The sequence below is a fragment of the Malaya genurostris genome, chromosome 3, assembly GCF_030247185.1.
Source record: "Malaya genurostris strain Urasoe2022 chromosome 3, Malgen_1.1, whole genome shotgun sequence".
Classification (NCBI taxonomy): Eukaryota; Metazoa; Arthropoda; class Insecta; order Diptera; family Culicidae; genus Malaya; species Malaya genurostris.
Genome location: NC_080572.1, coordinates 1,795,951 through 1,856,898, shown reverse-complemented (window position 1 = coordinate 1,856,898; position 60,948 = coordinate 1,795,951). Strand labels below are relative to the sequence as shown.

Below are 60,948 nucleotides of genomic sequence, written 5' to 3'. Positions count from 1 at the left end.
TTTTTCTATCTCTTCAGAAAAAAAGTTATGGTTATATTTTTTGTCAAAGTAGGCCATGAACAATTAGGGATAGAATCAAATTACGCGGTATATATTTGTAAAAAATTTCTTAAAAGCAACTATATACATTTAAAGAATGGTTTGGCAGCTACAAATTTATGTCCACGTTTTTATTGATTCGAACCACTGTGCGACGGGGAGACCTTTCATTCGAAACTAGTTTGATCAAAATCGGACCAGTCATCTTTGAGATCTCGACCTCTTTGTTGACAACACACACACACACGGACATTTGCTCAGTTCGTCGAGCTGAATCGATTGGTACATAACACTCGGCCCTCCAGGCCTCGGTATTTTTTTTAAAGTTTGAGCAAATGCCTTCCACATAGCCTACCGGGGTTCGATTCCCAACCCCGCACATAGGGTCAGACAGATTTTCTGGTCCGAAGAGACGAATGACCTTAAGATGTTAAAACCTTTTTAATTGAAACAAAAAAAGTGTAAAGAATCAAATGGGACTTTTTTCTGTTAGCATTGATGTTTCCAGATTTTGCCAGATTATTTCTTATACAATGAATTCAAATGCAGGGATTCAGCAAGAAAAAACCATGAACTATAAATTCTCACTCTTGATCCTCGAAACTTTTTCTGAAAAGTTATGTTGTAACTGTAAAATAAAATATTTCAAATTTTACACATGAATTAATGAAGTTGTACAAAAGATACCGGAGTCGGTATTGACCTAAAAAACTCATGCTTAGCTAACATTTCATCATGGGAGTCTTGGAAAAATTGAAGCCCCTTCAAAGCTTACGGTTCGCAAGTTTTTATCTACCATTTTGCCATCCAGCTTATGATGGGTACTGGTAAAATAAAGAACTATATTTATAATGACTAAACGCAGTAGAAAAAATATAGTTAAGAATCATTTATAATGATGTTCATTAGGAAAAAATGTTGAGTTCATGCTACGTTTCGAATAAATATTTTTATTTGGAGGATTCGGAAATACAAAATCTAATCGGAATCTAAGCTTTTTCGTTTACAGAATCTAAGCATTTCCTTCCATTCATTTGATAGAAGCCACTGTAAAACAGGTTTTTATTTCTGCATTTTTGTTTTTCATATAAAATAAACAGTTCACAAAATTGCTTAACATAGTTGCGGATTATTATGCTATCTTTGCGTAGTTCCTATCATACTATTCCAACTATTGATCCTTGACTTGTTTTTATTGTACTGCTAGCTTTGCGTTACGTTGCCTTGCAATCTTTCACTTATGTGTTACGTTTTCCTTAACATGCGATGTAGTAAATATATATTCTGTTTTTTTTTTATCTTTCAGACAAAATATCGACATTTGATATTCTTTGATAATTTTGATAATTCTCGAGCTGTAATATGGATATGGATGATTACTTTTTCGTAACCTTTTCTGTTTGTAACGAGGACTCCATATTTACTAATGCCGATTTTTTGCTTTTATTGCCACTAGCGTTGCTATCTCTAGTTAGTACATTCAACGATTGTTTTGATGAAGACGCCTTGACGAACGTTTTGGTGCTGGTGCTTTTTGTCGTACTAATGATGGCATTTGTGCTATTAGAACTTGCGGCGGTTGAGGCGTCTTGTTTCGAGGTGGTAGATTTTGAGCTGACAGCTACTTTAGCTGACGAGGTACTGCTACTCTTACTATTGGTAGTAATAGTACTAGTAGAAGTAGTAGAAGTAATTGTTGTTGTTGTTGTTGTTGTTGAAGGATCACTAATAGTAGTACTAGTAATAGTAGTAGTAGTTACAGTAATTGCTGCTTTCGCGGTAGTGGTATTGGCTCGTGATTTTGTTGTTGCCTTCGAAGCAGATTTTTTAGGAGACGGTTTCGGCGATGAGTCCGGTGTAGACTTTGGGGTGGATTTTGGTGTTGATCTTAAACTAACGCGACGACTGACTGCCGGTGAGGCAGCTCCGGAAGGACTGCTGGTGCCAAGATAGATGGCCGAACCAGTGTTTTTAACGCTACCCGTTAAATCGACCCGTGATCCATGGATGGAAGGAGGTGCAGAACCTGTGTGGAATAATCAGCAATGAGTAGATTGATCATGACACAATGCTTCAATGAATGATTCAATAACTGACATCGTCTGTTCAAGGTTAACAATTTGGAATAACCGTGCACATTCGTAGTAGAGATACTGTAAAAATTGAAGTCATCGCACCCGTAATGTTGGCAAGAACTCAAAAAATCCAAACAAACAGTTGTCGTCACTCTCACTCTGGTTCGTACTCTAGCATAAGCTGAGGAAAAAGCACTTGAGGGTTCAATAGGCTTAGGACTTATGGAGCAAATACAAAAAAAAAAATCATTAACACTCCTAATACCTAGCCTCAAAAGAAGTTGGAACGGTAACTTTGAGCTATCATAGCTCAGTTGTTGCTTGACCAATTTCGATAAATTTTACACCGCCGAATTTTGTGAAGTTTGTAGATTATTTTAAGTATGTCATTATTGACAATCGCTCAGGAAAAACTAATGAAAATCTGATTTTTCCTGTTCCAAGTTTTTTTTCAAGCTCGAAATATGCCCTATCTGCATTTATGCGGCACCTGCATCGCGAATAGGATATTGAGAACTTCAACTAAACCGAGTCATAACTTTGTTGTTAGTCAACCGATTTTCGAAATTTGTTCACCATTGGAAAGGTACAACTTCCAGAAATAAAATGCGAAAAATAGGGTTGTCTACCCAAAGTTATTATGAAAACTTTATACATATGACCTCAGAAAAGGCGAGACTTTTTACTGTGATTGTAAATATCTCGAAATCCAAAGCGATGACCTATATATTTTTACTCATCATTCGATTGCTAGTGATACCAGCTCCATTTTTCGCCCAACTACCATTCTTGTACTATCAAAAGAAAACCCTAAAAAATCATGTTTGTATATAACTCAAAAATTAAAGATGTTCCAGCACGGCTTAAAATTAGAAAAGTTACCCGGCAGATTTCATTCATTTCATCAAATTCAAATCCAGGATTTCAAAACGCGATCGAACATTTCAATATAGCATAAAAAATGCTCAACCACCAGATAAGAAAACTAGACCTGTTTACCCCAGTTTAAGTCTCATGTTTATTTTCCATAGTAATAAAACCTTTCCGTTCCTCTTAAGAACGGGATCAGCATATGCACACAGGCAGGATAGATTTTACAGAGCTGCGCGCTAGGGCCTTATAGACTATTCAATGTAGGAGGTAAACAAATGCCGGCTAAGAGAACCAGGCAGAAATTTATGTAAACCAGATGCGCGCGTATGCATAGCTAGGGACGCGGACGTACCGCCAGGACTCCCGATGTGGAATGGAAAGAGAAAACAACAATACGTTGCGTCATATGTTGCGCAACGTTCCAATTCAATGCAACACTTTTCTTATTATAAATAGCTTTAAGAAATTGTTTTTTTTTTTTTTTCATAAATACGTTTATTTCATAGGCAATATACATAAGTTTTTCTTCGCCGTGGCATCCACAATACATAGTAGTTTAAACCTAATACATTTCGAATATCATATTAGTATGTTGGTACTCATTAGTTAATCTAAACACTGTTTTTATCAAGCGAGTTGCTATTTTAAATTACATTAAATAAAATACATTTATTTTGTACATGATCTTATAACTATTTCAGGATTGTTTGTATCAGTTCACCACTTATATTCAATATCTTATAGTTGGCTATTGGTTGAACTCATGGAAGAGAAAACAGTTTAACATAAAATAAAATTTAAATTGGAACTCCAATGGATTTAATGAAATGATAAAGAAGTCTCATGTATGGAAGGTCACGACAAGCAAGAATGTCGCGAACTGGGACATTGGATAGTCTACCTTGGGTACGCAAGGAATTTATTAGTTGAGATCTGACATCACGAAACTCCACGCATGTCCAAACAACATGGTCAATATCGCGGTAACCTTCGCCGCAAGCACAATGATTAGTCTCGGAAAGTCCAATTCGAAGGAGATGTGCATCTAACGTGTAGTGATTGGACATGAGTCTGGACATCACACGAATGAAATCTCTACTCACATCCAGTCCCCTGAACCATGCCTTTGTCGATATTTTAGGAATATTTGAGTGCATCCACCGACCCAGATCATCTTTATCCCAAGAAGCTTGCCAGCTGGCAAGTGTTCTTTGGCGAGACGCGCTATAGAATTCGTTGAAAGCAATCGGTCTCTCATAAATTTCACCCTCAATAGCACCACGTTTGGCTAAAATATCGGCTCTTTCATTGCCTGGAATGGAGCAATGAGCCGGAACCCAAACTATTGTGATTAGATAATTATTATTCAATATGTCGTTCAGACACTGTTTTATTTTACCCAAGAAAAACGGTTCATTTTTGCCAGCAGCGTTTGAGCGAATGGCTTCAATTGCACTCAGACTATCTGTGAAGAGGAAATAATGGTTTGGAGATAATGTGACGATTACATTCAAGCTATAATGAACTGCTGCTAACTCTGCTATATAAACAGATGCAGGTTCTTGAAGCTTGAATGAGGCCGAAACATTATTGTTGAACATACCAAACCCTGTCGCTTCTTCCATTCGCGATCCGTCCGTGTAAAACATTTTCTCAGAGTTAATATGCCTGAACTTACTTGAAAATATTTTTGGGATTTCCATAGAGCGTAGGTGGTCCGGGATTCCACGCACTTCGCGCTGCATGGATGTGTCGAAAAATAAAGTTGAGTCAGGTACATTTAGGAGGCTGACACGGATAGGAATATATCTTGAAGGGTTGATTTCCTGTGACATATGGTTAAAATATACTGTCATGAATTTTGTTTGAGATCGAAGCTCGACTAGTCGTTCGAAATTATTAATTACCATGGGATTCAGCACATCACATCTTATTAGCAGGCGTGATGAAAGCTCCCAAAATCGATCTTTTAATGGAAGAACTCCCGCCAGAACTTCAAGACTCATTGTATGTGTCGAATGCATGCAGCCTAAAGCAATTCGCAAACAACGGTACTGAATTCGCTCAAGTTTGATAATATGAGAATTTGCAGCGGAACGAAAACAAACGCATCCATATTCCATCACTGAAAGTATCGTTGTCTGATACAATTTTATTAGATCTTGCGGATGAGCACCCCACCAAGACCCTGTTATTGTTCGAAGAAAATTTACTCTTTGTTGGCATTTCGTTATCAGATACCTAATGTGTCCTCCCCACGTGCATTTGGAATCAAACCACACCCCGAGGTATTTGAAAGTCAAAACCTGTTCGATTATTCTTCCCATCATATGAAGCTGAAGTTGCGCGGGATCATGCTTTTTTGAAAAGACGACCAGCTCTGTTTTCTCCGCAGAGAATTCGATACCAAGATGAACAGCCCAAACGGACAATTTATCTAAGGTATCTTGCAATGGTTTTTGCAGATCAATAGCTTTGGATCCAGTAACTGAAACCACGCCATCATCTGCCAATTGTCTTAGTGTACATGGGGTTACTAGACAGCTGTCAATGTCATTCACGTAAAAATTATAGAGGAGCGGACTGAGGCATGAGCCTTGCGGGAGACCCATGTAGCTAATTCTGATTGTTGCCAAATCGCCATGTGAAAAATGCATGCGTTTCTCTGACAAAAGGTTGTGCAAATAATTATTTATAACCGCTGGGAGTCCATGTTGGTGGAGCTTGTCTGAAAGAACATCAATGGAAACTGAATTAAATGCTCCTTTAATGTCTAAAAATACAGATGCCATTTGTTGCTTTTGAGCGAAGGCAATTTGGATGTCAGACGAAAGTAATGCAAGGCAATCATTCGTCCCTTTATTTCTACGGAAGCCAAACTGAGTATCTGACAACAAACCGTTCGTCTCGACCCAAGTGTCGAGACGTCGTAGAATAATTTTTTCGAACAATTTTCTGATGCAGGACAACATCGCAATGGGTCTATATGAGTTGTGATTGGAAGCTGGTTTCCCCGGCTTTTGAATGGCGATAACTTTCACTTGTCTCCAGTCAGGTGGAACAATATTTTGCTCAAGAAACTTGTTGAACAATTCCAACAAACGTCTTTTTGCGAGGTCGGGCAGATTCTTCACCAAGTTGAATTTAATTCTGTCCAATCCAGGAGCGTTATTGTTACAAGACATGAGTGCTATGGAAAATTCCATCATTGAAAAGGGGCTATCAATGGAATCATCATTTGAAGAAGACTCCCTAACAATGCTATGCGTAGGAACGGAATCTGGACAAACTTTCCTCGCAAAATCAAATATCCATCGATTCGAGTACTCCTCACTCTCATTTCCTACGTTACGATTCCTCATTCGTCTGGCCGTATTCCAAAGAGTGCTCATTGAGGTTTCTCTTGACAAACCTTCCACAAAATGTCTCCAATAGCTGCATTTCTTAACCCGAAGTATGTTCTTGTACTTGGTTTCTAAAACCAAGAATTTTTCAAAATTCTGAGGAGTTCCTCCTCCTCGTTTTAAAAACGTCTTGAAAGCATTTTGTTTCGCGTGTTTAGCATCTGAGCACTCTTTGTCCCACCAAGGATTTGGAGGTCTTCTGTTAGACGATGGACCAAGAAATCGTTTGGTTTGGGCTTGTTCTGCGGCCTCCAGAATCGAACAAACGAGGAAGTCATATTCTTCAAGTGGGGGAAGCTCTTCCATTGAAGTTAAGACACTTGAAATATTACTTTGGTATTTAATCCAGTCAATATTTTTTGTCAAATCATATGGAATATTAACTGAATTAGCAATGCCTTTGTTACTGCTAATTGAGATGATGATTGGTAAATGATCGCTACCATGTAAATCAGGAAATACTTTCCAGGTGCAATCTAGTCGAATTGAAGTCGAACAAAGAGATAAATCTAATGCACTTGGACGTGCAGGAGGTCTTGGGATCCGTGTCATGCTACCCATATTTAGTACCGTCATGCTAAAATTGTCGCAAATATTATATATTAGAGATGATCTGCTATCATTGTAAACGGAACCCCACATCATTCCGTGCGAATTGAAATCTCCTAAAATCAAACGTGGAGCAGGAAGGGCTTCGACAATTTCATTAAGCTGTCGTTGTCCAACTTGAGCTCTTGGAGGAATATATACCGAAGCAATGCAAATGTCCTTTCCTTTAATGTTTATTTGACAAGCAACAACTTCTATACTAGAAGTCGAAGGAATGTTTAATCTATAAAAGGAATAACATTTCTTAATTCCTAAAAGCACTCCACCATACGGGGAGTCTCTGTCGAGACGTATAATGTTAAAGTCATTAAAATTTAAGGCTATGTTTGATGTAAGCCATGTTTCGCACAAAGCAAATACATCACATTTTTGACTATGCAACAAAACTTTAAATGAATCAAGTTTTGGCATGATGCTTCGACAATTCCACTGCAGGACAGTGATTGAATCATTTGCGGCGGATGATAAATTATCCATCAAATGATACAAAACCTGAAAGAGCTGGCCATTGAGCTGATAACTGTTTCAAAAAAGTTCTAGCTATTGGAAGGAATGCTGTTATGATGGTCTTTAGAGGTTCAGAAATATTGAATGCAGCGAAAATCCATTCTACAATTTCCGAAAATTTCAGTAATCCTGTTGGTGAATGTGAAATGGAGCCCACTGGATTATTGTCTTTTCTTGAGCTAGTTCCTGGATTGGTTTGTGAATTTGACAAACCAGGAGGCACAGTTTTTGGTTTTAAATTTGGCTTTTTAGCTTTAACACGGGGATCTTTTTTTGAAGGTATAATTTTAGGTGTCTTTTTTGGTATTTTGTGGTTTGTTAATCTCCTCTTAACAGACCCTTGAGGAGTGACAAACGAGGTATCTTCACTATTTCCGTCAGAGTCAGATTCCTCTGGCTCCGCAAGATTTGAAAAACCGTTTTCGGTTTCCAAAGGGGAGACATGTATGACCGTTTTGAGCATTTCTGCATATGTGCGCTTAGACCGTGCTTTTAAAGAAAGCTTCATTTTGTCTTTACGCAGCTTAAATGCAGCGCACACTGAAAGATCATCATGAGGGCTTTCCCCACAATAAACACATTTTTCAACATCTTTATCGCAAAGATTATCCTTATGAGGCCCTTGACATTTGATACATTTGGACTTATTACTACAGTAAGTAGCTGTATGTCCGAATTTTTTACAGTTCGTGCAATTCATAACATGCGGTACGAAAAGCCGAACAGGAAGACGAATTTTATCGATATAGACATGGCTAGGCAATGCAGATCCGGCAAATGTTACGCGAAACGAATCTGAGGGACGATAAGACTTTTTTCCATCGACAATAGATGCTGAGTACAATTGTTTGCACTCGAGTATCTTAACTCCCTCAAGCATGGAGTTTTTAAAACGGCCAACTCCATTTTTAAGTAAATCATCTGCTGTCAGACTTGCTTCAGTCACAACACCGTCAATTTCTACCTCCTTCGATGGAATGTAAACTCGATATTCAATAGCAAATAATTTACAGGTTACAATATCGTTTGCCTGTTTCAAGTCGTTAACTACAACTCGAATTTTATCTCTATTAACCTTACAGATTTCTTTAACTTCAGAGAAATGTGATGTCAAATCCTTTGTAATTTGCATCAAGTTTAAAATCTTTTCTTTTTTTCGAAGATAGACTATCCATGGCCCAGTGGTACCCTGTGGATAATGTTTAGCCCTCGGAGTATTTAAACTTTTACTAGTATCCGGAATCGGATTCGGATGATCTTCCATGAGATCATCCATTACATTAAATTTTTTTTGTAAATTAATAATACCAAAATAAAAACTTATGTTTAGTAAAATTTCAGATATAAGAAATAAAAAATAAATTAAATTAAATCTACCTTGTAGCTGATGTCTCTGTTCCTTTATCGTGAAGAACGACGTGAAGCTCTTCCAACGATTTCCAATTGGCAGTCTTTTGCTGTTTCCAATTGGCAGTCTTCTGTCGTTTACTGCTATCTCAGTTGCTCTGCCGTCGTTGTGAACACCACTGCACTTGCTGTACCTGACCCCAGGTACAGTGCTTTTGCTCTTGGTGGCGATCAAATGCGATGCTTGCAGTGTAGCACCTCGCGATATATGCCGTCTCTTTTGATCCTACGCAGCGTACAAATTCTGGTACCTGGTAGATCAGCACTGGGTTGCTTTAGCACCTCTGTGCCTTTGCACCCCTTCGTCTTCGCACCTTTATGCGATGGCACCTCTGTGACTCGTCACTTCTATGCTCTCGCACCTCTGTGTCTCTACACCTCTGTGCGTATGAACGGGATGGCCTTCGTTGCTAGCTTTCCAGTCGGGAAACGCCCCGAATATTGCGTTTGCTATGGGCAGTTTAACTACCTGAAGCTTAGAATTGTCTCGGTAGCAGCCGTTAACTCACGAGCCAGTACAATCGAAACACAACCTCTTCGCTTGAATGGTTTTTACTGAAATGAAGAAATTGTTAATAAACGAGTATACGTCTAAGTCTTGTCCACCCCGGTCGTATCTCGCGTGTAGTGAATATCACCTTTCATTCTTCAGTTTTGATGCTGAACAGCGGTTGTCTTTGTCTCCAGTTGAGAGAATCATGACTTGCTGGTTTTAGTGTCGGATGGATCTGTTCGGAAGCGTCTTTCTCACTCTCTGCTCACTGAAATAGGCTGAGCTTAGTTACAAGCCATTTTCCACAAGCTGGACTCTGGCCGAGAAACCGTGGAAGACCAGATTTATACGGCCTACAATCGGCTCCGACGCGCCCCCTCTTAGAATCTCTTGTCACAAGCTGGCATTAGTGGAGAGGCTGGTAGCAAGAGTCAAGATTTTGCTCTAGCTGATTCGAAGTGGCCACTTCTGTCAGTCTCAAACTATCGGTAGAAATACAGGACTGAGCTGATCTGCCAACAGGTAGAGCTTGGCGTGCAAAAGCAGCACGCTAAGATATACCTGCCGGATAGAAGGATCACGTCTCAATTCGAACAAAAGAGATGATTTTTGATTCAGAATATTGGAATCATTACCAGAAACAATGTATTGATGAACAAAATTGTATATCCGTTTAAAGAATCTCAAGAAATTTGGTACAAGTACAGAGAATTTTTATTATTGAGAAAATTTTGCCAAACAAAACTTTTAAATTATATGACATATTTTTTCATTATTTTAGTTGAGAATTTATTGTGAACAAAGTTTATAAAAAAAACTGAAACTTGGATTTCACTGACAATCTTAAAAATTCAGGCAAATATACCTAAACTCTAAAAATAATTATTTTTTGCATTGCACAAAAGATCTAAACAATTTTAATGCCCAATCTAAACGCAATTGATAACTACTAAAATTCTGATTTTGTTTTAGATTTGCCGTAGAATCTCAAAAACTAGGTAGAAGATCGAAAATTTTAAAATTTCCGAGTTAAATTGCATTGCACAGTGCTCCGGATCCACAATTTAGGGGGAAAAAACATTTGTGGCTTAACCTTATACTTTAGAGCTATGATTTCTTCAAAACATATGCCATATTTTGATGTACATGGTATTAGGGTGGCTCTTATTATAAAAGTGATCCAAAAATTATTTTGCAGATGTGTTGAGATAGAGGACTGCATCCTTCGGCAAAATTGTAGATAAACTTATATCGAGCAGCTTTGCTGAAGACACCATTGTGGTATCTCCAACGGTTTTAGTGTTACAGCTATTTTTAAAGAGCAACTTAGGGTGTTCCTAAAAAAACAGATATTTTACTGTAGCATTTTTATTTTTCACTTTTCATATTAAGTATTTTTTAACATTGTTAAAACCAATTTTTTGATGACTGTCGCATTCAGGTAGCGTTTTCTGAACCGAAGTTCTGAGCAAAACTAGTTCAAAAATGGGTTATTTTTAAACTGCTGTATCTGATATTGAGGCAAACGAAAAAGACTCCGTTTCTTGCATTTGATAGAAAATACTTTCGAGCATGTTTATAAAAAAAGGTGGAGGAGATATTTTTTAAGTTTTTTAAACTGTGTTCAAACATTGGGTTTTTTCTTTGAAAAATACTCTAGTAACTGTACTGTAATGCATTTATCAGCTACATATGAAAATAAGGTGTTTTTGTCTTCTAGAGTGTTAAAACTAATTCAGGTGCATATTCGGGAAGGTAAATTTCACACACGTTTGTTGTCACTCTATTTGATAATGTTATTACAGAGATTATCTGACTTTAAAAGCAATCGTTTGAATACATCCTCCTGATTCACTAACCGATTGTATTTCCTTATACTTGTGTACCGATCAATTTCGACTTTCTTGTGCTTCCTCACCGAACGTCGAGATCATGAGTCATCTCGATTTTTTTTTGAAAAAATCGACTCTCTGGGACTTTTAATTTTAAGATTTCCGAAATCGAACGTCGAGTTCTAGTGTTATCTCAACGTTTCGAGCAATTCTAAGATATTTGACATAAAAAATAAATTTCCGATTTCGATGAATTAAAAAAAAAAAACATTTTTTTTATGACACTAAATGTTATCGTTTCAGCCAATTTTAAGATATTTGAAAATAATTTGTCGATTTCGGAAATTTCATGTAAACCGGTGATTTTTCAAAATGGAAAATTATCAAACTTTCACCATTATCTTTCATTCAGTAAAAAGCATTAAAACGGAGAGATTGTTTTTCGAGACGAAGACAACTGTAAGCTGCAGGTAGATAACCTGTTGGTGCTAATCAAAAAGGCTTATTTACAAATAGAAAATTAAAATAAATTTCGCATTCTGTACATTCGCATCAAACGAGTGCTAATAAAACCAATAGTACAGTGGTCAATATTGGAAATGATTCCACAATTCGGTTCTTCTGGAAGCCTGAAATGAATCCCGTATAGCATTATGATAATTTCCTTTCTAAGGTATACAATTTCCGAATGTTATAACCAACTGTAGTTTTATACATTAAAGGAGCATTTGATTAAGTTTCCATTGATGTTCTTTCAGACAAGCTCCACCAACATGGACTTCCACCGGTTATAAATAATTATTTGCACAACCTTTTGTCAGGGAAGTGCATGTATTTTTCACATGGCGATTTGGCAACAATCAGAATTAGCTACATGGGTCTCCCACAAGGCTCATGCCTCAGTCCGCTCCTGTAAAATTTCTATGTTAACGACATTGACAGCTGTCTAGTAACCCCATGTACACTAAGACAATTGGCAGATGATGGCGTTGTTTCAGTTACTGGATCCAAAGCTATTGATCTCCAAAAACCATTGCAAGATACCGTTTGGGCTGTTCATCTGGGTATCGAATTCTCTGCGGAAAAAACAGAGCTGGTCGTCTTTTTAAGAAAGCATGATCCCGCGCAACTTCGGATTCATATGATGGGAAGAATGATCCAACAGGTTTTAATTTTCAAATACCTCGGGGTGTGGTTTGATTCCAAATGCACTTGGGGAGGACACATTAGGTATCTGATAACAAAATGCCAACAAAGAGTAAATTTTCTTCGAACAATAACAGGATCTTGGTGGGGTGCTCATCCGGAAGATCTAATAAAATTGTATCAGACAACGATACTTTCAGTAATGGAATATGGATGCGTTTGCTTTCGTTCCGCTGCAAACTCTCATATTATCAAACTGGAGCGAATTCAGTATCGTTGTTTGCGAATTGCTTTAGGCTGCATGCAATCGACACATACAATGAGTCTTGAAGTTCTGACAGAAGTTCTTCCCTTGAAAGATCATTTTTGGGAGTTTTCGTCGCGACTGCTAACAAGATGTGAGGTACTGAATCCCGTGGTTAGAAACAACTTCGAAAGGCTAGCTGAGCTTCAATCTCAAAAAGGATTCATGACAGTGGAATCGCGTGGAATCTCGGAACATCTACGCTCGTTGTAAATCCCAAAAATATTGACAAGTAAGTTCAGGCATATTGACTCTGAGAAAATATTTTACACGGACGGATCACGAATTGAAGAGGCTACTGGGTTTGGTATATTCAACAATAATGTTTCGGCTTCATTTAGGCTTCAAAAACATGCATCTGTTTATATAGCAGAGTTAGCAGCAGTTCATTATAGTTTGAGTTAAATCGTCACATTATCTCCAAACCATTATTTTCTCTTCACAGATAGTCTGAGTGCAATTGAAGCCATTCGTTCAAACGCTGCTGGCATAAATGAACCGTTTTTCTTGGGCAAAATAAAGCAATGCCTGAACGACACATTGAATAATAATTATCAAACCACAATAGTTTGGGTCCCGGCTCATTGCTCCATTCCACGCAATGAAAGAGCCGATATTTTAGCCAAACGTGGTGCTATTGAGGGTGAAATTTATGAGAGACCGATTGCTTTCAACGAATTATATAGCGTGTCTCGCCAAAGAACACTTGCCAGCTGGCAAACTTCTTGGGATAAAGATGATCTGGGTCAGTGGATGCACTCAATTATACCTAAAATATCGACAAAGGCATGGTTCAGGGGACTGGATGTGAGTAGAGACTTCATTCGTGTGATGTCCAGACTCATGTCCAATCACTACACGTTAGATGCACATCTCCTTCGAACTGGACTTTCCGAGACTAATCATTGTGCTTGTGGCGAAGGTTATCGCGATATTGATCATGTCGTTTGGACATGCGTGGAGTATCGTGATGTCAAATCTCAACTAATAAATTTCTTGCGTACTCAAGGTAAACTATCCAATGTCCCAGATCGCGACATTCTTGCTTGTCGTGACCTTCCTGACATGAAACTTCTTTATCATTTCATTAGGTCCATAGGAGTTCCAATTTAAATTTTATTTTATGTTAGACCCCTTTCTCTTCTATTAGTTCAACCAATAGCCAACTATATGATATTGAATAAAAGTGATGAACTGATACAAATAAACTTGAAATAGTTATAAAATCATGTACAAAATAAACGTTCTTTTAGTTAATGTAATTTAAAATAGCTACTCGCTTGATAAAAACATTGTTTAGAATAACTAATGAATACCATCATACTTATATGATATTCGGAATGTATTCGGTTTAAAGTACTATGTATTGTGGACGGCGAAGAAAACCTTATGTATATTGCCTATGAAATAAACGTATTTATGAAAAAAAAGATACTATTCTTAAAATTTACTGTGTAGAGAATTTTTCGGAGAATTATCATGCATCAAATACAATCACAAGTATTATATGGATTGGTGTAGATTGGTTTCCATTTAAATTATCTTCTTTCCTGTATTGCATAATGATTCTCATAAAACGAGCCCTACTAAATTCAGTTGAATATTTTTGTCGATTTTCATAAGGCTCTCTGAAAGTTTATAATACAGGGTGATTTTTTAAGAGCTTGAGAACTTTTTTAAACAATAAAACGCATAAAATTTGCAAAATCTCATCGGTTCTTTATTTTAAACGTTAGATTGGTACATGACATTTACTTTTTGAAGATAATTTCATTTAAATGTTGACCGCGGCTGCGTCTTAGGTGGTCCATTCGGAAAGTCCGCTTTTTTATCGACAAATTTTGTTCAGCGATGAGGCTCATTTCTGGTTGAATGGCTACGTAAATAAGCAAAATTGCCGCATTTGGAGTGAAGAGCAACCAGAAGCCGTTCAAGAACTGCCCATGCATCCCGAAAAATGCACTGTTTGGTGTGGTTTGTACGCTGGTGGAATCATTGGACCGTATTTTTTCAAAGATGCTGTTGGACGCAACGTTACAGTGAATGGCGATCGCTATCGTTCGCTGCTAACAAACTTTTTGTTGCCAAAAATGGAAGAACTGAACTTGGTTGACATGTGGTTTCAACAAGATGGCGCTACATGCCACACAGCTTGCGATTCTATGGCCATTTTGAGGGAAAACTTCGGAGAACAATTCATCTCAAGAAATGGACCGGTAAGTTGGCCACCAAGATCATGCGATTTGACGCCTTTAGACTATTTTTTGTGGGGCTACGTCAAGTCTAAAGTCTACAGAAATAAGCCAGTAACTATTCCAGCTTTGGAAGACAACATTTCCGAAGAAATTCGGGCTATTCCGGCCGAAATGCTCGAAAAAGTTGCCCAAAATTGGACTTTCCGAATGGACCACCTAAGACGCAGCCGCGGTCAACATTTAAATGAAATTATCTTCAAAAAGTAAATGTCATGTACCAATCTAACGTTTAAAATAAAGAACCGATGAGATTTTGCAAATTTTATGCGTTTTATTGTTTAAAAAAGTTCTCAAGCTCTTAAAAAATCACCCTGTATTTATGACGGAAAGTCATAATTCGTTCCTATGGCTTTCGAAGATCATATTGACTGAGCTTAAAGCTTGGATGAGTTTCGGACTATTTTCGCGAGAAAGAAAAAATTTCCATCCATGTTGAGGTGACTCTGTGTTGCGGTAATACGAGACTAATAATAGGTTGTAAACTGCATTGATTTATAATCGAAAATTTACTGGCAATCAACGCTCGTCATCTCAAATAAGATGATTCCACTTAGGAAGAAGAAGAATCAATTACTCGCATTGAGATGTAGCCAAATATTGCACATACACTTCATATCGTTTTCGCTTGAAGCTAAAACTTACAAAACTAATCGTACCACTAGTCTAACCAACTAACCTGTGTACGAGTACAGTCCGGAAGGAACGCTCCGTGGACGATAAGTACTGACAATGCTGGAGCTGCGCCGTAAATCGCTTAGTTCATCCAGATCGAGCTCGGCAGTATGGTTTCCAGCTGCCCGTGGATTGTTGCCGGTTTTCGAACTCCGAGGGGATGTTGGGCAGGATTGGACCGCCGACAAGCTACGTACCGACAGCTGGGATGAGCTTGACGGCGACGCGGTTAGATTGTATTGCTTTCTCGGGGACGGTGGGGTTGCCTTCCTGCGGAGCCCACGCGATTCCGAGCGGCAGATTCCTGTACACAATTCGTACAACTAACTGATTCAAAATGCGTCCTTTTTCGCACTACATTTATTTTTCAAATAGTGAAAATGAGAGCTAAGATGGTGCTAAGTGTTTACATGAATGTTTTACTCGCGCTTTCGTTTGGTACGAATATGTGATCAAGCGATTGCCTTTTGGGGTGATAATGTCTTGGTTTTGCTGAAGAAGGTAGCGTTTTTTTATGAATTGATAATGAGAATAGCTGTAAAGTGAAAAGGTAAAAACGAAATGAAATGATGAGCGATAAGCTGAACAACACAATTCTCTACAGCGGCGGTAGCTTCGATGCGATATTTACACAGATGATGCTAGGAATAAGCTACGGTATTCAAAAGGACGGCAGCAGGTGGGGAAAAAAACAAGGACTACTCTCACCTGTTGGACAGTCTTTCCCAAACTTGCATTGGCCTTCACAAACACCTTTATTTTCTAACAAAATTTCAAAATGATCTAAAGCTACAAAACATTGCTCTCTATCGTTGTCTTCCAGTGCTAAACTGGGAAAGCGTTCTTTGAGCCGTTTTCGTTCCTGAAAACAAATGACGATTATAGTGAGATGTCACCGATTAGAGACATCGAGTCGATGTACACGATTGTCTAACTTACGTCCAACAGTTTGCTAGTCTCAAACTCCTGCAACTGATTTTGGAAGCCTAGATTGGGATTAGCAATGGCGCGACCAGCACGGACTACCTTAAGGGCTTCCTTCCAGTTGAGCGGCGTGACGGTCATAATGTAGGCAACGGCAACCGTGACCGAGCGGGACATCCCGGCTAAACAATGAATCAACACATTGCCATCCTTCAGACGCGCAGCATGTATGAAATCATTGCAGACGGAAAAATACTGAGACAAATTTTGGTCTGGCGTATCGGCAGCCATCACACAGAGGTAGTGCTTGTCCTGTCAAGCAAAAAAAAACGAAAATTCATCATTTCAGGACTTTGCAGGTAGTCCGAGAAAAGCCGTTTCTAGAAGGAGAACCGTGCGTCTCCATTCAATTAGGAGGAAGATCGTATGCATATGATGAAATCCAAAGACACTTACCGGATGAAAACGCCGTGGGCTATCATGTATTGAGACAATGTGCGTGATTTGGAAACGGTCCAACTGTTGATAGTCTTTTGAGTCTCTGTAATTGCCAATGAACAAACCCGGCATCACCTGTCAGTTGAACGTAGATAGCATAGAAAAACAAGAAGCAGATCAAAGCGTTATTTTTCATCCGTATCTTGAATTGCACACCAACGAAAGCATCATCAAATAATGTAATCCCCACACTTCTAAGATCCAAGCTCTCATGATATAATAATGAGTTCATTACCTTATTCATTCCATTACCCATGATGCTATGTTGCCTCCTTTGTACTACTGCTGAATAGAGTAAACTTGCTGATGTCTTCCCGTTTGTGTATCTTTTTGATTTTTTTTGTATATACTTCTAAAGCTTTCGACGGTACGAAAAACAAACATCAATAACAATAACAATAACGACTATTATTGTACCCGACTAGGATATGCCACGGGATGGCAAACATGATTTCTCCGCTGCCCTTGCAGCATCAGTAGCTTGAGTGGTTCTGGATCCGCCCGGATGTTCCATCCGGTGCGGCTTCTCAACGATGCAGCATGAGCAGACACGAAACTTATAACTGAGCTAGTCATTTATAACGCTAGTCTCTCCGTCGACGGTAGCAACAGTGTCAACAATAACTCTGAAAAGGAAAAGAGAGAATGAGTTTGTTGTATCCTCAAGTTCAACTTGATTTAAAAAAAAAAACCTTTTGCTGTTTTGCCTTGCAGTTTTAATTTATCGGACCTCAGACGCTTTGCTTCCTAAGCACGTGAGCTACTGAGAACCGTCGGCGTCAGCTTGTCTGATTCGAGACTTTGGACGTCTAAATTTAGCTGCTAAGATGGAAAATAAGGGAAAGAGAATAGAAGATGAAAAAATATATTGAGTTCGATTATTTTCATCGACCTGTATAGATGATCAGTATTAACACCATTTTCTCTGTTTGACCTCATTAGCTCACAAGAGCTTTGTGAATTTCATTTTCACAAGATTTGTGAATTGTGAATAGAGGGTAATTGTACCCATATTCATCTGTGCATCACCATTCATTTCATGTCGAAAAAACTTAGTATAAGATCTGCTATCACTGTTCAACTCGTTGACCCAAAGGATAAGATGAAAATTTGTACATTTACTTCGGCACGTCAGGAAAGACGTGGTACTTCGGTACCAAATGATAAGTGTTTTGCAAGTAGCATTAACTTTACGTCTGCTTAGCGGTTCAAGTTGAACTGTTTAAGTTTGCAATAAGCAGTTCAATTTGAACTGCTCTGCACTGACGAGTCTAAGACGAAACGTAAAGAAAAGTAAAAACGGTTATGTGCCCTAAGCACAAACATAGGCTATCCCCTAAATGACCATACCTGCATCGGCCAGTATATGCCGAAAACAACGTTTTCGTTCGGCACGTCAGGAAAGACGTGGTACTTCGGTACCAAATGATAAGTGTTTTGCAAGTAGCATTAACTTTACGTCTGCTTAGCGGTTCAAGTTGAACTGTTCAAGTTTGCAATAAGCAGTTCAATTTGAACTGCTCTGCACTGACGAGTCTAAGACGAAACGTAAAGAAATGTACATTTACTTTCAATGTCAGCATCGCAGAAACAGAAGTATTGAAAGATTTAATCCAGAATTTTTTTACAGAATAATTTGAAAAATAATTTGGTTACTCGACTAATCAAATGGCAACCAACACATCGCTTATTGAAACACCTAACAGATGCCGTCAACATTTTTTCTACTGTTTCAATCTTATGTTTTTGAAACTACTGTGTTTTATCTCCTGTCTTCTGTCTTTTGGCCTCCGTCTTTTGTATTCTGTGGTTTGTCTTCTGTCTTTTATTTTCTGTCTTCGGTCTTTTATCATATATTTTTTGTTTTCTGTGTTCTGCATTCTGTGCTCTGCGTTATGTCTTATGCTTTCTTTCTTTGGTTTCCTATCCTATATCTTCTATCTTCTGAATACATGAATGTCTGTTCTCCATTGCGAAAACTTGATCAGACAGTTCTAAAAATTGTTCCCCTTCGTTCAATAAAACAATACACGACGTTCAACGTCTTTTTGATTCAAACCGTAAAGAGCCCCAATATCTTGCTTTTACTTCAAGTACTTCTTGCGTTAAGCATCAAGATAACCAGCATCAAAATTACCATATTCTAAATGACGAAATCAATCATCGTTTCGCTTACTGTAGTATTTTCGTACACTTTTGACGTAGGACTTCGTGTTGGTATTTTATATAGTAGTTCAAAATACGAAAAATAAAATCGTCGAAACAGTGATCAGTGGCTCAACCAATGGTAAACAAATTGGTAGTATCATTACATAAGTAGATGAAGTTTGATTTTTTTTCCAGTGATTTATCATTCCAAATCTGCATTGGAAAGCTACTGTCATACAGTTTCAGATTTTAAATAACGATACTCTTCTTTACAATGAAAATGTCGAACTTTGTGACGAATTAAGTATTTTTGCTGGAAGTTCTTCTTCATAAATTCAACAGCCGCAGAAAATCATTCTATTTTGGTGGAAGTGTTTGGTAAGCAAGCTCTAGCTGAGTGAATGTGTCGGAAGAGGTTGGTATGGCTTAAAGGTGGCAATTTGGATTTGGTAGACGAGGGGCAAACCGGGGCCACCAAAGTTTAAAGATGAAGAATTCGAGGAACGGCTCGGCTTTGCAGTTCACATACCAATCTCATTCAAGGCAGTCAATAAAACAAAACCGCCTATGTTCGGGACGGCACAAACCAAGTACAGTATTATGTCGTGAAGAATAGAACGATTTCTAAACGAGTGAACCAAACGAACGAAAGCTTCCACCGGCACTACGAAAGAATACAATTATTGTTGCAAAATTCAACCTTTGATACGAGAACTTGAAGGTTTGCTTGAGGAGCAAATGCAGCACGATCTTAAACAAGTGCATTTGCTTCAATGCAACAAGACAAATAATGTGGTTTACATTCAGTTTTATAAAGAGTGGGAAGCAATTCAATTCGTTAAACACAATAACCATGTGCACGAAGAGCATGAAAATATCAAGTACAACATAACAGTATATGGAAGATAATGCTATAGAAGTGCGTGTGCATTATCTGCACGCATCAGTCAACGATCAGTATATTCGCAGAACTCGACGGTAGCAACAATGTCCGGTCCCAGTACGGAGAGATTCTTTCCATCGTAAAAGAAGTGTGGAAGAACGTTACGCATGCTCTTGAAGAAGGCCATACCTTCTTATGTTATATTCGGCCAGGATACAAAGATTTCGTGTAAATCACTTGTTATCTATGACAATCAGATGATCGCATGTCAATATTGCCAAAAACCTGTTCACCAGGGAAAGCCATGAGATAAACTGGACCAGAAGACAACTACACCAAAAGGACAATTGTGCTTTCTTCACACCAACCCCAAACAACCTCAGTACATCTGTGACAGCCATGAACAACAATGAAACATTCTTAACAAAACCAGCTGTACCCTATGTAGGATAAGGTACGCCAACTACAGCTAACAACGCACCAACGCCTGCACACACGTAAGTAATAACGATGATTCTGCCACGGAACGACCGAAATTAGCTCTGCGCCTAATTCGTATTACTGTTTTTGAATTAGTTGATTTTAACAACAAAAATTCCAAAACAACTATGAAATTAGTTAAAATTGAGAATTTACTTTGCTGGAAAAAACTGTTATTTTTAGCGAATGTGCTTAGTTTGCGAATATCCTGAACAAAAACCAGCAATATTTCAATCCAACACGAAATTCTCATTGACAACTAATTTTATTATTAAAATCAGAAAATCTGTTTCCATTTATCTATCACCATCATTACTGAAGGACAGCACAAAGAAAACAAAAATGTAATTTGGTTTTTATTAACAAGTTTATTAGCCAAAAACTCATCAGAAGTGTCAAAGCAAAACAATCCATTAAAAAGGTAAAAAGGACAGTCTTGTTGAAACTGCTTGTAAATTGTTTCGATGTTTTTCGCATGTGTTACGATATATAAATTTCTAAACCTATATACCTTATGATCAAAAAAAAACCGGAAGTTCTAAATTTTCATCTATTATAAAAGTAGCCACATGAAAATTTTTCAACTTCTTTGTATAGACGCCAAACAAAAACTAATCGTACGATATGCGTCAAAATTTGACAGAATGTGTATAAAAGTGTTGCCAACGTTGGAAGATAAAAAGTTTACCGATTGGACAAGCGCGGGAATTTTAAAATGAAAATTCCGGTTCATTTTTTATCATAAGGTATGTAAATTTGTGAATTTGTGCGCATTTGAAGCGATTGTGCGTAATAATGTTTTTACGCGGAACAGTGAAGTGAGTTTCGAATGTTGCATTCTAATTGTATATGTCAAATGATGTTTTTTTGTATCTTCCGGGCTACGCCGTCCGGTGTGCTATTTGAATTCGGTTTTTGTTTTCCGAGTACGCAAAGTTTTCAGTGAGAGAGTCGATTTCGCGAAGTCGAATGAAGAAAACAGAGTTTTAGAAGAAAAATTTGTAAGAAGAAGTTTATGTTTCATTTATGTCTTTTGCTCCAATACAACATCGTATTCATACCTGCCAATGTAGAAAAGACAACCGCGACTGAAATTCTTTTCGGTAGTAGTGTGCCATCTAGTGGCTGGTAGTCATTACGGTGTTAACATTTTTTCGATGACAGAGCGCCATATAGCCGCAAAATGCAGAAGCCATTCATGTTGATTGAAAACAACGTTTTATTTCTCTAATTCAACTAAAAAAATAGTTGAATGGAAATGAAGTGTGCCTTAGCTAGGAAATGACAGCACGTTTAATTGGTGAATTCAACTAAAAAAATATTTTATTATTATTAAGGGAATTAGAATTAAAAAATCTTAATTAGCAAGAGTAAGATTTTTTTAATTGCCTCAAAAAATAACTAACTAAAATCAGAAAATCAACTAGCTTTTTCGCCAAAATGCTGATTTCGGTCTTTCCGTGTATATATATTACAATGTTCATGTTTACCAAGCCACTGTCATGGCTATTCCTAACAGAGACGACAATTTTCTATACATAAGTTCATTTTACATTTCACATAGCATAGACGCTACTATTTAAACAGAGCTCCTCGATACAACTATAATTAGTATTGAACCAATTTGCAATAATTGAGTAGTCCAACATCAACAGTTCGAACAACTCCATAGGGCTATCCCTTGTAATCTACAAGCTCTCGTTGAACTTAAGCGGACCTTTTCTCCAATTTTTTACATGTTCGGTAGCAAAAAACAATCGATGCTCTATTATTTGAAAAGAATTTACAAATGCAAAACCGTAGATAAAAAAAAAATTAATAACTGAAGCTGACAGAATATTTTTTCAAGGCAATTCAGGTTCTATTAGGAAAGTGTTCCAAACGATCGTTTCAAGTTAAATCAACTTTCAACTATTCAACTAAACATATTCTAACAGAGCGTTGCTATAATTCGCATAACATAAATTATTGAAAATGTATACGCTAGAAGCTCGTGGAACTCTGTACACGTATTCGAAAAACTGGGAACTCCGAATTTCTAGTTTAAAATACCTAAAACAATGGATATACGCTAACAGCATTATCCATAACCTTCAATCTTACTGACTGAATTAAACAGTAGTAAGCTAATAAATATAAAATGAACGATAACTCCCATCACACCTTACATTTGACATCACTGACCATCGTCTGATGCAAGCAAATCAAATTATGTGTAGGCTCACTTGAATCAGCAGCTAGTAGTGAATTAAAATTATCCAGCTTACCAAACTACCACCGGATACGACTATGCACATACCAATAGGTAGTCGAAAGCAGTAGCGGTAGCAACAGCATTACAACATTTGTTCACCGCTTTCTATGTTCACAAATCCGACTTCATCCCCTGAACAGCCTCACGATAAACGCTGTTTTCTGAACTTATTTTTATCTTTTTCGCACGCCAACTACGATACACTTTCGGGTAACGCCTCTGGGAACGTTCCTTTTCAAGCCTTGTGGTGGCCTTTCGGTAGTATACTGATTACAAACGCTGACGAGTTATATAATCACACTTCTGCCCTCCGATCAACGATGGGCAAACACCTCTTCTTCACTTGCTCAAGCCTTTGTTTATTTTTCCACTACTCCCGGGACACCCAATTCTTCCTACCTACTGAATCGATTCCAATTTCTCCTCTGTTCAATACCAAATTACTGATGTAGGCTTACCGATGCGAAAATTGACGGACACATTCCAAACGAAATCAAAAATGTGATTTCTACTCAAGTTGTCTATCAAGAAAATCGTTTGTTTTTTAAACAAAATCACTATCCAGCACACTTTCCAAACAGAGATATCACTCAGTAGAATCACATTTTATTATTGTTAACAATAAATCGGCTTAATTATTTTCTGTGGCGATATTTGTTTGCTCAACTACCGAAAACTCAAAGGTAACTTGCTACACATAAAAACTGACTGACTTTTTAAGAGTTCCACGGCAAAACTGAATACGCACTTAAATAAGATGGAAAATTGGAAAATAATGTACACAAAAGCAACAAAACAGGAGAGGAAAATTCAAGTTTTCCTGTCAAACAGATATTTGCTTATATTTTTTCTGATTTATAGTGCGTTTCTGTGTAGTAATTAGCCCTATATAGTGAGTGTATTGTATTGTGGTGAACTAGCCTATACGTCAGTCAGCGAGCATGAAGCAGAGAAGACTGAATGGTAATCGCATTTGAAAGCTTCGGTCTAGGCCTCCTGCGAAGTGAGTGCAAATCGGCAAATTGGCGAGTCCTGGTGGGACGATCATGCAATAGTAGGAAAAAAAGAGAGAGACTACACATATCGTGAGCGAAAACCATATGCTTTTATGCTCCGTGAGAGCTGCTGGACTGTACCTTTGAGACAGGTCGGTTTCCCTTTTTGTTGCCAGAGTTTGCTGAACACAGGCACAAGTTGAAAACTCCAGCTGGAAACGTAGAACAAAGATAATTTTCTCTTATTGTGAGATTTTTGCGGAACAATTTTCATTGCAGCGAGGAAATTGAATTAAATTTCTCAAGCCGTGCCAGATTGAGAATCTCACGGTAAGTGGCGTGAAGCACCTTTGGTCGATGACAATATAGGATTGTTTTTCCTATCATGTTGACACTGATGGTCTCGATGACCCATTTAAGGGGGCAAGTTAATTCCGCGCGAGTCCTACTAAAAATAGCGAATAATTTTTAATAAAGCTCTGTTGCTGCGCTATTTCAGAAGCTGCTATGTGTTTTTCAGTGTACATTTTCAACATTTCTCAATATTTGATTTAATCACTCATGTTTATGCAATGTATAAAGCACATAACAAAGCAGCTCAAATTATACTGGTGAAAACCATAATCTTTGTTGCATTCAAGAATCAATGAAACGTGCTGAACGAAAAACATTATTTATTGAACAGTTGTTTTTTTGCGGATGTAGAATATGTCATAGCTTCTGTTCTTGCAATGTACATTTTCATTATGCATACGAGTTTTAAGCTGGAATAGTCGTAAGACTTTTAGTTAGATTATTGTTTTCGGCATTTTTATTTGTCACTAAAATTTAACTAACTTGATAAACTTTAAATCCACCTTAAAACAGCTTTGAAAAATAGTTGTTGAGAATCTACAGATTAAGATAAGAGTATGTGGTTTGTAAGTACATATTTGAACAGAAACATTAAAATATAAAACTAGCTATTGGCACTAACAAGACTTTCAAATAATTGTACTAAAATAAAAAAATATGTTTGCCCGATCAGGCTCGTGCACAAGAATCATTCAAGGGGGGACTATTCAAAAGAGATATTAATTATAATAATTATATGTGGCTTCTACAAACTGTCAAATAACACTATCTTATCTAGTAGGTAAATATTACCCATTACATTTTATCTATTAAACAGCTTCTAAATGCTAGTCAATTAAAAAATACGTAAAAGTGGGGTGAAAAATGCTCACATAGCTTTTCAACCCCATTTTTATCAGAGATGGCTGAATCGATTTTAACAAACTTATGCTCGATTGAAAGTTACTGTCAAGTTCGAAGATCAAATAGCTGTGATTTTTGGTTTCGGAGATATAATGGTATAAGTGACGTAACCGACAAAACACGTTGTTTTTTTACCGCTCTAATGTATATAAGGGTGCCAATATTTTGGGATCACCTCTAATTTCGTAAAGCGCTATTGTTCGAAAATTTAAGCACCTCGAAAAAAGTACTCCTGCAAAATTTGAGCTAAATCGAACATGGGTAAGAGGTGCTGCCCAGCGGTTAAAGTTTGAAAATTTTCGATCTTGAAAAAGCATCATGAAATTTCCGAAATCGAAAATTTTTTTTTGATGCCAAAAACCTTAAAATTGCATGAAACGTCGAGATTTAGTGTTATCTCAAAAAAAGCTTTTTTTGAAAAAAAATGAACTTTCGGGGACTGGGGAAGTTTGGGAAAAATTTTGATGATTTTTCCAAGTCCTAGAAAGTCGATTAAAAAAAAATTCGAGATGACACTAAATCTCGACGATTCATGTAACTCTAAGACTTTCAGCTTCCAAATTTTTTTTCGATTTCGGATATTTCATGTAAAAAGATAAAAGTTCAGGTGTGTAATGTCAGAGACATAACTGCATGTCGTGAATACAAATAAAACTGACACTGTTACTTCATACTTTCGAATATAAATTAGTTGATCGATAGTGTGAATTGCGCAATTTGAGAATTTTGATGTCGATTATTTCATTTCGGTTTTCAATATTTTAGTAAAAGATACTATCAAAATGCTGTACGAGATTAATTTCTGGCATCCAAATAGAGCCAAATTGTATGATTTTCTAAGATATTAAACATTTATTGGATATAAACGATTTTAAACACTGTTGTGATTTTAGAACTGTGAAAATTGCAAAAAAAAACTGATCAAATTATCTTAGATATGCACTACACTGATAATTTTAATTTTCGATTTACAAGGAAGCAATCTTTATAGTTCTTTAGGTAACATTTAGAGCCATTAGAACGGCTGATTTATCAGAATGTTCCACATTGTTGTCCATTTTCCGTTGTATTTTGCTCCAATGCAAACGACCACCAACAGGATGATGTAATCGATCTTCTTCGAAGGGAAACTGGCTCTGTAACCTGAGCGTTTGAGGTTTTATAGAACGCTTAAGGTCTGCTCTCATTACTAAATGCGAAAGCCTTGACGACTGCTGCTCCCGACGATTGAAGTCCAAATGAGAGCATTGCCGACTGCTCCACCTGACATCCGAAGTCCAAGTGAAAGCATTGACGACTGCTCCACCTGACGATTGATGTCCCAATGAAAGCACGACCTAAGCGTTTGAGGCTTTATACCACGCAAAAGGTTTGCTTTCATTGCCAACTGCTCCACCGGACGACTGAAGTACAAATGAGAGTTGCGACCTGATCGTTTGAGGTTTTTAACCAAGCAGAAGGTGCACTCTCCGAAGCTGCTGGTTGATTAAATCATTCCCACGATGTCTGCTTCCACCCAACGCACAAAAAGAAATGATCGATTTTCGACCACGGATCCCCTTTTATACGCAGTCAGTTGAAGATATGTGTCTGACTACCTCGAAATCGTCGTTCTTGCTCGAAAAATCCAAGTGAAAGTAAAGATTTTTTCGCGTTGTTTTTTAAATTTTGAGAAAACCTATTTTTTTAATTGTTTGTGGTTATCTCACACTGTTCAAAATGTTATCCCAAATTCCTGATCATATTTTTGATGAAATAGTTAAAGAATTATGTTGCTGCCATCAATACATGTCAAGATATTCACGATTAAGTTCTGCCCATTCTCCTATATGGCTAATTTTGAAAAGGCACCCCATAGTAAAGTAAGTCGTATTCACGACAAAAAATGTTTTTATGAGACTGTTTTGAAGAAAAAGAAAGGCATTATCACACCACTAGGTGGATTAAGAAGGGTTTTTTCGGTTGCACTCACCATAAATTTTTACCAACCGTTGCACCGTCTTTTACCAATATCACACATCAGTTGCAGACATCCGTATCGTTTTCTTTATAGCGTGTACGAAATATAACAAAGCGAATAAGTTCGTGTTATGTTTTCTTCTTCCACGTTCGGTGTTGTACATATTCTCATTCTATATGATGATTTGAAAACTTTGACAAGATTTGTGAAAATCGGTTCAAGCATCGCTGAGAAATCGAAGTGAGTAGTATTTTTGGACTTTTTCTTCACTAACAAGTTCTGCAGACTAGAAAATTTTATCAGACAGTTTTATGGGATCTGTACCTGTTTTAGGCCATGGTAATTTCCCACTTATCACGCTTTAGTTCGGGAACCGGAAGTCGAATCCGCATACAATGTTCTAGAATTTTTATGAAACTATAAAACCTTTCAAAAAAATCACTCACGCTATCTTTTGCACATTTTATCCCATAAATCCGGAACCGGAAGTCAGATCCAAACAAAATTCAGAAGTTTTTTTTATGAGATGATAAGAACTTTCATTGCTAATCTAAGTTTGTAAAAATCGGTTCAGTCATCTCCGAGGTAGTGCAAAAAACAACGTTACATAGAGACATTCCCTAGAATCGTTGTCAGCAAACACCAACAGTGTACGTAGATTCAATCGAACTTTAATCGACAGACCTATAATCGAAACAGACAATTTGGTAAACGCTTCGTACGGAGACGAGACAAATTAAATAAATTCTGTTAATTTCGCATTAATGTGTAACAAGATTAGAGCTTGGTCACAGAAGTCTGGTCTGTTTATTATGCAAAACAGAATTGTTATTCAATCGAATCGATTTTCATCCTATATTTCAAATCAATGTAACAAACCACAACAAAACCCGATGCCGCATTGTGCTACTCAAAAGCCAGTAATTGCAATCCTACCAGGTATTAGCCAAGAACAATCAAACTAAGGAAACCTCCTCGACCAAAACATAGTTTGACACTTGTAGATGGCGCTTTTCAATCATTTCGATACGTTTATAGTACCGTGCAGCTAAAATCAATTATTTAAAATTTCATCTGAACATGATATTGCACCTTTTATTAAAACCAAAAACCAACCAGTATGCCTATGGCCTGTTGATTAAGTTTTAAATCCGGGTCACGGCCTGCATCCTTCATCATAGTTACCGTGACGCTCAGTATAAATAATTCAGTTCCAATCTGTGCTAAAGCGAGGGTATGACCCGGTAGTATTAAATCACATTAGATACAGAACAAGAAGAAGAGGGCAATAAGGAGGCCCGCTATTGACGTGGAAAACTATCATCTTGCATATCGCCATAATTAAGGATCATTAACAGCCAACCGTTATTTCCAGCCGTGATACCATTATTGAAAGGACGAGGCTGACACGAGTGCTGGTGAGGGTTTCAAGCCTCTTGGGATATCCTTTTATTGCAGTAAATACTTGAATCACTTGAAATAAGCTGTTGGTTGCCTGAAATCGTTCGGGTGGAGCGATGGTGTCACGCAACAGGAACTCGTCACACTTCGAATCATGTCACAAAATAACAATGAAGTTCATTACTATCGCTTATGAAAGTCAATCATTACTATATATTCAAAATAGTCAAAACACTAGAGCCAAAACGAATTGATTCAATAGTTATTGCGTTATGTTATTTACAGAATTTACCTTTACAGAAAACGTGAAGTGGTCGTAAAAAAACCTTTTCCTAATCCACCCAGTGATATGATAATGTCATTCTCTTGTCATTGGAACAGTCTCATTAAACATGTCTTACTTTTTTACAAGGATAATTTCTGCTCTAATTTGGGCTTTTTCATACAAATTCCTTCAAATTGATTTGGATAGTTTACAAAAGCGTACTTCAGCGAAATAATTGTGTGGATGGAAAAAATGGATTTCTTGATTACGTCACTTGTACGATTATATCCCCGGAACCAGAAAAGAGCCAGAACTACTTGATCTTTGAACCTGATCAACAGCCCAATATAAGTCTCGAACGATCCCAAAATTATAGAAATCGAATCATCCGTATCCGAGAAAATTATGAGTTTTGTCGTTCACATCACTTATACTATTACATCACCGAAACCGTAAAGGACAGCCATTCGATCTTCGAACATGATCCACTCAACATTACTCAACCATCACCGAAAAAATTGAGTGATAAAGAAAATCTTCGAAAGGTGCACACACATACATTCCGGTCTCGATGAGCTGAGTTAAACGGTTTATAACACTAGGAGTCTCCGGAACTCTGATCAATCGTTTTTTCGGAAATTATAAACAGCAACATAAAACAGAAGAAACAAATCATCGTTTCATACATAACCCCTACACCCTACAAGAACTTAAGTACGATTCAGACGGTCCGGCTTCTTTCGTCACCGTTACCGGAACGTCAACGTCCGTCACCGTCATTCTGATTCACACGATCCGGTTTTCTATCCGTGTCCGTCATGTCATTTTCTTACATGCAGAATTTGAAGAACTTAGTTTTGCACAATTTTATTCCACTAATACAAAATCTGGGAGCTTTTGAAGCCAATCGATCTGTTGTTGTCCTACCTTTTAATCGAATAAATAACTTTCAAAATTAACTAGAAAGAGGAAAAAAACAAAACAATCAGTTCCACTCAACAACGTAACGTACTTTGCAAATCTACTGATAAGTTTAATTACTTATATGTGGTATATTTTGTTTAAAAGTGGGATCTTGACACCGAATACATACATAACAGCCCGTCAAATATTCTTTCGGAGAAATGTTGACGGAGCTTGCCGTTGACGGACGTTGACGTTCCGAATCTCTGCTGGATCGTGTGAATGCGCAAAGGGAAAACTCATTTGACTAATTTTGACGGAGGCTGATGTTCCGGTGACGGTGGCGGAAGAAGCCGGATCGTCTGAATCGTACATTATTCTGCATCTATTGTATGCTTTTCGATCAAAGAAGGCCACGTGTGAAACACATCAATATGAAATTTACTGTAGTCATCTATATGGTAGTCCTCTACTGTAAGAATGAGATGAAAAAATTTACAATTTTATTTTCACTTCACTCATTTTTCCACTTGATTTTATCACGCACATTTTTTCCCATAAATACGTTTATTTCATAGGCAATATGCATAAGTTTTTCTTCGCCGTGGCATCATATTATCATATTATCGTATCATATTAGTATGTTGGTATTCATTAGTTAATCTAAACTTTGTTTTTATTAAGCGATTTGGTACTATAAATTACTTTAAATAAAATACATGAATTTTGTACATGATCTTATAACTATTTCAGGTTTGTTTGTATCAGTTCATCACTTTTATTCAATACTAGCTGAATTACCCGGTGTTGCTCGGAAATGTACATGTACATCCGTACATGTTCAGGTTGCGCACGGCCAGTGTCCCATCTCAGATCTTACAATAATCATAGTTTTCACGGCATTCTAGTCCAATCGTGTCAGTTTTATGTTTTTATGTTTTTCGTTGTTTGGGGCACTTGCTACACTCCCTCCCTTGAAATAACTTTCTTTTTATAACAGTTTTTATTCAGGCCAATTTGCGTATATATATAAGCTTTACGTGGCCGATTGACCCATGTTTTTGTTACACAATATGATTTTTTCATTGTTGGATCTCGTTGTCACCCTTCTTCTAAGGGGAGAGGAGCTTCCATTTCCTTCTAGCGAAGATTGGAGGTCACTTTGTCTGTGCCTCATATCATCCATTGCTACATCGTTGGAGTTTTGAGTGGTTTTCGCTTCCTTGTTGATCGCAGTCTTGGGTTCATTGCTAGTTGCTGTAGATGCGCTTTGTACATTGATGGAAGTTGGTAGTTGGTGTTTTTGAAACAGGAGCACTGCATTCACTAGTTTCCGTTGTTGAGCGGTTGCCCTTGTTTTTTGTTTGAAAATGTCCTTCTCGCAGTTTTAGTGCAAGGTTTGCGTAGTGTGCAAGTTGTTCACAAAACTGACATGTGACCAGTTGATTTTCATACGTAATCAGCGTTTTACACGGATGTGTCCCGTCTTGATCACAAATAATGTAAGATGGAATTGATTTACGTAGTTGCATGCGGTACATTCGTACGCCATTCCGGACACCCGGAAAAAAATTCCACCATACTTCCCTTTCGATGGAAAGAACTTCACCGTACTGCGATATACTTTCCCGAACGATCTGATCGCTGGTCTGCGGGGGAAGGTCATGCACGCGTACTTCTATGGCATTGTCCACCAAGTACACAGGGATTTTATATTTAACATTGTCATGATCAACACTGTGCACCCCGTTATTAACCGAAGCAAATGCAATTGCATCTCTTTCACGTTTAAACATAATGTACACACAGTTAGACGCCTTGTTGAATTGAATCTCACTTACATCATTAACCTTTAGATGCATTCGTTCCTTAAGCAAGATTTCAATTTCGGTTGTTACTGGTCTAACTTTGCAGCGCTTGAAATCAATAGAAATTGAATTAGGTCTTGTAGGTCAAGTTTCAGTTTTAACAAAATCGCATTTACCCATTTCGTACACTCTATCGTTCACTGCATTGTATTGTCTTTCTTTTTGTCGTCTCGACCGTAAGAAATTTTCGACTGAGTCGGATGAGATGCGAGCACAAACTGAAATAATCTTATATTTTCTTTTGATATAACAGATCGGCTGAAAAGTTCGTATCGTTTCTATGAGAGGGCGCCACTAGAATTAAATCCATACCATTTTCAGTTAGTACCAACCTTCAAAAGATACGTGTATAAATTTGACAGCTGTCTGATTATTAGTTTGTGAGATATTGCATTTTGAGTGAAGCTACTTTTGTTATTGTGAAAAAATGGAAAAAAAGGAATTTCGTGTGTTGATGAAACACTACTTTTTGATGAAAAAAAGTACCGCGGCAAAGCAACAATTCGTAAGTGGTTTGCAAAATTTCGTACTGGTCATATGAGCACCGAAGACGATGAACGCAGTGGACGTCCAAGAGAGGCTGTTACCGATGAAAACGTGAAAAAAATCCACAAAATGATTTTCAATGACCGTAAAGTGAAGTTGATCGAGATAGCTGACATCCTAAAGATATCAAAGGAACGTGTTGGACATATTATTCACGATTATTTGGATATGAGAAAGCTTTGTGCAAAATGGGTGCCGCGTGAGCTCACAATCGATCAAAAACAACAACGAATTGATGATTCTAAGCAGTGTTTGGAGCTGTTATATCGAAATAAAACCGATTTTTTTCGTCGATATATAACAATGGACGAAACATGGCTCCATCACTTCACTCCGGAGTCCAATCGACAGTCAGCTGAGTGGACTGCACGCGATGAACCGAACCCAAAGCGTGGAAAGACTCAACAATCGGCCGGTAAGGTTATGGCGTCTGTATTTTGGGATTGGCATGGTATAATTTTCATCGACTACCTTGAAAAGGGAAAAACCATCAACAGTGACTATTATATAGCGTTATTAGAGCGTTTGAAAGACGAAATTTCAAAAAACGGCCTCATTTGAAGAAGAAAAAAGTTTTGTTTCATCAAGACAATGCACCGTGTCACAAGTCGATGAAAACCATGCTGAAATTGAACGAATTGGGCTTCGAATTGCTTCCTCATCCACCGTATTCTCCAGATTTGGCTCCCAGTGACTTTTTCCTGTTCTCAGACCTCAAGAGAATGCTCGCTGGTAAAAAATTTAGAAGCAATGAAGAGGTAATCGCTGAAACTGAGGCCTATTTTGAGGCAAAGGACAAATCGTACTACAAAAATGGTATCGAAAAGTTGGAAGATCGCTATAATCGCTGTATCGCCTCTGATGGCAATTATTTTGAATAATAAAAACGAATTCTGGCAAAAAAATGTGTGTTTCTATTAAACGATACGAACTTTTCAGCCGAACTGTTAATAGTATTTGTCAAGAAGTATCGTTTCTCGTCGAATAAATTTTATATTTAACTCCCCTTTTTTAGTGAGCTTACTACAGCTCTTTTCCATGAGGACAACTTCTGAGTAGTGTAGAAAGTGCTCTGTGCTCTTCAAAAAGTATCGATACCCACATTTTGGTACATGCGCCAAACTTAGTGACGATTTGTTTGGTTGTTTCATAGTTGTGCTGAAACATGCAAACACTCGCGTTCATAGGCAGATAAATATTATTGTCCTATAGTTCCTTGCATTTCCGGGCAAAATAGAACCAGATCTTTTGAAAATAATTACAAAATTTCCGTTGCATTCAAATTAACAATAGCAATACTATTCAGCACGACCTTCAAATTCTTGCTTATTTCACAAAATATGGGAGATGAAAACTGATTTTCAAGACCCTCTTCTCCAAGTCTGAATACTTCCTCCTCTCTTGTTTGTAGACAAATAAGGAAATGTTACAATAAGCATCCTACACCTCTGCCATTAATATCCATGCTCATCGAGAAATATAAAAAAAATACGCTTATGACCACATCTGAATTGTAAAAAGTACCTGTGCTAAGTTTGGTGATAATTTACGGAGTTGTTAAGGAACTTTGCTGTTATATACAAACAATTTGACTTCCAGCTTCTCTATTAGGGACAATTGCTATGCATTAACGCGTATAAATATTTTTACGATCATCTTTTAGTTGTTATAATTATCTGTGCCTGTCGAAAAATGTCGATTGTTCGCAAACTACTGTAAACCCACCCACCCCATTAAAATATCAAACCTATGAACATAAATAATAACATGTGCCAAGTTAGGTGTGGTACTGCTGTACTTAGCAAGAAGTATCATTTTATGGAAAATTCTGTCAACTTCACATTAAACTTCCTTTTTTAGAGGCACTCATTATATTCACCCCTTTTCCCCCAAAACCCCTCCGCCCCACAAATATCCTTAAGACCTTGTTTGAGTTTTTCTAAATGAATGCATGGTCTTCAAAAAGTATCGATTCTCTTTAAATTAGATAAATTTCGAAATTGCCCCCCCCCCCCCTATATTAAGGAGGCTTGCTACATACTTTATCCCCTAAAAAAATCCTAATCATCTCTAAAAAGCAAGAAGTATCTGGGCCAAGCTTGATAGCAATCCGTTGAGTAGTTCCGGAGTCATGCCATTACAAACACTAAAACACTAAACCCCCCCTTTTTTAAAGGCATTTGCTAAATTCATCCCCATGTAATCATATCTACGGTATGTAAAAAGTATCGATTCTCTCCAAATTAGATAAATTTTGTCTTGACCCCCTGTTAAGGACACTTGCTACGCTCTCTTCTTCATAAAAAAAACCCTTATGATCATCTCTAGAGAGCAACAAGTTTCAGTGCCAAGTTTGATAGCAATCCGTTTACTAGTTTCGAGCGATATGCCGTTACAAACATTACACTCCTCTTTTTATAGGCACTTTATAGGCAAATGTTTTTATGGTCTTCAAAAAGTATCGATTCTCGTCAAATTAGATAAATTTAGTCATGACTCCCCTTGTTAAGGACACTTACTACTCTCCCTCTCCCACTAAAATATCCTTATGACCATCTCTGAAGAGCAAGAATTGCATGTGTAAAGTTTGATAGCGATCCGTTCAGTACATTCGGAGTTATGCAATTTCAAACATTACATCCCCCTATTTGAAGACACTTGCCACATCCATCCCCCATCTAATCATATCTAAGGTATGCGAAATGTTTCTATGGTCTGCGTTATGCGTTTGAACGTATCGATTCTCGTCAAGTTATATGCATTTTTTCATACCCCCCTGTTAATGACACTTGCTACGCTCCCTCCCCTATAAAAATACTTCTTGAACCATCTGAAATGCAAGAAGTACCTGTGCCAAGTTTGGTGTCAATCCGTCCAGTAGTTCCGAAGTTATGGCGTTACAAACATATATATATATATTGATATATATATATATATATATATATATATATATATATATATATATATATATATATATATATATATATATATATATATATATATATATATATATATATATATATATATATATATATATATATATATATATATATATATATATATATATATATATATATATATATATATAAGATAGCTGGCTATTGGTTGAACTCATGGAAGAGAAAGGGGTCTAACATAAAATAAAATTTAAATTTAAACTCCAATGGACTTAATGAAATGATAAAGTAATAAGGAAGGTCACGACAGTAAGAATGTCGCGAATTGGGACATTGGATAGTCTACCTTGGGTAGGCAAAGAATTTATTAGTTGAGATCTGACATCACGATACTCCACGCATGTCCAAACGACATGATCAATATCGCGATAACCTTCGCCACAAGCACAATGATTGGTCTCGGAAAGTCCAATTCGAAGGAGATGTGCATCTAACGTGTGGTGATTGGACATGAGTCTGGGTATCACACGAATGAAGTCCCTACTCACATCCAGTCCCCTGAACCATGCCTTTGTCGATATTTTAGGACTAATTGAGTGCATCCACCGACCCAGATCATTTTTATCCCAAGATGCTTGCCAGCTGGCAAGAGTTCTTTGGCGAGACGCGCTATAGGATTCGTTGAAAGCAATCAGTCTCTCATAAATTTCTCCCTCATTCGCACCACGTTTGACTAAAATATCGGCTCTTTCTTCGCCTGAAATGGAGCCATGAGCCGAGACCCAAACTATTGTGATTTGATAATCATTATTCAATATGTCGTTTATAACATCAAGCTCGTCTAAATAATATTTTTTTCTCTGAAGTGACTTCCATAAAATAGCTTACATTCACTTCCCTTTATTTTCACCGTGAAGTGATACCGATAATAAGGGCCATCGTTGTTTGACTCTTTTACCCTACCTGCTTTTTGCCAGGGGAAATGTAAACGTATCACAATATTTATGAAAAGATTACTTTTCAAGGATATAAGCCTATTCAGTGGTAGGCTTTGCAGTTGGTTTCAATGAAAACTTGTAGCACACGGTCTTGGCTTCTTGAAATGAATTTGCTAACAATGAATGGTGAATTTTATTGCTAATGATCAAACAATTTGACTAGACAACAAATAATGTACAGTACAACCAAATCGAAACTAGGCTACATTCGCGAACTTCTCCATGATTAAACGTCGCTGTTCAGCTCGGGTTTCCCTTTCAGTTTGCCGCTTTTTCTTCAATCGCTCGTGGACCCTTTTCATTTCAAGAATCTCTTTCATCTCTTCCTTATCCTCATCCTATGTCAAGCCGAACCAAAAAAAAGAAACAAGAAATAAGAAAACAATTTTTATTAAGTACGCAAAACCAACAGGCAACCATTAAAGCTGCCATGAATGTTTAATAGTGCTCATTACAGTCATGCTTAAACGTAGCACCAGAGCCCGCCGTCCGTCCGACATTGGTTCACTGTATCCCATGAGATTCTTCAGTCTCTCGGCCGGGGGCACACCTCGCTCGACCACCAGCACGATCCGGGCCCACTGACGCTGCCATTCATTTTTCGTTTCCGCAATTTTTGTGTACGTGTTACCCATCATTGCAATCAACAAGTTGACAAGCAGTACAGCTACGATCACCATGTAGATGACGAACAGGACCTTCAGAAACGACAAGAAACAAAATTGTCATCAAATTGTAAGGTTAATTGATTAAGAATTGGAAATAAATTGCCTTTTTTCTATTGAAAAATATCACCGCGCAGGACTCGACATAAATTTCAATAATTTCCAGATTGATTTGAGTAAATCGCTTCTATGTGGTAACATTTACGGAACCAATAGTATCAGCAATAATACATTTGAACTTGATCATTAAAATTTTTTCAGCTTTCAAACGAGCTCAAGTTTGTTAAAATCGTAGAGTTATATATGATAATCTTTCAGTTTGATCATCAAATGGTAGGGCGCCCTTCGCATGTATCTACGTGGGTCTATTGATAGCTAGTTTACACTTCCTTGGGACTTTTCTTACACTTCCTAAGAGTTTTCATATCGCGTTGAATCCAGTGATTATTGAATGTTTTCGATTGCGTGGAAAATAAAATTATTATTGCGTCCCTTGCCCTCGGCATGTAAGAGCTAAAGCAGTTATTATATATATCGTTGAATTAAAATAAAATTATTGCGCCCCGGAAATAAATAGTTTGTGCGGGACTAAACTGAACAAAAAAGTATGGCTAAACCGGAAGCATAATTTTCGACTTGAAATTTTTTACGGATTCTTGAAACATACCTAAATATTGATATCTATATTTCTATTCTAATTTATACTATATATGAAATTTTGATTTACATAAAATTTTCCGAAAACGTTCATTATATGTAGTGAAACAATAAAATTTCCTTCCATAGCTACTCAAAAGTAAGTTTCAGTAAGTAAGTTGGCGAAAAAACAACGGTGGAGAGCATCACACAAAATCAGCCGTTCTAATGGCTCTAAAAGTTTTCTGAAGAACTATGAGGGTTTGTTGTTCGCAAACCGAAGTTAAATATCCTCAGTTTAGTGCAAATCTAGAACAGTTTGGTTTGATTCGTGCACTTTTCGCTGTGTGAAATTCACAGTAATCGAGATCAAGTGAAGCCTCTTTGTTTTTGCGAAAAATGTTCCAGAGTTTAATGTCGTAGAGAATTACGCAATTTGACCCTTCTGAATGCTAGAAACGAATCCCTACAGCATATTGATAGTTTCTTTCAATAAATTATGCAAATCCGAAATGAAATAATCGATATTAAAATTCTGTTTGCGGCTATTTTTATTATAAAGAACTATACTGGTTATTTCATAATATTTGTGTTTCAGAATGTTTAATGTAACTAATCTGTACTTTAGTTTAGGTGCATCGTTTCAAATTCTAGTAGTGAAAAAGGGGAATGCTTGAATAATTCATACAATTGATCAACTAATTGATATTCGGAAGTGTTAGGGAAGTTTTGAAGATTTCTTTTTATCTTCTACGACAGTTTGAATTTTAAAAGCTTGTATTTTCAAAATTGGAAGTTGGAATCGAACAAAATTCACCATAAGTTATATAAAATTTGAATTGTTGTTTATTAAATTCGTTTCTTTTAGCTTCACTATTTCCGATATTTCCGGACACGGAATCAAAATCGGTCTAGCCATCTCTTAGATCTCGAGCTCTTTGTTGACAACACACATACAGACACAGGCACATACACATACACGCTCGGACATTTGCTCAGTTCGTCGAGCAGAACCGATTGGAATATAACACTAACAAGGTAAAAATCCGTCTTATTTGAACAATCCTTGCAAAAAAAATATTACAAGGAGCTTGGACTGGAGACTATTTTCTCAAAATTTCAAGTCTTTAACTGCCATATTAACGGGGCGAGGGTCGTCCAATTGATTTTAATTTTATTTGATTTTTGAAGCAGTAGTGTGGCTGCTGCGAAAGATTTAAAGCAAATCAGGGATGATTTAGGCAATGTCAGGAAGGTTTACATTTTTTTTACAATTTCTTATACTATAAATTACTTGAAAATTTTGAAACATATTTTTTGTCTCTTCCGGTTTTCGTACCGCTCTGGAATTTTAGAATGAAATAAATTATTTTTGGACTTCGGTTTCATATTTCCTAAACATTCTAAAATAATATATCAATCAACCACGCGTCCCCATTAAAGTTCTATTAGAAGGCACATGGTGCATAACTACTAGAACTAAGCACTATGAATTTCCTTCCAATAAAGCTCCAATGGAAACGCATGATTGATTGTTAATTTTTTAAATAAAATAATACGTAATTTCTCTACACGATTGATGAATAAATAATATATAATATTATTACACTTTTTTTATAGAAATCTTATTGATTTAAGCACGTGTACACACTTGCTTGCAAGAACAAATTTGAGCGTGTACCAGAGGGGGCAAGTGCCAGTAGTAGCAAAGACTAAGGGGGCTCCGGACAGGACCACCAAAGCAAAAAAAGACATTCAGTTAGTTAGGGGCACACAAAAAAAATCTTTCCCCCGGGCCCATTAATACGTAAAAGCGACACTGGTTTTGTTCTTCCATCAATTATAGCTGTCATATTCTAACGATTGTATTGCCAAAAACGAACCATGCTATAATTGATCTGTAGTAAAATGCCACGAAACAGGGAGTTCAGAAGATTTTATCTGTTGTACTAATTCGATTACAATATCGAGCTTAGTTTTGTAAAGGTACCTCCTTCTTCTTTCGACTGATTACACCAATTTTGGACAACGGTGCTCGTTTTTGTCGCGTTCGATATTAGTATACCTATTTCCAGCATTCCGTTGAGGTGTTGATTATATTTTGATGTATGAGGTATACACCCTTATTTTTGTTTACGAACATCATTCGTACGAACGAAAAGTCCCATTCTCGTTTATGGACGGATAGACGAAATGCCGTGGTTTCAATTCGTCAGTTTAATGTTGCAAATCAATCGTTCGAACACATTGAAAAAAGGTTAACTGATTTCCAATAAATTTATTTTCGAAACTAAAGGTGATTTGCAATCAAATCATAACTTTGTGTTTTGCATAGAACATTTAGAAAGCATAGCAGTCATAGAAAAATGTTGTTTTTTTCTGGCGAGCCTTCGCCTTTTACATCTATTAGGTACTTTATGGAAAATACGCCATGGGTAAACATGCTTTATTTTATACTAGCTGACCCGTCGAACTTCGTCTCGCTCAAAAATATATTTGTTCGAATTTGTCTTCGGAAGGCAGAATTGTCAAATGACTAAGCGGTTAAAATTTCTCTCCATTATTTTTCTGATTACCTAATCTACAATCAACGGAATTCGACACACATTCGCTTTAGCCCAAAAAAGAAATATCACAAAAAATTAATGAAATTCTTCTGTTAAGCAAAAATTAAGCAAATGCACAGATTGTAATCTCATTCTTTGAGTCAATGCCTCAAACTGAGATCCCTCTCTAATGGCTTCGACATAATGGATATAAGGTACCACATTGTCTGTTCCAGACGTGACTCTTGCTTACGATAATCGATAAAAAAAGTTAACTAACCAGAATTTTGTATTGATAAATTTCACACAATGTTGAAGAGTTTCTCTTCTAGAGTTGTTCATTCGTAGGATATATTTACAATTTGTATTTAACCCAAGTAACCAAAAGTTCATAATAAAATGTCAAAGTATTCAAAACAGACCGTTTTTAAGGAATTACTCATACTTGAATGACGCAACAAAACAAACTTTGAAGCAGTTTCTTGTACAGCTTTTAAGCAGCGAGAAAGTTTTTTTTCTGTTTTTTTTTCAGTTAAAAAAGAGCGTGGTCACGATTACTGGCGATCGGTCAAGTGGAATGGTGTGATTTGTTTAACACAGAGGGCAATAGTGTCCTTCATGCAATTCGAGAAAAAATCAGCTGACTATTGTTTACAATTCGATCTCAGCATTTTTCCAAAATGAGTACCGCGTACGCTTCGCGCTTCAGAGCAGTTTGTTTGTGCTCGCACCCGAATGGTTCCAAAATGACGGAAGCTGCCGCGGCGAAATACATGCAAAATTCGAAACAGTTTGTGAGTAAGTGGATTAATCGTTTTAAAGAGGTGAAAAAAGTCGACGACTTTCCAAATCGCGGTTCTGGCGGTGTAGTGGCGGGAAAACGACGAAAAAGTGATTTGTGACCTGTTTTTGAAGAATCCGACATTAATTTTGCGCGAAAGTGCTTCAAAATTGACCAAAAAAGGTTTAAATATATCGTACGAAAATGTTCGCAGACATTTGATCGCAAATAATTTGAAATTTCGAAGTACTTGGCCCTCTCAGTCGCCCGATGCCAATCCAATTCAGAACGTTTGGGCTCAAATGAAGATGAAACTTGGGAAGAACCGACCATACAATATAAAGCAGTTTGTTCGTCGAATTCATACACTTTGGAGGTCATTTTCAGAAGAATACGCACAAATCTCGCTCAAAGTATGCCTCGAAGGTGACAAGCCATAATTAACGCTGAATGGGATTGCACTTGCTATTAATGTATTTGCATGTAAGTTTTTGATCTAATAAAACATTATTCAAAAGTATTTTCGTGTTGAGTATTTTCATTTTCTCACAACAGTGACCACGCTCTTATGTAACAGACTGTAAGTTCAATATGCTAAAAAGTGCCACGCATACTTTAGAGCTCTAATAAAGTGGATACTGTTCAGGTATTTTAGAATTTTGGAAAGACGACGCTTAAATTTGAATTTGATATTGATCTTACCGATGTGAACATTCTTTACAGAATATGAAATAGAAAATGGCAGTCACAATCCATTTTGGTAATCATCTTGAAAGAGTACGAAACGATCATCATCTAATTACCACTTATTATGTGCACTTCTTACAATCTAAAACATTCGAAAGCAAAATGCAAGGAAAATCTCGTAGTTTGACCTTAGCGCTTCTACCGCACAATCTATTCATTGGTTCCTTCAAAAAATTTCTGATTTGTTAAACTTACGCTCGCAATGACCAATACTACTCATCTGACTCCATTACACACAATCCATCAACTGTTAAACGATATCAGAATATCAGATATTTCTCCTGCCTGCAGTATACAGTCATAGGCATTCCGCCAATTCATTTAGCAAGCAATAATTTTGACATTAATTAAGCTCGTGGCTCGAAATGAAGAATCATATTGATCAAGTATGCATGTGAAATCTCCACACACAACATCTCGTTGCGCACCAAACAATTTTTTCAACGATCTAGTATTCTTTCCTTCGACGGCCAAGCACTTATGCTACTCGCTGTGCGCCAAACATCAATCGTAGATCTAGCAATCATTGGCGACTCTTTCAGTGGAAAATTCCATTGTCCATATAACAAATTTTATGGATTTTTCGTAGTTTTCCTAATTGTTTTGATGTACGAACCCGGTGGGGGTAGAAACTGATCAAACGAAAAAAAGAATCCTGTAAATCCGTCTATCCGTTTTTAAGTGATGCGATTACAAAGGATGGCCTCTGCATTTATATATATATATATATATATATATATATATATATATATATATATATATATATATATATATATATATATATATATATATATATATATATATATATATATATATATATATATATATATATATATATATATATATAGATTAAATGCATGATTTGACCAATGTAATAAATATGTAGACTAACGAAAACGTGAAAAAATTACAAGAAAAATGCAACATATTTTTCGCAGATACTAGGACTGCTATTTTAAATGCTTTTTTTACTTTGCAGGAAGTTTAATTTGAAAATTTTATTTACCAACTTGGTCCTGAGTACGATATTTATTTATTATGTATCAGTTCCTTCATGCTTGGAAACTTCCTAAAAAAAACTACCTGCACTGCCGATCCTTCTTTTGCACAAGAGTCGCGTTCGGACACATTCGAGTGAAAATAAGACTGGCTTGTTCGCATTCGTTCGAAAGTATGTGTTCGTTGAATAGTTGATACGGACGCCAGCAAGCATGATGATACAAAATCAGCCAAATAAAAAATGATATCAAACATTTTAAATTACAACTCAAGTCTGTACCAGAACTGATAGTTTAAAGTTGGATGGGCGTTGTTTTTATGCATGTATGATGTTTAAAAGTGTGATCGATTCGAACGTAAACGGGAATACGAATTTGATATACTTTCGAACGTATCGCATAAGGCCGTAAACAAGAATGAGGGTGATTGTACGCATCCTTATTACATTATAGGTTTAGCAAAACTCGAACTAGCACACGGATAAATCTGTGATAGCTTGAAACTGACTATTTGATAAATCGCACACTAAAATTTTGATCTTTTAAGCTTAGCTTTTTGCAGTTACAATCGAAAGTTTTCTAAAAATACAGCGTAGAACCTACAAATAAACTTCCAATAGAAAATTGCATTGATTTTTAGCGTAATTCGTTTTAATACTTCAAAAAGGTTCTACATGCCCGATCAATTTCCGATTCTTACCTTGGCGCACCCTTCGTGAGCAGTGTTTTCCAGTGCACCATAGTAATCACCAAAGTTTGTCAACGACATCAGAAACATCGCTACAATCGATTCCATCGGAGAAGGCATTGGGTTTTCGTTGCCTTCTTCGTCGCTCTTGTACGATAGAAATACGATGTAGTAGGCTTGAGAAAAACCCATCACAAACACCAAATAGATAACAACAAACCGCAGCAGATCACCGATCACCATACGATAAATCATCACCACGAAGGGTCCGACGGTTTTGAATCCTCTGCAACACGGAAAATTAAATAGTTTGTAAATTTTACAATCATGGTAAAGAGTTCCTACCGGCAGAAGAACAGAAAATACGGAGCAGTAGTTAGCATGATCACTACCGCAACGTGATCCTCCATCTCAGTGAAGCAGAGTACCTTCAGGAAAGGCACTACCATCATAATGCAACAAGAAAACAGGAACATAACTCTGGATGGAGCGGTCATCTGAAAACAATGTAATTATGTATGTTCACACTTCACGATAGCTTCAAGTATTTACCAAATTTTCGATAAACATTTTCCTGCCTAAAAACCGTGACTCTCTGAAGGCAGCAATCAAATACAAAAACGATCCAATCAAAATTATTGTTTCGGAAACAAATCGAAGTTTCCCTTTCATTCCTTCGTAGGCCATGGTTGGACATTTTGAGTTGAAGAATAAATTACTTCCCAATGTAGCCGGATCAAAAAAGGTATCCGAAGAATTTAAACTAACAAGTTTTCCCCTAACGAAGGCGGAGTAAGTTGAATTGCTAAAATCTGTTAAATTATCGGCTTTAGACTGAATATTTGTAATGGTTCGATTCGAATCGGTGTCGTCGAATTTCATGGGTCCATTGCGTAGAGTGAAACTCACCAAAGACACGCAGAAGTAACAAAAGAATACAAAGAACTGGCGATAAAATTTGTCTTTTACAAAGGTATTCCATTTTGTTTTCAGCAGATCTATTAATACCCCTTCAAGCAGGTCTAAATGTTCATCCTTATCACCGAATACTACCAAATTCAACGCAGAATCCTTATTGATATTTCCGGTCTCAATATCAATCGTGTCGATTAGGACCAGCGGATAGGCAGCGCATGTTATGCTGCCCAACTGCCAATAGATCTCCCGTTCGATGTTCATGATGTGAAAAAACATTTCCACTCGACCGAGTCTAGCTGCTAACGTCAATGGCGTTAAGTTCTGTAAGTTTCTTATATCCAATGAAGATCCTACTTCATAACCCATATCAAATGTAGATACTTTTTCATAGATCACCAACATGTGCAGCACTGTATTCCCGTTCGAATCCTGGTTGTCTGGATCAGCACCTCTAGCCAAAACCAATCGGTAACATTCTTCTTGGCCTAAACAAGCAGCAAAACTCAACGGATATTCTCCCCAGTACACGTACCCATCGTAGTTAGTCATTGGCAACACACAGATAATTTCCGTCTCGATCGAGTCGTACCGACTTCCTTTTTGATCCTCGGGGCACATGAATGTCCCGCAACAACGTTCATTCACGTCAGATCCACTATCCAATAGGTATTTGACCATGGCCGGATCCTCATTCACGATCGCCAAATGCAGTACACTTTCTCCGTAGTACTCATCGCACATGTAAACATCGTTGATCAATTTCGGGTAAAATCGAAGCAGGCGTTTGGCAAGATCGGCGTGCAAAGAGGTCGCGTTGAGTAGACATAGATGAAGTATCGTCTCACCAACAGCGCCTCTTTCCTGAAACAAAGTAAGCAAACATTCAAAACAAATCGTAACAATCACCACGAACATAAATGAAATAAGCAACAGTTGTTTTACTAGGAGTGAATACCGTAACCTCCTCACGCTCTCTTATGTTGATCACGTTTTGGTGCGCTTGCGTTGTTCTTACCTTTATATTCCAGCACACCTCCCTGTATCCGGATGGATTCCGCTGGTACTCGGCCTCGCTTACATCCGGACATTCCGCGTCGATATCGTAGTCCTCCTCAGGATTTTCCAACGCCCGAATCTCCGGTAGCTGTTTGTGTCGGGGTCTCTCCCGGTTTCTCAACAGTACCAGCTGTGCAACTGGGATATACTTGCCTTTACCTTTATTATACAGGAATGGTTCGACCTTTGTCTTAAGAGCGTGATCTATCTCGGCATACTGTTTGTTTTGGATAGCTCGTTTCATCATGTCCACTAACAAACCACCACCCTTTAGGTTCACAAACTTGTACAGTGCTTGAGTAGAAACCCCGGCCTGCTTTTTTACACCGCTGGTGACATTACTTTCGGTATTTCCCATGCCGCCGAATTGGATTGTTCCTTTTTTTTACCGTTTTACATAACAGTTTCCCGAAACGAAACCAGGAGATAATATGTTTTACTACTAGAGATTTCAAAGCAAATTTTTTTACTAAACACATATCGAACCAACTGCCGAACTTCGTTGCCGTGGCACCTTCGTTATAGTTCAACATTGGCACACGGAAACTGTACCCATTGCTACTGCTGCTGTGATGAAAGAACTCGTTTATGTTTGCGTGGCTAGTGGGTGTAGAGCCTGCTGTTATGTTCATTGAACAAATTTCCGTTCCAAACAGAATATTTCTTTGGCACGTTGGCACGATAATTTTTTAAATCACTTGAATCGAATTATAAAAGTTTTCATCTAAATATTTTTGTTTTACGATTATTAGAAGAAATCGCAGTAGGCGTGTGTGCCAGACACGAAAAATTTTCGAACCCATCTAATTTTTTTCGCGAAATAGAGTTTCCGTCTGTTGTTGGCGAGAGACTCTTTTTCCTAGAGTCGCTCAGTCGCTTCTGCAAATTCCTTACTGGAACCGCCAATATTGGTGTTGAGGAAACTTTTCCTGGTTCTAATAGTTGGTCCTACATTGGACCAACCTGGATGTTCGGATTAGCGTAGTGTAATTGTCTCGCGGCCGGATAGCAATCGTAGCTGTCTATCCAGTTTGAAAATCAATTACACTTCGGCTGCTTTCGTAATAGTAATGTACCTCCTGACTGCAGTTAAATGCATATTTTAACAAAATCTTAACTATTTATACAAGTACATTTCTTACAACAAATGTAAATGTCGCGCAACATTAACCGCAATATTCTCGGTTTTCTCTTTTCATCTCGCGACGGGATCCTGCCTCACATGCATCCCTAGCTGCGTGCGCATCTAATTTTGCTTGCTTGTTTACAAAGTTTTTATTTACTTCATCCATCCTGGCGCGCGGCTCAGACCGATCCTGTGTGTTTGCATATTTCGGCCCTTATCTGGTTGAGTGGAAAGATTTTATTGCTCTAAATGTGGAAATTTCTATATTTAGCCCTAGACCCGCTTGAAGAACGGCCTATCTCGGCCTGCACACAAAATCATAAATCTAAACCTGCTTTATTCAGGCACTACAATCGCTTGAAGAGCGGTTGTTTTGTACATTATTTCCATAATACTTTACAATGTCTAAACCTACACTTTGGGCCTTTGGATGAAATCCCTGATTTGATTTAATTATTAAACTGGTCCGTAACACCGTCATTAATTGACTCGAGAGCGCATGAGATTTTCATTTTCGCTGATTTTTTTGTATTGTGTAGAGCGGTACGTTGCTTAGGGAAATGAGTTTCAAGTTAATTCAGTTGAACATTCTGACGACGTTACATGACTGGAACATCGTATCTACCCGAGTTTGAATAGATCATGGTCGACATATCGACACTCTTTTTTATCTGATCAATTCCACCGATGATGGCTCAACCGAATACGGCATACTTGGACTCGCTTGAAAAGCTGCAATCAATGATCAAGTTCAAACATATAATTGTTGATACTATCAGCTCCGGGTATGTTAAAGAAAGCCAATAGGAAGACCGAGATCGCGAAGCGATGGAACAGTTGTTCCGTGCTAATGACACAAGGAAGTTTTACGAGAAGGTGAACCGTTCGCGCAGAGGCCATGTGCCACAGGCCGATATGTGCAAGGATACCAACGGGGATCTTCTCACGAACGACTGTGAGGTGATCGAGAGGTGGCGGCAGTATTTCGACGAGCACCTCAATGGCGATGTGGCGGAGTACGAAAGTGGCGGCGCGGTAACGAACTTGGGAACGCGTGCGGAGGACGATAGACTGCCGGTCCCAGACCTCCAAGAAGTCGAGGAGGTGGTAAGCCGGTTGAAAAATAATAAGGCCGCTGGCGTTGACCAACTACCATGCGAGCTACTAAAACACGGTGGTAATGCACCAGTGAAAGCACTGCACTGGGTCTATACCAAGATCTGGCAGGACGTGATTTTGTCGGAGGAATGGATGGAAGGAACCGTGTGTTTCATCTACAAAAAGAGCGATAAGCTGGATTGCTGCAATTACCGCGCGATAACTCTGAGAAACGCCGCCTACAAGGTACTCTCCCAATTCTTATGCCGTCGACTTTCACCGATTGCAAACGAATTCGTGGGACAATATCAGGCAGGATTTATGGGCGAACGCGCTACCACGGACCAAGTGTTCGCCATCCGCCAGGTGTTGCAAAAGTGCCGCGAATACAATGTGCCCACACATCACTTATTCATCGATTTCAAATCAGCCTACGACACAATTGATCGAAAACAGCTATGGAAAATCATGCACGACTACGGATTCCCGGACAAACTGATACGATTGTTCAAGGCTACGATGAATCGAGTGATTTGCGTTGTCCGAGTATCGGGGATAAATTCGAGTCCCTTCGAAACTCGTAGAGTTGCTTTCGTGTCTGCTATTCAACATTGCTTTGGAGGGTGCGATAAGAAGAGCGAGGATAGACACGAGTGGCACGATTTTCAGAAAGTCCGTCCAGCTACTTGGTTTCGCTGATGATATTGACATTATAGCACGCAACTTTGAGAAGATGGAAGATACGTACATCGGACTAAAAGCTGAGGCCAAGCGGATCGGACTAGACATCAACGTGTCAAAGACAAAGTACATGAAAGGCAGGGGCTCGAGAGAAGATAATGTCAGCCACCCATTACGAGTTCTGATTGGCGGTTATGAAATCGAAATGGTCGACGAGTTCGTGTACCTGGGCTCACTGGTGACTGCCGATAATGACACCAGCAGAGAAATTCAAAGACGCATATTGTCGGGAAATCGTGCTTACTTTGGACCACGCAGGACGCTTCGATCGAACAAAATTCGCCGTCGTACGAAGTTAACTATTTACAAAACGCTGATTAGACCGGTTATCCTCTACGGGCACGAGTCCTGGACAATGCTTGCTGAGGATCAACGCGCACTAGGTGTTTTTGAACGGAAGGTGTTGCGAACCATCTTCGGCGGAGTGCGGATGGAAAACGGTACGTGGAGAAGGCGAATGAACCATGAACTGCACCAGTTGCTGGGAGGACCAACCCTCGTCCAAACGTCCAAAGTCGGACGGTTACGGTGGGCCGGGCATGTTGTTAGAATGTCGGAGAACAACCCGTTAAAATGATCCTCGATAATGATCCGACCGGTATAAGAAAAAGAGGCGCGCAGCGGGCAAGAAGGATCGATCAAATTGAGGACGACCTGCGGACCCTTCGCAGCTACCGAGGCTGGCGGCGAACAGCCATGGACCGAGTTGAATGGAGACGCTGACGCTACGACTGAAAGAGTAAGAGTAAGTACCTTATGATAAAAAAAAGAACCGGAATTTTCATTTTAAAATTCCCGCGCTTGTCCAATCGGTAAACTTTTATTTTCTCAACGTTGGCAACATTTTGATACACATTCTGTCAAATTTCGAAGCCGTTGTTCTAAATTTTCATCCATTATAAAATCGCCACACGAAAATTTTTCAACTTCTTTGTATAGACGCCAAACAAAAACTAATCGTACGATATGCGTCAAAATTTGACAGAAAGTGTATAAAAGTGTTGCCAACGTTGAAAGAATAAAAGTTTACCGATTGGACAAGCGCGGGAATTTTAAAATGAAAATTCCGGTTCTTTTTTGATCATAAGATATGTCAAAGAATAAACGACCTAAGCGTAAAGCACTTTTGTGAACTACCCGTATGAATCTGGAAATTGTTAAATCCATTTAAAACTTGTGTCATAAATTAGTTTTTAGAAGAAAATGTTATGTAAATGATTTTCGAATAAATTTATATACAAGAAAATTGTTTTAATCCACCTAGTAGTGTAATGGTGCCTTTCTAATTAACATTTCACGAAAAGTTTCATATTGGACATTTAAATAACTGATCCCGGAACCGGATTCGGGAGACTGTCGCAGTTGCAGAAAGATTTAAAGACCATTAAAAAGCCAGGCCTACAAGTTCGTATAGTTTTACAATCTACTTCGATAATATCGTACTTTTTTTTGTCGTACACTATATGAAGGTTAGACATTTTTATCTCCACATCAGCACCAGGCCCATACCCAGGATTTCGTTTTGGGAGGAGCCCAAAGATAAAAACCTATTTTCATCCACCTAGTGGTGTAATGATGCCTTTCTCATATTACACATAACATCAAAAATATTACTGTGGAATTCGCAAAAAACAACTGTTCATTGAATAGAAATAGGACAGTTTGTTCGGACTTAATCTAACAAACTCTACAAATGCTGTTTACCCTGTAGCTCCGGAACCGGAAGTAGTATCCACAACAAATCCGGATGAAATTTCACAGTAGTTTTAAATGTAATATGAACTTTAATTCAATTCAAGATACGTGAAAATCGGTTCAAGCATCACATTTTTTAAGGTTTTCTCCACCACTTTCAGTGCTTCCGGAACAGGGAAAGAGGGGACCAGTAGGGCCGAATTAAGCGTTTGTGCCCACAAACTAATAAGCTCTGCAAACTGGAAGAATTTATCAGACAGTTTTATGGGATTTGTATCTCATGGTCTTGTTGTTTCTGTCACACATGTCTGAGACCTTCGAAACTGTTTTTTTAATTTTGAGAGGGGCCAGGGCTCTCTGGCCCCCTCTCTGGGAACGTGACTGATAAGCACCAACAACAAAATGTTCAACAAAAATCACACACCGGTAACAGACATTCGTACCTGTGCCGTGATTCTCATGCCGATGGACTCATCATCTTGTAACTCAGAAACCGGAAATCAGATCATCGCTGAGAAAAGTGAGTTTGTTCCATTCTAGAGTTAGTGACTACTATTTCCGGTGCTTCCGGAACCGGAAGCCAGGTACTGAAATAATTTGAGTGCTCAGCAACCCCATTTTTCCGTGTTTTGCATCACTGCTCTGTATTTTCAACATTCCTAATCTTGTAATTTCAAGAACCGCCTTTTCAGCCTTTTGATATGAGATCATAAGACCTTTCATTTGAATCAGATTTTGTGAAAATCGCCATCTCCGGGAAAAGTTAGTACACATATTATAATTATTTTTTTGACATTTTACCCCATAATTCCGGAACCGCCTGAAAAAAGTGAGTGCAGTCCGTCGGAAGTCGCCAAATGTCTCCCATTTTTACCATCTATATATATATATATATATATATATATATATATATATATATATATATATATATATATATATATATATATATATATATATATATATATATATATATATATATATATATATATATATATATATATATATATATATATATATATATATATATATATATATATATATATATATATATATATATATATATATATATATATATATATATATATATATATATATATATATATATATATATATATATATATATATATATATATATATATATATATATATATATATATATATATATAATAGGTATAGAATACGCTCAAACTTTAGAAAAATTTTCCGAGGCCCGGGGGCATATATACCAATCGATTCAGCTCGACGAACTGAGCAAATGTCCGTGTGTGTGTGTGTGTGTGTGTATGTGTGTGTGTCTGTATGTGTGTTGTCAACTAAGAGGTCGAGATCTCAGAGATGGCTGGACCGATTTTGATCAAACTAGTCGCAAATGAAAGGTCTCTCCGTCACCCTGAACGCTATTGAATGGTTTTGAGATCGGATGTTTACTTTTTGAGTTATACGAAGTTTTATGTCAAAATTTTTGACAGTATCTGTCACAATTGACCTTGAAAACAGAATATATTTTCAGACTTAGATTCCGCATGGTAATACCTATCCAACAAGCCATAGATTGTTAAAATCCGTCCATTTTTAACGGAGATATCGAAATTTATGTGTAAGCGACTTTTTCCCCTATTCCAGCAGTAGAAGTTTTGAGCGCTGTCTGGCAAAGAAATGCTTTGGAGCAACATAAAACACGATTTTTTTACTGTTACATACATTTGTTTCTAAGTACCCAAAAGACTGTGTACAGCATGATATTTTGCCTCGGACCGATTTTAGCACGGTTCGTTTTTGGCAACATAATCGTTCGAATATGCCATATGTAAACCAGATGATGGCAGAATTTTCGAGTTGAAAGCAATTCCATAATTATATTGATTTGAACAACTTACAATAAATGCTGGAAGAACATAACACCCTTATATCATTCGAATCAGTTCGTCTAGAGCAGCAAATGCGTGTGTGACAAATAATTTCACTCAATTTTTTTTGGAGATGACTCAACCGTTTTTTACAAACTCAGATTCATATGAAAAGTCGCATACTCCCAAACAAGGTTCCAGAATTATGTTTGGTTCCGACCTCTGGTTCCGGAACTACAGAATGATATGTGAAACTCATTTTTCTCGTAGATGGCTGATCTGAGATTCAAATGAAAAGTTTTAAGATTCTATAAAACATCTTGTTTTTCAGTCAGATCCAACTTCCGGGTTCGGAGATACAGGGTGATTAGTATAAAAATGTCTATTTCACATAAGTTAATCAGGTTTATCGGGTTAGCAGATTTGGATAGTCGATAACCAAATAAACTTATTTCATTTTTGGTTGTATTCAGCTTTCGTTTCGGAAGGCACCCAAAAATTCAATTCGCACTACGATTCCTCAAAAATGTCTACATTGATTATCAAACATTTTGAAACAAATGTAATCTATACAGCTTCTCAGGTGAATTTAACTGGCTTCGGCTACACCGAATTTCGAATTCCGGTTCCAGTATCGAAACGTTTCTCAAAGCTCAATCGTTTTCTCAAAAAAAGCCAAATCGAATTTCAGAAACAAAAGTTCAAATTAAAATAAATCCCATTTTATCCAATTCTGACTTCCGATTCTGGAATTGTAGGATGATGAATTTTTAAAATTCAAAGCGATATAGAAGATGACAATTCCGAAAAGCTTTAAAGTTGGACTCAAAAATATTGCCATTTTTTCGTTATATGTCCATACGAATCGGTTTGGGTTATGCTGGTTCCTGAATACCGGCTCTGGAAGTACCTTAAATTACCCTAAACTCTAAAGTGGAAATTACTTCGACATATCATGGAATGTTTAATCGATTGTTACACTTTTAGATTCAAATTCGATCCGATTTGCAGTTTCGACATTACAGAGTAATGAGTGATTAAAATTTCAAATTGCCACTTAAAACGACGGTCATTACAATAATGTCATGAGCACTGAAACACCCAAGAATATTCATTTAAAAAACGCATGCGGATTGATAAAAAAAAGTTATCATCTCACTGCTAGGTGGATTAAGTACGTTTTTAAGATACGCACGCACAGTTTTCACAGTTGAACGATTGGTTTCAATGTACGATACATCGTACATCGATACAATTTCAGTCTGCTTTTTTGTGTAAATCGATTCTTGACTAAAATGGCAAAAACTAAAGTTGCAGAATCGGACTTTTGTCATAATCGGCTGAAAAATTTCTTAACATTTCAATAAACCCTGTCTAGATGGCGCACCCTGTACAGTTCGTTCGATCATGTTCCGGAGACAGGATGTGAGACCATTAAAGTAAAAACTAAGACATCTGAAGCATTCGATTCCATGTCCAATGGCATACAGATATATGTGATATACTCAATGTAGTTATGGGACAAATAGAACAATCATGACTTCATTATTCGAGTAGAAATTGAAGATTATTTATTAGTATCTAGTAACAGCTCTTAAACATGAATATTGTTTGTTTCTTTTGATAAATGTCACGATTTAATAGTGAGTTGAAATATATTATAAATCTTATCTTCGACATTTATTTCTCTCTACCTCAAAATGTTATGCGAATCATATTCGGCTAAGATTATTGTGATGAATAATAATTTCCTGTTTGCAAAACATAATACTATAATACTAGCTTGCGTTACTCACGACCATATACAACAAAAAAAAGAATACAACTGAGAAAGTGAATCAACGACATTTAACAATGTGATCGTGCGTGTTTCGTGATGGTTCGCTGGTTGATTACTTCCAAAACCCTTTTTGTTCGTTTACATCAACTCTACGTAATTGGCCGGGAACAGTCCGTAGGTGCCACTCGGTGACAAACCCTGCCACCAACCTTCGTCAATCTGGTCGATATGGGTGATGATATCACCGGGATCGAAACTTATCTCGGAATCATCGGCGGCTTGGTAATCGTACAAAGCCCTAGCTCGGATCATATTATCTTCATCCGACAAATCAATCGTAGCATTCGGATCAAAGTACTCTTGTGGTACTACCGATTCCGCCGGTTGTCTACCGTTATGACCGTTTTGCTCCGATTCCAGTTCGGCTCTTAATTCATTTATCAGAATCTTTTCCTCGTTAGATACGTTTGGTGACAGGTTCAGCTCCGGAACGGCCGGCTGTTGCTGAATGTGCGTCGGACTTAACTGTACTGTGCTGTTCAGGAACCGTGCCTTCGCCGAACTAACCTTTCCACTGGCCTCCACGACCTGTTTAATTTCACGATCCCTTTCGGTTCGAGAACTATCGGACACCTGCCTAGCGTAGCATTTATCCGGACTCTGTGGACCATCCAGCGCTGCTTCTCGTTTCTCGAACTCTCGTTCTTCTCGGCGGCGTCGTTCCTGCAATTAAATTCGTGATATATCGGCATGTCGACTATGCAAATTAACAATTAAATACCTCTTCTAATTGCACCGTTTCGTTCAACTTTCTCTCATACTCCAGCTGCAGCCGATGTTTCTCTTCTTCTTCCTCCTTGCGCCAGAACTCATCCCTTTCGGCCGGATTGATTTCCTTCGTTGGAATGACTCGACTGTAGTTAGTTCCCACGGATTTTTGAGCGTCTAGAAAGCATAAACAATAGAATTGGGTTTAAATCAATTTCGACTTCGAGATTTAAAAAGAACAAATCAAAACATTCAACTGTGAAAACGAGTAACAATGGGAGAAGTCAAGTTTCCATAAAAGCAACACTGATGATCACCGATGAGATATGGTGAGGGGACCGATTCGTGTAAAATGTTATCTTTTAGAAATATTAGTTCAATGTCAAACAATCTTAGGCACACAAACTCAAACAGCAAAGTTCTACCTGTGAAATTCCACATTGCTGTAAGGGAAGACACACGTGGCTGACCTGAAATTTGGAACATTTTTGGATTGGTTTTAATATTTCATTGCCAGTAATTCCCGAATCAACTCACGTTTCTAAACTATATGTCAAAACACGTCAACTCACACCAACTCTCCTCTCAACACTTCAAAGCTTATATGCAAACAATTCGATCAGTTTATTTTTTTTTTCTTTGGATGTGATTAACAATTTTTAAGATTTTTAAAATTAAGCTGACGGTTCATTTTTCGGGTACTCGGAACCGTCTGACACCAATTCTCATTCCTAGTTTGTTCTCGAACAAAGAATGACAATTCTGTATGATGAGTTAAAAAATAATTAGAAGGAAACGAAGCGATAGATGACACGGCAGTATTCCGGAAACTCTATGTATAGCTTCTATCTACATTTCTCTCAGAATCTAGATGGGACATCGACGGCTGGCAGATATCTTGATGCTTCTTCCCGCAACGCTTTGGACTTATGAGACTTTAAATCCCATTGCACGGGATGATGCAGCTGCTTACATATCCAATATGATCATATCCGATTTTCGGTAATTCAAGATGTGTGATAATTTCAATATAACCATCCTTAACAAAGCAGAAAAGACACGGAATCCTAGGTCAAATATTCCTACCTAACTTGATTCTTGACGCCACGATTCAAGCTCAGACCAAACGAGTACCCAGAACGACAATGGCTAAGCGATCTTCAACCCTGTAGTGGAATAGAAAATCATTCGCATATAAAAGATTCGAGATCAGCAGCGAGTGCAAGTTAGAAAATACAATGAAAATGGTTTGACGATACCTTTCTCATATTACTCATACGCTCATAAATATTACTATGGTATTACACAAACACTAAAAGAATCAAGCCTATGGGATTGTTCGAACTGTTGACGTTGGACTAACATTTGTTTGAATATTTAGGCAGTAGTTTTTTGTGTTCCCTAAAAAATTATTTTTATCTAGGCGAAATATTTGTTCGCAAATAATTCTTCTAGAATTTTAGATACCCTGAGAAGGACCGCTTGGTTTGTTGATGTTTATGATGAAAGATGCTGATCACGATCATTCAGCTGCATTTTCTTTGACTGCGAAGAAACGACAAAATTTCGATGGAAAGTGACAAAGCGAACGGCGCACAAAACAAATCCACAAATAGTCCATGTTCTGATGGAAATAGCTGTGCAGCAACTTACTCCACGCAATGCCAAACCGAGACTGCAAGTCGGTTCGGTACTAATTCTTGTTTTGTGGATTGGCTTATGGAATGCGAACGACGAGTTGCATACCACCCTGAAATATGTGTGAAGTAAACTGTCAGAGTGAACAAACCCGTGCGCGAGCTAACCCAATAAAAACCTGTTTTAATTCACCTAGTGTTGTAATGATGCCTTTCTCATATCAATCATACTATCATATATAATACTGTGGTATTCTTTAAAATAATTTTCTTCGATTCTTAAAAGAATAACTGAAATCGGTTTGTTTGACCGTCTACTGATAAAAATTATCAATTGGAAAAGAATTGAGGTCGATTTAGAAAACTTTTTACGGTTTTTCGCTCTTTTCAGTGATGGTATAAAAGTTTTAACACACTTTACCCTATATTTCCGGATCCGGATGAAATTCAGGAATTACGTATGGGACCACAGGACCTTTCATTTGAACCTAAAATCGGTCGCGCCATCTATGAGAAAAGTTAGAACACATATTTTGATTTTTTTGCACATTTTACCCCATAATTGCGGAACCGGAAGTCGGATCCAAATAATATTCAGGAATTTTGCATGGGACCACAAGACCTTTTATTTGAATCTTAGTTTGTAAGAATCATTGAACGTCTTGACGGAGTAAGAAAAACTAATTTGACGAATGCTAACGTTCCGGTGACGGTGCCGAAAAGAGACGGATCGTCTGAAACGTATACCGAAAGATCAAATAATGAAATCCGGTTGCATCGATCCATTGTAAAATATTTCAGCAATCGATTTCGTCGATTATATAGCGTGAGTGGAATTCACATAAAACCCGGTGCAACAATTTATAAATTCGTCTGTGATCGGTAGATTCACAGAACCAAAGCCGATTTTCTCTAAGGGATAATCGGGGGGATTTGTTATTGGGAAGTAAGAGAAAATAAATATTATAGTTTTAGCAGTAAAAACGCCTTCGACCTTCATTCGATTGCGTTCGGTCTAGACAATCGTTCCTGCCTCGATAATCGTCATTCGAAGGAGACGCAAACAAATATAATCTCAAACTTCAAGCCACTAGCCTAGTGGTTAGTGATGAGCGTCCGCATTTTTGGGAAACAGATCCGGACATGTGGTTTGCTCAAGCCGAATCACAATTCACTAAGGCAAGAGTCACGTCAGATGAAACGAAATTGTATCACATTACGGCTAAAGTTGACCAGTCGGTAATATGCTACATCGCGGATCTGATCACAGCTCCTCCGGCGACGGATAAGTATGATGCCGTGAAGAAGCGATTAATCGACTGACTCGCCCTGTCTCCAAAAAATTGGAGCGCCTGCTCGCGTCGCATGATCTGGGTGACATACGGTCGACGCATTTCCTATCGAAAATGCAGGAGCAATATATTGGTCTCGGAATAGACGACAATTTACTGAAGATGGTGTTTATCAAATGATTGCCATCAAACAAAGATGAAACGCTAGCCAAATTGGCTGAAATGGCTGATAAGGTAAGGAATCCGTCTGTGCAATGGAGAACAATCTCAGATCGGAAATCGACTTTCACACCGTTGATATTCGGAAACCGCTCGTCTACCTCAAGCAATCGTCTTCCGGAAAGCAAGTAAATTTGTTGATAACATCGGAACTACGGCACTTATGCACGTCAGTGTGAATTCACTTCCAAAAATCAGCTTCAGTATCATTCGAGTGACTGTTTGACCGTGTTCTAAACGACGTGGACGGTCTGTCGGCAGTAATGTTTTAATTACTGGCATTTTATATGTAAACATATGAAATCATCCTGCAGAATTCACCGTATAGTAATTCTACTGACTTCCGGTGAAGATACGACACTTTTGGAGTTCTGGGCAACGCTCTATCGGACTGCTTGAATAAGTTCTTCAACTTGTTAACAAAGCGAAGCGTTTCATGGTGGAGATTGTACTGGATTGACGATCCCAAAACAGCTCAAGTCAAGTCAATCGGTAGTCAAATGTCAAAGTTATCGAATGTTACAATAACATTAGAAATGGGGAACTCTATATATGTTCAAAGCCTATCTTCATCGGGTGAACCTCGCAGAAAGTGTGTCGTGACGATTATCAGGACGTTAAGCAGGTTTTTTGGGTATGCGCAGAGTATTGTGATACCAAGTTTCGGTTTATTGATTCCCTCCGGATCCGAAATATACAACCTTATGAAATGGTCCCGAGATGTATAAAGTAGCCAACGTATTTAAAACAGCCATAGTAGGTTTTGATACACACATTTCTTACTATAGCACTGATACAGTATCGTCACACAGCGAGCTCTCCACGATTACTAGTTTTGCGACAAGAGTATGTATATTCGAATGTTCCAGAAATAGTGCTTCTAAACAGGAATCAACCTGTCACAGAGGTAACCACTATAATAGTCATGGCTTGCTGTGCAGCACTTTTTCAGAATTCTTTTGTGCCCTTACAACTACCACCACATCCTTTGGAAAAATATAGTTTTTAAACCATGATCGATGATTTTCCGATCTCTTTTCTCTTATTGGGATGAAGCAATAAAATTAACATCAACAAAAACAAATAATTACCAAGAGTTAGCAGCGCCAAGCCCAAAAGTGAGCAGCGCCAAGCCAAGCACACAAAAATTCAGAATAATTCGCAACTGTTTTGCAACAGAAAAGAACAGTCATCGCAAAGAACTTATTTCGAGTAGTAATCTAGCTAAAAACATTAACATATTGTTAACGGTTCCCCATGAGCCAAAGAAAGAAACATTGAAGAAAGATTGAAATGAAAAAATCGCAGATAACAGTGCCCCATCCAAAACCGGAATAAGGAAACTTTGCAAAAATAAAATCACGTGAACCGGTTGGAAACCATTAAATTTGATTAATTATTGAAATGTGCAGAAAAGTTTCGCCCATTCACAAAGCATTTGAAAAGAAAAGCAAAAACCGACTCATCGTTTTTTTCTTTTGTTTTCTTCATTATGGTAGGTTTCTTCCATTGGCAACTATGCCTCTGACGTTAGGTTGTTAATATAACCGCATACTGTGACGGTGACTAATGCACCAACTGTTATTTTCACTCCCGACTCACGATGACCTACTTGTTATAAATATAAGAATTCCACCACCCTCAGCAATGCATGAAGTCTTAAAGCAAATTAACACCAATTATAATACCGCTCTACAACTCACCGTTGGCCCGTGAGTAATCTTTAACCTTGAAATCGTTGATCACCACTTTTTGAAGCTTCTCTATGATACGTGCTTCCTCGACATCGTCCTCGTTGGCGGCATGGATCGTAATGTGGGCTCCCTTCAAAAGATTGGTCACATCTCGAACATGCTTGGCACAGGAACCCTTGCGAGAAGTTGGAGCCCCCTCACCCTAAAATAGAAACGAACCTGATTGTTATCTTATCTCTTCCAGATATTTTGACCGTGTTGATACTTGAGTAGTACCTACCTGCCAGTTTATGAACACGAATTTAGCAATTCCAGTCTCTTTGTTATCTACCCGTACAAATCCGTACTGCACCTTACCGGAGTTAAACTCAGCAGCTAGCTCAGCAATGCCATCTTCTCCGGTTTCCTGTACCTTCAGTACATTGCTTTGGCCCTCATAAGAAAACAGTGCCCAATTGGTGGGACTCTTGGTATCCACCACTGTTTTCCACGTTCTTATGAGGGATTCTCGATGTTTCTCCAAATCTATTGACATTTTCGATAGCACTTTTCGTTTACCTTAAAGCACTTTAGATCACAAGTCACGCATGACCATAAGTAAAGGCTGCAATTGCACCAATCATTACATTGAAAAACGGAACCTTCTGCTTATCAAGCCAAGTAAAATTAAAGTGTAAAAATATTTATCTTCTTTCAGACATCAAACCTAAGATATTCAGCAGGTGAAAGATTTTTTCTACGCCGTTCGAACGATGATGGTGGAATGTGGCTCAACGAGACTTGTTTTCAGAGCAATGTGTACCAAAATGTTCGCACTAACCAACATACAGCAAAAGTATGCTCTGCTTCATTGACACACAATCCAACCGTGTATAGAGATGTCGTAATATCGATCGATTAATCGAATAATCGAGTAAAGGCACAGTTAATCGAATGAAATTTAATCGATTGAATTCTTTCAGATAATCGCAGTAATCGAATAATTTCCTACGATTATTGGTTCGATTAGTATTGCGAATTTCAGCTTAGCATAGAATGCGACGGAATCGTCGCAGAATTGCGAAATAATGAGCGTCAGAATCACAGATACCAAGTTGCAGATTTTATGTGAATTTGATGAATTTTCTTTTTTAGCAAACTATGCAGTTTTGCAGACTTTTTAGAGGTTTTCGAAGTTTTTTCAGACAGTAATCTTACCACCAGTGAAAATTACAATACATTAATGAAAGAAATGACTCCAGTTTCACTTATGTTCATTATAATCTTCTCAATTGTATTCCTCAAATTTGGTTTCGTTTCATTTTGTCAATGAGTTGAGAAGTTTCAATGTTATCAAAAACTGCACAAAATTCTGTTGATTTTGTCGTGAATACGACTTACTTTACTATGGGGTGCCTTTTCAATATTTACCCTCTGTGAGAGTGATAAGTTTTTGATCGTGAATATCTCTTGTTGTATCTAACGAATCAACATAATTTTTGCTACATGCCATCGGAAATATAATCACAATTTTATGATAAAATTTTCAGTTGTGTGGCATAATGTTTGGTATAAACGAGTATCAAAGAGGATAATTCATAAGGCGCGTTTGCCTTTCTCGTATTTTGAAAGCTCATAGCTCAGTGATCTATGGAAGGATTTATATAATCTAACTACCAATAGAATCGAAATTTTTCAACTTAAACGTGTATAGCAAAAGCATTGAAGTATTTCAATAGTACACTATTGAAAAACCTATCTCATTTGACCCATGTCAACACCAGCCAATCAGAACGCGTTCTGAGGAAGAGAACAAAATATCTGCTGCTGTACAACAAATCGTTCTAAAAAAAGGTTCCAAAAAGTTGTGAATATCGTAGTGAGTTCCTCAATTTGGTCCTTCTGAATGCTAGAAACGAATCCCTACAGCATATTGATAGTTTCTTTCAATAAATTATGCAAATCCGAAATGAAATAATCGACATTAAAATTCTGTATGCGGCTATTTTTATAGCCGTTAGGACCGCCCATTATTGAAAAAGCTACAAACGAAATAACAAAAAAGGGAATCTCTTAACAAAATTTGAATCAGTTTGGTTTCTATCGCCACTGCGAGCAGATGTATTTTTTGTCGTCTGCACAGC

At 37.7% G+C, this 60,948-nt stretch overlaps 3 protein-coding genes across 6 annotated transcripts; all 3 read right to left on the bottom strand.

The window, feature by feature from the left end:
- Positions 1–1,029: 1,029 nt before the first annotated feature.
- LOC131434966 (uncharacterized protein DDB_G0271670) lies at positions 1,030–23,763 on the bottom strand. 3 transcript variants are annotated; one of them, XM_058602342.1, is made up of 8 exons: positions 23,262–23,762; positions 17,731–17,860; positions 17,274–17,664; positions 16,997–17,113; positions 16,556–16,852; positions 16,325–16,478; positions 15,621–15,920; positions 1,030–2,065 (listed from the first exon to the last, which is right to left on the bottom strand). In XM_058602342.1, exons 3-8 carry the CDS (start codon positions 17,292–17,294, stop codon positions 1,416–1,418), a joined length of 1,539 nt encoding a protein of 512 aa, XP_058458325.1. In that variant the 5' UTR covers positions 17,295–17,664; positions 17,731–17,860; positions 23,262–23,762; the 3' UTR covers positions 1,030–1,415. The 3 variants fall into 3 exon arrangements, with proteins under 3 accessions (XP_058458325.1, XP_058458326.1, XP_058458327.1); XM_058602343.1 differs by having other exon boundaries at positions 17,731–17,857; XM_058602344.1 differs by having other exon boundaries at positions 16,997–17,664; positions 23,262–23,763.
- Positions 23,764–35,961: 12,198 nt separating this feature from the next.
- LOC131437630 (transient receptor potential cation channel subfamily V member 5) lies at positions 35,962–45,385 on the bottom strand. The gene is made up of 6 exons (XM_058607102.1): positions 44,888–45,385; positions 43,507–44,733; positions 43,300–43,451; positions 42,967–43,240; positions 36,349–36,591; positions 35,962–36,231 (listed from the first exon to the last, which is right to left on the bottom strand). The coding sequence occupies exons 1-6, from the start codon at positions 45,284–45,286 to the stop codon at positions 36,091–36,093; spliced, it is 2,436 nt and encodes an 811-aa protein (XP_058463085.1). The 5' UTR covers positions 45,287–45,385; the 3' UTR covers positions 35,962–36,090.
- A 7,591-nt stretch (positions 45,386–52,976) lies between these two features.
- Positions 52,977–59,693, bottom strand: LOC131435918 (drebrin-like protein). 2 transcript variants are annotated; one of them, XM_058604208.1, is made up of 5 exons: positions 59,532–59,693; positions 59,106–59,429; positions 58,835–59,027; positions 53,997–54,160; positions 52,977–53,938 (listed from the first exon to the last, which is right to left on the bottom strand). In XM_058604208.1, exons 2-5 carry the CDS (start codon positions 59,358–59,360, stop codon positions 53,354–53,356), a joined length of 1,197 nt encoding a protein of 398 aa, XP_058460191.1. In that variant the 5' UTR covers positions 59,361–59,429; positions 59,532–59,693; the 3' UTR covers positions 52,977–53,353. The 2 variants fall into 2 exon arrangements, with proteins under 2 accessions (XP_058460191.1, XP_058460190.1); XM_058604207.1 differs by having other exon boundaries at positions 59,106–59,693.
- Between the last annotated feature and the right edge of the window lie 1,255 nt (positions 59,694–60,948).

Excerpts from the sequence above, each read along its gene's own strand:
- LOC131434966 (XM_058602342.1), bottom strand. The coding sequence starts at position 17,294 with ATGGGTAATGGAATGAATAAG. Across the intron at positions 17,114-17,273 it reads TGGGTAATGGAATGAATAAG|GTGATGCCGGGTTTGTTCAT; the intron begins GTAATGAACTCA and ends TTCAACTGACAG. Across the intron at positions 16,479-16,555 it reads AGACTAGCAAACTGTTGGAC|GAACGAAAACGGCTCAAAGA; the intron begins GTAAGTTAGACA and ends ATTTGTTTTCAG.
- LOC131437630 (XM_058607102.1), bottom strand. The coding sequence starts at position 45,286 with ATGGGAAATACCGAAAGTAATGTCACCAGCGGTGTAAAAAAGCAGGCC. Across the intron at positions 43,241-43,299 it reads TATTTTCTGTTCTTCTGCCG|AGGATTCAAAACCGTCGGAC; the intron begins GTAGGAACTCTT and ends TCCGTGTTGCAG. Across the intron at positions 36,592-42,966 it reads CTCACGAAGGGTGCGCCAAG|GTCCTGTTCGTCATCTACAT; the intron begins GTAAGAATCGGA and ends TCGTTTCTGAAG.
- LOC131435918 (XM_058604207.1), bottom strand. The coding sequence starts at position 59,360 with ATGTCAATAGATTTGGAGAAACATCGAGAATCCCTCATAAGAACGTGG. Across the intron at positions 59,028-59,105 it reads TCGTGTTCATAAACTGGCAG|GGTGAGGGGGCTCCAACTTC; the intron begins GTAGGTACTACT and ends TTTCTATTTTAG. Across the intron at positions 53,939-53,996 it reads AAACGGTGCAATTAGAAGAG|GAACGACGCCGCCGAGAAGA; the intron begins GTATTTAATTGT and ends ATTTAATTGCAG.